The 71,890-nt window shown below is 38.6% G+C and overlaps 2 protein-coding genes across 2 annotated transcripts; one reads left to right on the top strand and one right to left on the bottom strand.

Annotated features, from left to right (window-relative positions):
- Nucleotides 1–32,496: 32,496 nt before the first annotated feature.
- LOC121329090 (butyrophilin subfamily 1 member A1-like) lies at nucleotides 32,497–42,111 on the top strand. Its single transcript, XM_041274414.1, has 7 exons — nucleotides 32,497–32,611; nucleotides 34,029–34,083; nucleotides 35,394–35,530; nucleotides 37,400–37,595; nucleotides 37,985–38,248; nucleotides 38,529–38,561; nucleotides 41,421–42,111. Exons 2-6 carry the CDS (start codon nucleotides 34,032–34,034, stop codon nucleotides 38,546–38,548), a joined length of 669 nt encoding a protein of 222 aa, XP_041130348.1. The 5' UTR covers nucleotides 32,497–32,611; nucleotides 34,029–34,031; the 3' UTR covers nucleotides 38,549–38,561; nucleotides 41,421–42,111.
- A 7,243-nt stretch (nucleotides 42,112–49,354) lies between these two features.
- On the bottom strand, nucleotides 49,355–70,771 carry LOC121328604 (transketolase-like protein 2). The gene is made up of 14 exons (XM_041273429.1): nucleotides 70,569–70,771; nucleotides 68,285–68,402; nucleotides 66,628–66,741; nucleotides 66,101–66,198; nucleotides 65,298–65,489; nucleotides 60,561–60,688; nucleotides 59,860–60,053; nucleotides 58,557–58,721; nucleotides 56,701–56,857; nucleotides 56,147–56,277; nucleotides 54,455–54,538; nucleotides 54,125–54,221; nucleotides 51,407–51,526; nucleotides 49,355–50,487 (listed from the first exon to the last, which is right to left on the bottom strand). The coding sequence occupies exons 1-14, from the start codon at nucleotides 70,673–70,675 to the stop codon at nucleotides 50,315–50,317; spliced, it is 1,878 nt and encodes a 625-aa protein (XP_041129363.1). The 5' UTR covers nucleotides 70,676–70,771; the 3' UTR covers nucleotides 49,355–50,314.
- Nucleotides 70,772–71,890: the final 1,119 nt, after the last annotated feature.

Raw genomic sequence — 71,890 nt, 5'->3', positions numbered from 1 at the left:
CTTTTGAATTCTACTTCAACTTTAGTACTGTCTTTTATAAATAACAGTAAGTGCTATCAAGTTGGGGCAAAATTTGAGGATACTAAGCATCTCTTCTCTGCTGTTTCTCTTGAAAACGTTAGAAAAATGAATAGTCAATGAAGATGTGCATGAAATAATCTGTGAAAGGTTAAGGCTGATCCAGAAATGTCTTATAGTCACAAAGACTATAATAACAAAAGTCCTAACTCGTTTAATGCACTAGTAAGTGCTTTTTTTTGGTGGTACATCTTGTCTGTGTTTTTTTCAATTGACCAATAATTTGTTATAACTAACAGAATATAGGCTTAAGAATTGTTTTACCAAATGTTATAACGATATTTCACGTCTATCAAGTAATGGAGAATGGTTTCACTAACTATTATCACTTGTATTGTCAGAGAAATTACATGTGTGAGACTGCTGATTGGGTACTTGCCACTATCTTTTGTTTAGCAACACAGAAAGAGGTTAAATAACTTTCATTGAAACATATATGTCGATGGTGCACGGAAGGGGGTTGTTTGCAAACAGACCATTTTTTGGCAGATTTCTTCCACATCATAAAAGGGAGCATTTTTGCTGTAGGAACATTACTGCAAGACATCCAGAAGGACATGACATTGCTGCAAAGAAGAAAGATTTGTTTCACCAAGGATTTGCACATGCTGAAACTAAGTAAGTCTTAAGTGTATATCTTTTAAAAACACTTTTTTCTCCCAAGAGTAGAAATACTTTCAGATTTTAATAGTCACAATGAATACTTTAACTTAAGCACTAACTTGTTGTTTTTAATAGTAAGTGCTTTTTGTTGGGGTACTCTGTAGTTGATTTTTTCACCAGAAAATTCGCTCTGTCTATCTCCGAAGAGAACTCTCAATTAGCATCTTTATTTTTGATACAAATGAACAGTTTCAGGCTACTTCAAAAGGGGGCATTCACTTTACTTTTTTGTAGTAAGTGCTTTTCTTTGGGGTAGCTTTATTGCTGCATTTCAACAAGTAATTCTTCAAATCACTTTTGTTTCTCATTCATATCCTACAACAACGTTTCCTTTTGAAATCATCTCCAACTTTAGTACTAGATTTGTTTCTTGTAATAATAAGGTTATCAAGTTTTTGCAAATGTGCGAATTCTATACTGCTTTTTATTTACCCAAATGAAACACAGAACAATGAACCTTAACATGGAGAATTGTATTGCCAGGTCACAGTATTGAACAGAAAACATTTGTTTTATTCAGAAGGATAACTGTAATATAAGCACTGGTTTGAGTTACGTGGTGGAGAGTTGTTTTTATTATTTGCATAGTTTCATTTGCTTATTCTCATTTGGAAGCCTGGGCTATACTGTTTTGTTGGCTAAAATGAATCAAACTTTACTTTGCTTATGATATTTTAAATTCAATAATGACCAATTATAGCAACAGCATTTAATTTTCTTTAACCAGTCAGGCTACTTACAAAAAAGGCATTCACTTTAATTTACTATAGTAAGTGCTTTTTCTTGGGGTAGCTTTATTGGCGTCTAAAAGCTTGCATCTGAACATGTTCTGTTTAATCCAAAGTTACAACAGTTTCTTTTGAATTCTACTTCAACTTTAGTACTGTCTTTTATAAATAACAGTAAGTGCTATCAAGTTGGGGCAAAATTTGAGGATACTAAGCTTCTCTTCGCTGCTGTTTCTCTTGAAAACATTAGAAAAATGAATAGTCAGTGAAGATGTGCATGAAATAATCTGTGAAAGGATAAGGCTGATCCAGAAATGTCTTATAGTCACAAAGACTATAATAACAAAAGTGCTAACTCGTTTAATGCACTAGTAAGTGCTTTTTTTTGGTGGTACATCTTGTCTGTGTTTTTTTCAATTGACCAATAATTTGTTATAACTAACAGAATATAGGCTTAAGAATTGTTTTACCAAATGTTATAACGATATTTCACGTCTATCAAGTAATGGAGAATGGTTTCACTAACTATTATCACTTGTATTGACAGAGAAACTACATGTGTGAGACTGCTGATTGGGTACTTGCCACTATCTTTTGTTTAGCAACACAGAAAGAGGTTAAATAACTTTCATTGAAACATATATGTCGATGGTGCACGGAAGGGACTTGTTTGCAAACAGACCATTTTTTGGCAGATTTCTTCCACATCATAAAAGGGAGCATTTTTGCTGTAGGAACATTACTGCAAGACATCCAGATGGACATGACATTGCTGCAAAGAAGAAAGATTTGTTTCACCAAGGATTTGCACATCTTGAAACTAAGTAAGTCTTAAGTGTATATCTTTTAAAAACACTTTGTTCTCCCAAGAGTAGAAATACTTTCAGATTTTAGTAGTCACAATGAATACTTTAACTTAAGCACTAACTTGTTGTTTTTAATAGTAAGTGCTTTTTGTTGGGGTACTCTGTAGTTGATTTTTTCACCAGAAAATTCGCTCTGTCTATCTCCGAAGAGAACTCTCAATTAGCATCTTTATTTTTGATACAAATGAACAGTTTCAGGCTACTTCAAAAGGGGGCATTCACTTTACTTTTTTGTAGTAAGTGCTTTTCTTTGGGGTAGCTTTATTGCTGCATTTCAACAAGTAATTCTTCAAATCACTTTTGTTTCTCATTCATATCCTACAACAACGTTTCCTTTTGAAATCATCTCCAACTTTAGTACTAGATTTGTTTCTTGTAATAATAAGGTTATCAAGTTTTTGCAAATGTGCGAATTCTATACTGCTTTTTATTTACCCAAATGAAACACAGAACAATGAACCTTAACATGGAGAATTGTATTGCCAGGTCACAGTATTGAACAGAAAACATTTGTTTTATTCAGAAGGATAACTGTAATATAAGCACTGGTTTGAGTTACGTGGTGGAGAGTTGTTTTTATTATTTGCATAGTTTCATTTGCTTATTCTCATTTGGAAGCCTGGGCTATACTGTTTTGTTGGCTAAAATGAATCAAACTTTACTTTGCTAATGATATTTTAAATTCAATAATGACCAATTATAGCAACAGCATTTAACTTTCTTTAACCAGTCAGGCTACTTACAAAAAAGGCATTCACTTTCATTTACTATAGTAAGTGCTTTTTCTTGGGGTAGCTTTATTGGCGTCTAAAAGCTTGCATCTGAACATGTTCTGTTTAATCCAAAGTTACAACAGTTTCTTTTGAATTCTACTTCAACTTTAGTACTGTCTTTTATAAATAACAGTAAGTGCTATCAAGTTGGGGCAAAATTTGAGGATACTAAGCATCTCTTCTCTGCTGTTTCTCTTGAAAACGTTAGAAAAATGAATAGTCAATGAAGATGTGCATGAAATAATCTGTGAAAGGTTAAGGCTGATCCAGAAATGTCTTATAGTCACAAAGACTATAATAACAAAAGTGCTAACTCATTTAATGCACTAGTAAGCGCTTTTTGTTGGTAGCACATCTTGTCTGTGTTTTTTTCAATTGACCAATAATTTGTTATAGCTGACAGAATATAGGCTTAAGAATTGTTTTACCAAATGTTATAACGATATTTCACGTCTATCAAGTAATGGAGAATGGTTTCACTAACTATTATCACTTGTATTGACAGAGAAACTACATGTGTGAGACTGCTGATTGGGTACTTGCCACTATCTTTTGTTTAGCAACACAGAAAGAGGTTAAATAACTTTCATTGAAACATATATGTCGATGGTGTACGGAAGGGACTTGTTTGCAAACAGACCATTTTTTGGCAGATTTCTTCCACATCATAAAAGGGAGCATTATTGCTGTAGGAACATTACTGCAAGACATCCAGAAGGACATGACATTGCTGCAAAGAAGAAAGATTTGTTTCACCAAGGATTTGCACATGCTGAAACTAAGTAAGTCTTAAGTGTATATCTTTTAAAAACACTTTGTTCTCCCAGGAGTAGAAATACTTTCAGATTTTAATAGTCACAATGAATACTTTAACTTAAGCACTAACTTGTTGTTTTTAATAGTAAGTGCTTTTTGTTGGGGTACTCTGTAGTTGATTTTTTCACCAGAAAATTCGCTCTGTCTATCTCCGAAGAGAACTCTCAATTAGCATCTTTATTTTTGATACAAATGAACAGTTTCAGGCTACTTCAAAAGGGGGCATTCACTTTACTTTTTTGTAGTAAGTGCTTTTCTTTGGGGTAGCTTTATTGCTGCATTTCAACAAGTAATTCTTCAAATCACTTTTGTTTCTCATTCATATCCTACAACAACGTTTCCTTTTGAAATCATCTCCAACTTTAGTACTAGATTTGTTTCTTGTAATAATAAGGTTATCAAGTTTTTGCAAATGTGCGAATTCTATACTGCTTTTTATTTACCCAAATGAAACACAGAAGAATGAATCTTAACATGGAGAATTGTATTGCCAGGTCACAGTATTGAACAGAAAACATTTGTTTTATTCAGAAGGATAACTGTAATATAAGCACTGGTTTGAGTTACGTGGTGGAGAGTTGTTTTTATTATTTGCGTAGTTTCATTTGCTTATTCTCATTTGGAAGCCTGGGCTCTACAGTTTTGTTGGCTAAAATGAATCAAACTTTACTTTGCTAATGATATTTTAAATTCAATAATGACCAATTATAGCAACAGCATTGAACTTTATTTAACCAGTCAGGCTACTTACAAAAAAGGCATTCACTTTCATTTACTATAGTAAGTGCTTTTTCTTGGGGTAGCTTTATTGGCGTCTAAAAGCTTGCATCTGAACATGTTCTGGTTAATCCAAAGTTACAACATTTCCTTTTGAATTCTACTTCAACTTTAGTACTGTCTTTTATAAATAACAGTAAGTGCTATCAAGTTGGGGCAAAATTTGAGGATACTAAGCATCTCTTCTCTGCTGTTTCTCTTGAAAACGTTAGAAAAATGAATAGTCAATGAAGATTTGCATGAAATAATCTGTGAAAGGATAAGGCTGATCCAGAAATGTCTTATAGTCACAAAGACTATAATAACAAAAGTGCTAACTCGTTTAATGCACTAGTAAGTGCTTTTTTTTGGTGGTACATCTTGTCTGTGTTTTTTTCAATTGACCAATAATTTGTTATAACTAACAGAATATAGGCTTAAGAATTGTTTTACCAAATGTTATAACGATATTTCACATCTATCAAGTAATGGAGAATGGTTTCACTAACTATTATCACTTGTATTGACAGAGAAACTACATGTGTGAGACTGCTGATTGGGTACTTGCCACTATCTTTTGTTTAGCAACGCAGAAAGAGGTTAAATAACTTTCATTGAAACATATATGTCGATGGTGCACGGAAGGGGGTTGTTTGCAAACAGACCACTTTTTGGCAGATTTCTTCCACATCATAAAAGGGAGCATTTTTGTTGTAGGAACATTACTGCAAGACATCCAGATGGACATGACATTGCTGCAAAGAAGAAAGATTTGTTTCACCAAGGATTTGCACATGTTGAAACTAAGTAAGTCTTAAGTGTATATCTATTAAAAACACTTTGTTCTCCCAAGAGTAGAAATACTTTCAGATTTTAATAGTCACAATGAATACTTTAACTTAAGCACTAACTTGTTGTTTTTAATAGTAAGTGCTTTTTGTTGGGGTACTCTGTAGTTGATTTTTTCACCAGAAAATTCGCTCTGTCTATCTCCGAAGAGAACTCTCAATTAGCATCTTTATTTTTGATACAAATGAACAGTTTCAGGCTACTTCAAAAGGGGGCATTCACTTTACTTTTTTGTAGTAAGTGCTTTTCTTTGGGATAGCTTTATTGCTGCATTTCAACAAGTAATTCTTCAAATCACTTTTGTTTCTCATTCATATCCTACAACAACATTTCCTTTTGAAATCATCTCCAAGTTTAGTATTAGATTTTTTTCTTGTAATAAAAAGGTTATCAAGTTTTTGCAAATGTGCAAATTCTATACTACTTTTTATTTACCCAAATGAAACACAGAACAATGAACCTTAACATGGAGAATTGTATTGCCAGGTCACAGTATTGAACAGAAAACATTTGTTTTATTCAGAAGGATAACTGTAATATAAGCACTGGTTTGAGTTACGTGGTGGAGAGTTGTTTTTATTATTTGCGTAGTTTCATTTGCTTATTCTCATTTGGAAGCCTGGGCTCTACAGTTTTGTTGGCTAAAATGAATCAAACTTTACTTTGCTAATGATATTTTAAATTCAATAATGACCAATTATAGCAACAGCATTTAACTTTTTTTAACCAGTCAGGCTACTTACAAAAAAGGCATTCACTTTCATTTACTATAGTAAGTGCTTTTTCTTGGGGTAGCTTTATTGGCATTTAAAAGCTTGCATCTGAACATGTTCTGTTTAATCCAAAGTTACAACAGTTCCTTTTGAATTCTACTTCAACTTTAGTACTGTCTTTTATAAATAACAGTAAGTGCTATCAAGTTGGGGCAAAATTTGAGGATACTAAGCTTCTCTTCTCTGCTGTTTCTCTTGAAAACGTTAGAAAAATGAATAGTCAATGAAGATTTGCATGAAATAATCTGTGAAAGGATAAGGCTGATCCAGAAATGTCTTATAGTCACAAAGACTATAATAACAAAAGTGCTAACTCATTTAATGCACTAGTAAGTGCTTTTTGTTGGTGGTACATCTTGTCTGTGTTTTTTTCAATTTACCAATAATTTGTTTTAACTAACAGAATATAGGCTTAAGAATTGTTTTACCAAATGTTATAATGATATTTCACATCTATCAAGTAATGGACAATAGTTTCTATAACTATTATCACTTGTATTGACATAGAAGCTGCAAGTGTGAGACTGCTTAATGGGTACTCGACACTATCTTTTGTTTAGCAATATAAATTCTTTTACTTTTAAATTTCTATCTCCTCTCACTCTCCCTTTCTCCACTTCCGAAAACCCACATCGAGCAGTGGAAAACAGCAGAGTTTTTATACAAATGACAATCTAATCACTTAATTCGGGAGATGGACATCTTCTGCACAGGTTTTTAATGTGGATGGGTTTTCCCATCCACGCTGCAAAACAAATACAAAAACATAACGCTAAACCGTCATATATAAATAAACTAAATCATAATAAAAAGAAATACAAAATAACATAGGGGTGGAGGGAGACCCTGATCTAAAAATAATTAAACAATACTGTACTGGCTGCACACCCCTTTATCATGGCAGGCCTCCTACCAAAGGCCTTCGCTGTCAAAACAAACAAGTACAGTAATTAACAAAACAAAATATTTACAAATTAGAAAACAATGCAAAGTATGTGAGGAAGGACTTGGCTGCGTTGCACAGTGGCATGACTTTGGGTGTCCATCTAAAAAAATATTCTTTGACGGGTTGTTCAAAGACCAGGCCTCAGAGTGTATTCCCACATCTAAATCCATGGGGGCCGGTTGTACTAAAGAGGTCAAATACTTTTGCTTATGCCTCAAAAGTATAGAAAATGGCTATTATTCCCCACAAACTTTGCTTTTGTGACCAGGACAGTGATATTTTGAAATATCACTATTTCCAATGAGAAAACGGACAAATGTGTGTCTTTTTGTTCACATAAAGTCAGAAAAAAACAACATATGAATCCAAATTAACATGTATTTATACTAAAGTAATACAAAAATGCTACAAAAGATTTAGAAGTGAGTAGTTTTTCGAGATTTACGATTTAGAGCAAATTTACAGTATAATCGTAAATCTCGAAAATAAATCTCGAAAGTAAATTTTGCCATCTTCGATGAATATTTTTAGCATGGATTCATCTACACCCTCCCTCCCTCCTCGTCACAGATAGAGCTGCTTAAGCCTTGGTCACACTGCCGCAGTGCGGGTCATTCTTTAACAAACAGCGAGCACGCAGAAGAAAGCAGTGATGTGGGCCCATCCCCCAAATACACACACACCGACAGTTTTTAGGCAAGAGAGATGTGCAGAAGGTGATTACAGTGTCTAGATATTCCAAGAGCTAAAATATATTAAAAAAAAGAAAAACATTTAAAAGATAGCGTACACAGACAGTAGGATTAGTATTAATTTATTTAAGGCAAATGTTTCCTGCAAATTACAGTATGATATACAGACTATCAACTAGGGCTAGACTCCCCATGTCTTTTTGTTTTGTTTTATTTAAGTGCCTGTTTTCTCCTATTTTTTTACACTAGGACCAAAATCCCCTCTCCCTATAAAAGTATATTAACAAACTTTATTGATATGCATCAAAACAACATAGACTTCAATATAATTACAAATAATAACGGAGTTACAGTGTATATATATAGTAATTGAACCACATTTTATTTTTCTGTAAAGGTTATGTATTTAAACACTGATCAATGTAATGTAAAACACCCAGAGATGATAAATAACAAATGCAATAAAAGTATCAATATTACGATTAAATACCATATGTTAACATGCTGATGTTCTTGCACTCAAATACGGCGGACTAGAAAAAGTGTAACTTTGTATTGCCACGTGATTGACTTGAAGAGACCAACTATAATTAATGTCCTTAAGTTCCTCAAAAAATTACATCCTGCTGCAAAATGTAATAATGTATAGAGAAGTTAGACAATTTTTGTTTTTTTTACAAGTAAAGAAAATTCCTTTTTTTTTGTGGTCAACGTTAGAACTTTCATTTTTTTAATGGTCTCAATGCTATCATTGGACCTGGCAGTTGTTTTCACAAGGAAACTTTATTAAATACTTTAGAAATTGTAGAGTATTTTGTGTTGCTGAAATAGAGAAGCAAAGCAAGTACAACCATCTTGAGACACATATTTTACTGGGTACACAAAAATCTGTTAAAAATGGTCCCACTTGCTAGCTACTGATTGACGTGTTGGTATTTATCCGACTAATTGATTAATCGATTACATTAATAATCATTTCATGCAGAACTAGTCAGCACAGAATATGTGGTTTCTCTCCAGTGTAAATTCGCTGGTGAAGTTTCAATTTGTCTATCCGGCTGAAACTTTTCCCACAGTCGTTACAGCGGCTTCTCTTCTGTGTGAATTAACTGGTGTTTTTTAAGATTTGATAAGTGATTGAAACTTTCCCCACATTTACTACACAGATATGCTTTATCTCCAGTGTGGATTCGCTGGTGTATTTTCAAATGGCTTGACTTACTGAAAGTCTTCCCACAGTCAGCACAGACAAATGGTTTCTCTCCTGTGTGAATTCGCTGGTGCATTTTCAAGTTGCTTGACTGTCTGAAACTCTTCCCACACTCAGCACAGGCATTTGGTTTCTCTCCAGTGTGAATTCGCTGGTGGTCTTTAAGATGTCCTAATGTCCTGAAACACTTCCCACAGTCAGCACATACATTTGGCTTCTCACCAGTGTGAATTCGCTGATGTATTTTCAAATTGCTTGACTGACTGAAACTCTTCCCACACTCAGCACATACATTTGGTTTCTCTCCAGTGTGAATTCGCTGGTGGTGTTTAAGCTCTCCTAATCTCCTGAAACTCTTCCCACAGTCAGCACAGACATGTGGTTTCACGCCTGTGTGAATTCGCTGGTGCATTTTTAAGTTGCTTGACTGACTGAAACTCTTCCCACAGTCAGCACAGACATTTGGTTTCTCTCCAGTGTGAATTCGCTGGTGGTCTTTAAGAGATCCAAATCTCCTGAAACTTTTCCCACAGTCAGCACAGACATTTGGTTTCTCTCCAGTGTGAATTCTCTGGTGTTTTTTTAAGTTGCTTGACTGACTGAAACTCTTCCCACAGTCAGCACAGACATACTGTTTCTTTCCAGTGTGGATTTGCTGGTGAAGTTTCAGGTTTTGTAACTGACTGGAACTCTTTCCACATTCTGTACAGGACAGAGAGCCCTTTAAGCTGCTTGTTTTAAAATGATTACCTTCCTCTTTAACATGGACAGGTTCTACTTCAGGAATCTCATCTTTAATATGGACTGATTCTAATGCAGGACTCTCCTCTTTAATATGGACTGATTCATGTGCAAGACTCTCCTCTTTAATATGGGCTGATCCTAGTACAGGACTCTCCTCTTTAATATGGGCTGATTCTAGTACAGGACTCTCCTCTTTAATAAGGGCTGATTCTAGTACAGGAATCTCCTCTTTAATAAGGGCTGATTCTAGTACAGGAATCTCCTCTTTAATATAGACTGATTCTAGTATAAGACTATCCTCTTCAAGATTGACTGATTCTAGTACAGGACTCTCCTCTTGAATATGGACTAATTCTAGTACAGGACTCTCCTCTTGAATATGGACTGATTCTAGTACAGGACTCTCCTCTTGAATATGGACTGATCCTAGTACAGGACTCTCCTCTTTAATATGGACTGATTCTCTGAGTACAGGACTTCTCCTCTTTAAATGGATGTCCTAGTACGAAGAGAAGGACAGGCTCCATCATTGAATCTTCTCTTTACAAAGATAATCCAGTTTTGTCTTCTGAACAAATGTCCTAAAAAAAAAAAAAAAAAAAAAAAAGATAAAATACAACCAGTTCCACAATGTGCTGTAGTGAGTGAGAGGAGATTTTCTATAACAAGGAGGAAGGACAGATGGACCAAAATCACAGAAACAGACAGTTCTAGAAAGATAAATATTCAAATATGAAGAAAAAAAAACACTCAAGCATAAGATCTTCAGGAATACTTCTTATAAAATGGTAGCATACAGTATTGTTGAAAAGTTTGGCAGATTTTATAAGGAAGTTTCTTTTTAGTGCTATGAAAGATTTGCATTTATACTTATTTGTGCTTGTAAGCAACCACAGAACTAACCAGGCAAGAGATGTAATAAACTTTGAAACTTTGTACTGATGCACAATTAAAATGCAACAGTCTAAGTTTTACATCATTAGCTCATTGGGTACATGCATAATGTTATTTACATTAAACAGTGAGCAGATAGGTTTGTTGATTGTTTGAGTAGTACTGTTCCATCAGATAACAAAATACTGAGCTCAAGCCATGTGATTTCATGAAAACGCCAGGTGCTCAGTGTTTGGTATATGAGCTGATTTAAAGTTGCCCAAATGAGTTGATTAAGAATCTGTATAAATAGCCATTTGAAAAGACATTATTTTAATTAAAAGCAAGAACAGCAAAAGATATGACCATGCCCCGCTTGAGTAATTAAGATTGCCTGGTTGCAGGTGGTCTGTCTGCGAGAGAAGTTGCCCGGATAATGAGATGTTCTACTTCAACAATCAGCACACCAGGAAACCGGCTCTGTGAGGTACAGGCCACGTCCTGGAAGGCAGAGGGTCACTACATCAGCCCACCACATCGTGGTGAGCGCTATGCTGACTGTTGTGTTGTTCAAGTCAACCGGTGGGGAGTGGAAGTGTGATGATGTGGGGAGGAATCTCCTTTAACACACAGTGCTAGGATTACAATTGCACAACTTCAAGAAAACAATTTCGAAGTTTTGCCGTGGCCAGCTTTTTCTCCTGACCTGTGTCCAACAGAACATTTGTGGAACCAAATAGTCAGTGCCATCCACAAGATACAATCGCGACCAGCCAAACTTCGCCAGCTGGCTGCAGCTGCACAGGAAGAGTGGCGGAACATCTCACAGCAGTCTATCCAGAGGCTGATCAGGTCTATGCATCAACACTGCCAAGATTGTGTTAATGCTCAGGGAGGTCATACTCGATACTAACTTTGTAATGTTTTCATTTTGACAGTGTGTCATGTTTCATACTGAAAATTTATCATGACTCTTTGATCTGTATTTTTGTTCACATTTTCTGTGATTTGGTTTGATATCTGTTTAAAATATTTGATCAAATCCATTAGACCTGAGTGTTATGTTTCTTTTGTACATCAGTATACAAAGCTTGTAAACTTCCATTCCCATGTAAACCCCCACATTAGACTTATTTAACACTAGAACTATCGAACGTACATACAGTGGTTTGCAGAAGTATTCACCCCCCTGCAAAGTTTTCAAATTTTGTTGGCACTTGAGTGTACTCCACAATGCTTTCAAATTAGACTTTACATGTAGAATCTATACAAACTACTCCATATTGATAGTTTAAAAATGCACATAGAATATAAATAAGTAAGATTTACAGAGAAAAACAAATTAGTTTCAGTTGCATAAGTATTCAACCCCATTTGCTAGTGCAGCCCTAAATCAGCTCAGGTGCAAACGATTTGTTTGAAAGGTCACAAAATTAGTGAAATGGTTTCAGCATGTGTGTGTACTCAAACTGGTTTAACTTGTAGATAATTTCCCTCAGGTATATGAAGACTTTCAAGCTGCAACTCACACAGTGAAAAAGTAAAATTCGAAACAAGTCAGGGATAAAGCGGTAGAGAGGCGCAGAGGGAGAAGGATACAAGAAAATTTCAAAGGCGCTGATTATCCCTCTCAGCAAAATGAAGTCCATCATTAAGAAGTGGAAGATGCATCATACCACCCATTCACTACCCAGATCAGGTCGACCTCCCAAACTGAGCAGCTGGGCAATCTGGAAACTGGTTCAGGATGTCACTCTGAAGCCAACAATGACCTAGAGAGATCTGCAAAGTTCTGTGTCTGAGATGGGAGTCAGTGTTCACACATCACCACTGTATGGACGAGTGGCAAGAAAAAAGCCATTACTCAAAAAGCCTCATCTTAAAGCATGTATTGAGTTTTGCGAAAAAGCATGAAGATGATCCTGCAGACATGTGGAAAAAGGTTTTGTGGTCAGACAAAACAAAAATTGAACTTTTCGGTCTAAATTCCATTACGTCTGGTGCAAACCCAACAATGCACATCACCCATTCAACACCATCTCAACTGTTAAGCTTAGTGGTGGCAGCATCATGTTATGGGGATACTTCTATTAACAAAATTAGAAGTACAGATAGGACTACCAAACGCAATCATTTCGATACATTCCAATGCGTTTTTTTTTTTTTTTTTTAAATACAGTAAACACAGATGTAATGTCAGACAACGCAGTTTTATAGAAAAAAAAAAACTGTTTAATATACCAAACAGTGCTTAGCTGGAATTGTGATTTTGTCACTTATATTTTCCCATAATTTCTTCGTACTCTTTAAGAGATATTTCTTGTGCTGCTTATCATAAAGAACAGGATATTGCTGCACTACTATAATCAGACATTCCTCCATCTTGCCTGTTTTGTTTGACATTATTATTTGTTTTCCTCCAGGATTGTGTTTGTGACACTGTTTTTGCAGCCTGCTTGGTACACGTGATGGACACCAGGCTTGGGGGTGGTGTTGGAAGGGGAGTTATAATTGGTTCCATTGTGCACAATGTTGCATAGGTATGCAAATGCTGGGCTATAAAATGGGGTGGTTTTAGCAGCTTAGAGATAACTTTTGAGATGCAGTGGGAGCTTATGACACTCTGTGGAGCAGTAGAGAATGACAGTGCTCACATTTATTTGAGTGTTTTATTTTATACAAGTATTTTGTGTACCCGTCTTATTCTGTGCTTGAGTTTATCTCTGTTGGCTATTCAACGGCAATTTCCATCTCCAGTCTTGCAATAGCTGGTTTGCGACAGTATTATTCCATTACTTTATTTTTGTTTTGTAATATAGTCATGCACAACAGCACTACATTAAAATGTAACTTACAACTGTTCAAAAGGGCTGGGACGACAAACCATTTTTAAAAAACATAACAGCGAACTAATCATAACTTTCCCGCCACACGTCAGATTTGTTGTACAGTCAGAATTTAAGACTATATACCAAAGTGCTGTGTTGGTATTCGTTCCTACGGCAAATCTTTTACAAATCTGGTTTTCTATAACTAAGCGATCAGTAAGCCAAAAGGAAAGCGCTGAAACCAATAAATAATAAAGTAACTATGAAAAAAAACGTGAAGACGAACAGAGTGGAGGCTTCATTATGACAGTGAAAAAAAGGCAACGTTCTGCCTTGTTTGGCGTCAGTTTCCCAGACTTGCAGATAAAAGAGAAGCTTTATTTGTTGTGAATTCAACACTCCTTTCACATCATATCCAGTCTCACAGTAAAATGTCCCGGTCGACACCCAGATACACGATCGAATTGTTTAATATTTTGATTTGGGATCCGATGTGTTCAGTTCAAAAATGCCATTCAGAATCTTTGGACTCGTTGGTATCACTCAGAAAGACTGGCGCTGACTTGGGAGAGGCTACAGCGACAACGCTCCAAATAGGATTGTTATTATTTTGTATTATAAATATTGTTTTAATAGTGTTTATTATTAGGATTAGGGATGGGAATTTTGAATTGTTTCCTATTTGAATACACAGGGTGCAACATTTTTATGTACTCAATTACCCGAACTCTGGTCCCTTACGCTACCAAGAGTAAAAGGCAAATGCGTGTGCACAAGTAGACAGCATTACATTGTAAGCCAGTAAAGTTTAGCCAGGTTCACAAAGTTTTCAAATAATGTCCAAGATGAGAATTCTTCGTTCAATACCCTATTTCCTTAGGCACAAGTTTTTCCTTTTGTTTTCTGAACTAAAATACAGAACTCAATGAGCAGCAACGTCACAGCGTGCTTCTCTTCCAATTAAAGCAACAGCAGCATAATATTGCGCAAACCATCAAATAATAATTTTTGCTGTAGTGTATTCAGAATAAAATAACACCTACCATATAGCAACCTAAATATTCTACATCTGTTTAATTCTAACAAATAATATTTATAAAATAATCTTATTAGTGCAAATATTGTAACCTGACCAAAACAATAGAAAATACATTCCAACAGTACAATAGTTTAACATTACTAATAACAACTAGCCATCAAGTACTGGACCAGATGAATCTAAGTCGAGTGACTTTGTTTATTCAATAACCTGTAAAAATTCAAAACAAGGATACCTGGTTGTACTTTTAATGGTCAGTGCAAATGTTGCCGTTACTCCATCTATTCACAGAAAGTCAACAGTAGATATTTTATATTGAACTACAGTCCAGAGTCAAAAAATGACTCCATTCCAACTCCAAGTATCTTGCCTTTTCTTATAGTCACTGTGTTGTTGTGCTTAACATTTAGTATGTCTTTATATTCATCATAACGTTAAATTACCTTTCTAATTTCAATGTTACCCAAGTTTGGATTACCATACTTCTTTTAGCACTTGTACACATTTAATGGCTGAAGTAACATATATTGAAAGGCTTAGTTTAGCCACTTTCTTTTGAGACGTGGGCTCTCTTTGGTTTCCATACACAGTTAGAAACATACTGAAAATAAAAACCATTGTGAAAAAATACACAAATATATTGGAATTGCATCTGGGACAGTAAAAACAGTAGCTTGCAGTGCATGGTGGGAAGTAGAAATTATACTTAGATGTCATAATTGGTCACATACAAATGTGTTTACTTTATTGGTGCATATGTTTAAGTTACAAATTATGTCTACAGGTACTCCAAGTGCCAAGAAGGGGAAGAATGATGACAGTCCAAAGGCCATTTTTCAAATTTCAAGTACATCTTCTTCAAGTGATGCAAGTTCCACGTTTTTATCATCTGAAGAAAGTCCCACAAAATAAGAAGAAATCACCCCAAAAAAAGAAGAGAAAGGAGCATCACTTTGGGAAAATGTCATCAATAAGAAGTCTGAACAGAACCTTAAATAAGTACACTGGTTTGTTTGCTGTTGCTGTTCAAAATAAATAATATATGTACGCATAAGCAGATGAGTGAGGAATGAAATACTTAACATGTTCACATTTAAGTTACATTTTGTATTGTAAAGCTTGAAATATTATTGTTGCAGTAAAAAAATCTAACAAGTTGTTTGAAAACTAGTGATACAGTTCAAGTATTTTGATAAGAACCTAGAAAATACGTTCTCCAGTTTATCATAATTTTTATATCTGCATTAAACTGCAATGTTTAAATTCATTATCTAAATTCATCACCAGCAACTCTAAGCACATTTTAACAGGATGTATTGTGTGTCTTAGCCAAGGATGGTTTACTTGGCGTCATGATCAAGTACTGTGATGCATGGCTTAAGCATTGGAAGACAAGCGGAACATGATCAATAAGTTGCCACCAGAACCATCAAAACATTACACACAAAGGACAACAGTCTTTAGTCCAGGGGAGCAACCACCAAAGAAATATATTAAAACCAAGCCTCGTCTAGGACAACTGGAAGCTTGTAGAGACAGGAAAATGCTGGCTGATGTTGATCAACGGCTTATTTTTCCAACTGAAATTGCCACCACTAACCTTCAACCAGATATTGTCTTGTGGTTTAGATCAGCACGCCTCGTTCACCTGGTAGAGTTAACAGTGCATTGGGAAGATGCTGTTGATGAGGCGTACGAGGGGAAGACACTTTGGTATGCTCAACTAGCTGCTGAAGCGGAACAGTGAGGATGGACAGTCCGGGTTTACCCAATGGAGGTGGGTTGTCGAGGATTTGTGGCACACTCTACAACCCGGTTTCTCACAGACGTCAGATTCTGTGGTGAAGCGTTACGCCACACAGTAAAGAACTTATCTGAAGCAGCAGCGAGGAGCAGCAACTGGCTGTGGTTGAGACGAAAAGACTCTCGGTGGGGTCCTCAAGCACAACAGAATGGAATGCTGATGTACAGGTAAGTAGGGCTGAGCTGAGCAGGGGACGGAAGGGGGTGGTTCTGGAGCGCCAGAATCACCGTCGGGCCCTCTTCAGGTGTTGTGGACTAGTCGACGAAACACCGAGGATGGAAGGTGCCCACTTGAAGACCCCAGAGATGTACCCTAATTAGCTGTTATGCTGAGGAGCTGGGGAGACCGCACTATGGTTGATCCCTCGAGCCAGCATCGCAGCCGTTGTGTGTGCTGAACCGCTTGGGAGGCAAAATAGCAGCAACAAAAAAGGCCAACAAGCTCCTCGGATACATTGTGAAAAGTGTTTAATTTAAATCAAGGGAAGTGATGTTAAAACTGTACAATGCATTAGTAAGACCTTATCTTGAATATTGTGTTCAGTTCTGGTCACCTCATTACAAAAAGGATATTGCTGCTCTAGAAAGAGTGCAAAGAAGAGCGACCAGAATTATTCCGGGTTTAAAAGGCATGTCATATGCAGACAGGCTAAAATAATTGAATCTATTCAGTCTTGAACTAAGACGACTACGCGGCGACCTAATTCAAGTATTCCAAATTCTAAAAGGTATTGACAATGTCGACCCAAGGGAATTTTTCGACCTGAAAAAAAAAAACAAGGACCAGGGGTCACAAATGGAGATTAGACAAAGGGGCATTCAGAACAGAAAATAGGAGGCACTTTTTTACACAGACAATCGTGAAGGTCTGTAATCAACTCCCCAGTAATGTTGTTGAAGCTGACACCCTGGGATCCTTCAAGAAGCTGCTTGATGAGATTGTGGGATCAATAAGCTACTAACAACTAAAATGAGCAAGATGGGCCAAATGGCCTCCTCTCGTTTGTAAACTTTCCTATGTTTCTTATGCACCTGTGTAATGATCATGCTGTTTAATCAGCTTCTTCTTGATATGCCACACCTGTCAGGTGGATGGATTATCTTGGCAAAGGAAAAATGCTCATTAACAGGAATGTAAACAAATTTGTGCACAAATTTGAGAGAAATAAGCTTTTTGTGCGTATGGAAGATTTCTGGGATATTTTATTTCAGCTCATGAAACATGGGACCAACACTTTACATGCTGCACTTATATTTTTGTTCAGTGTAGTTACAAACGTAGTTACAATTGTGTACTTACATATACTGTGAATCATTTTTAAACATTAAGTACATTGTAACAATGCATAATTACACTGTATTTATGTGTAACTACAGATGTAGTTACTGAGTAACTACTATGTAAATACACTGTAACTAGGGACACTTAATGTAAAGTGTTACCAAGATTTAGTATACAACCATATTCTTTCACAAAATTTGCGGTCAATGGACTCTGGGCTTTTAATTATTCTAAAAACAAGGCTACAGGTTCAATGGGCACCAGGATTGTAGAATGCTCTTCCTGGGGCAATCAAGGACTCTGAGACTTTGGCTATTTTTAAATCTTAAAACATACTTTTACTTTAGCACTTTCATACACTAGCATTTTTTAACGTTTCTATCTCTAAATTGTAATGTCTGCTATGTCTTTGTTTACTAGCTGTACAGTGCTTTATGATGTTTGTACATGAAATGTGCTATATAAAAATACAGTTTATTATTATTATTCGAGCCCCATGTTTTTCGCAAAACCTGCCTAAAACTTTTGCACAGTATATATATATATATATATATATATATATATATATATAAATATAATATAATATATATATATATATATATATTATACTCGACAAAATAATAACACTATTTATTATTGTGTACCCGTAATAAAACTAAATAAAACTAAATTTGTGAAAAGTAAAACAAAAAATAAAAATAACTTTACGGGGTCTCTAATTACACTGTGTAACTTTTTTTTTTTTTTTGGTTCCTGGGTAGTAAGTGTTATTTCCTAATTGCTTATGCCTCAAAAGTATAGAAAATGGCTACTATTCCCCACAAACTTTGCTTTTGTGACCAGGACAGTGATATTTTGAAATTTACCTGTTTTCCAGAACATTCCAGATAGATTCAGTGCTGAGTAAACTTGGAGTAACTTCTAGAACTTTCTAGAACTTTCCAGTAATATAAATAGTAGTATAAATACAGGGGCCTTAAGCCCACCAGTTCAGTTTAGTTCCAGCTGCCTAAGTGGATACATATCTGCATTTTTCTGAGATGGCATCAAGAGGCTGCAATGGTGGCATTCCTGATGGGTCTCCAAGGCAATTTTACCAAGTTTCCCTGCTATCTTTGCCTTTGGGACAGCAGGACACCAAGGTGCACTACCACAGGCGGGACTGGCCACAGCAGACCGAGTTCTCTGTGGGGAGGAACAACGTCAAGTGGGAGCCACTGGTGGACCTCCGGAAGGTGCTGATGCCACCACTGCACATCAAATTGGGCCTTATGAAACAATTTGTCAGAGCTCTAGATAAGGAGTCGACAGCCTTCAAGTACCTTCAAGACTTCTTCCCTAAGCTGTCTGAGGCAAAGGTCAAAGCCGGTGTCTTCGTCGGACCACAGATAAAGATGATCCTGGAGTGCAATGAATTCCCCAAGAAGCTCACTAGTAAGGAGAAAGCGGCTTGGAACAGCTTTGTTGCAGTGGTTCGGGGCTTCCTGGGCAATCACAAGGCCGAAAACTATGTGGAGCTGGTTGAGACTCTGGTGAAGAACTACGGCACAATGGGCTGTAGGATGTCCCTCAAAGTCCATATCCTTGATGCTCATCTTGACAAATTCAAGGAGAACATGGGAGCATACTCGGAGGAGCAAGGCGAGCGCTTCCACCAGGATATAGTGGACTTTGAACGCTGCTACCAAGGACAGTATAACGAGAACATGATGGGAGACTACATTTGGGGGCTGATTCGTGAAAGTGATTTACACTATAATCGTAAATCTCAAAAAACTACTCACTTCTAAATCTTTTGTAGTCATTTTTGTATTACTTTAGTATAAATACATGTTAATTTGGATTCATATGTTGTTTTTTTCTGACTATGTGAACGAAAAGACACAAATTCGTCCGTTTTCTCATTGGAAATAGGTAAATTTCAAAATATCACTGTCCTGGTCACAAAAGCAAAGTTTGTGGGGAATAATAGCCATTTTCTATACTTTTGAGGCATAAGCAATTAGGAAATAACACTTACTACCCAGGAACAAAAATTGTGTTACATAGTGTTATTATTATTATAGATACAACACCATTTCTGAAAATAATGAACAGAATAAAGACTACACTTCCAGAGAATGCTATTTTATCTTGCATGGATGTAAAATCCCTGTACTCCAGTGTTCTTAGGAATGAAACTTTAGAGGTATATAAAGAAGCATTAGATAACCGAAAAGAGAAGAACACAATACCTACAGGAAATATTAAACATGATAGAAAACAGGTATTTTACATTTGGAAACAAAAGACACAAGCAGAATGATGGCCCAGCGAAATGAGGTATGCATTTTGCAAGCACATATCTGGGCAAACTGGAAGAAATGTTACTGAGTAAACTAGACAAGAAATATTTAGAATATGTAAGATATGTGGAGGACTGTGGCAAAGTGGTGAGTGATACAGGTGAGTGCAGAGCTGAGCAGATTAATCACAGTGTGACAGAAATATAATGAGTTCTGGTTGTAAATCTCCCTCCCGACCTGTGAGGGCGCTAAGTAGCGAAAGGCCAAGTCTTTGGACGGGCTGGCCTGACAGTTCATTTCCATGGTCGGGAAGTCGGTCTGCCTGGAAGAAGGTGAGACTCTGGTGCAGGAACATATTGACCCGGAAGGTAAACTATGTAGCAGCTGCAAGTAATAGAGACAGCTGCAATCATTTACCAAGGGGTTATGCATGAAAGCATAAAGAGGACGAAGAATCGTAAATCTTTTACTTCACTTGGTTTGTGTTATAAACTGAAAGGACCGCGAGAGTCGCAGAGAAAAGCATACTAGAAATACTTGTGATTGTTTTGTTTGTTTGTTCGTAGACGGCCATATACGAATCCGGAGCTGTTGCCACAAAACCGGATCAACACTGCACTAGTCACAGAAAACAACCTGTTATCACCCACCACGAGCACTACTGCACACACCCAGGACCTGTGACTGTGTTTAGTATGATTGTGGAATGGATAAAGTGTTTATTGTTTTGGGCTGCAACCCGTTATTATTAGCTCTGTGCATTACACATTGGTGTGTATTGCCGGGGCTTATTCTTTTGGTCACGAGACCCGGATTAAAAATTAAACCTTTTCCAAACCAAATTACAATTGTCTGTGATCATTCCTGCACTGCATCACCTCTACACCTGTTCACCGTCAGCAGCCACTTTGCTACACACAGACAATTGCTTTCAGGTGCAAGGGTGTTTTATTAATTAAAGACAAAATGTCCAGAGCCCGAAGGCAAACACCAGTAAATAATAAAATGTTGGAGTGATACAGTGGCATGTATCACTAGTAATTGTAATCCCCGGGTTTGACCCACAACCAAAAGTCCAGGTTTTACACACACCAACACTAAACACAAAAAACAAACACAAGTGTAGTGATATTACGTTCTAGTGGTGCATGTTCTCCGTGAAATGCTGGGGTGAAAGTGATGTCCGGGTTGATGCTGACTTGCGCTACAGCTCCACATCGTGCTACTGGTAGTCTACTGAGACAAACAACATTTACAGCCGACACTAACAAGCACTCACGGTTTTCAGTACAACACAGTATTCCTTCAAGGTCAAATTCAACCATTTACAAAGGAACAGATTACTTTGCTACGCCCCTATTTTATACCCTCCCTCACGACCCCTTGGTTAACGAGCGCATCCACTTCTCCATTCCACGGATGCCACGCAGTTTTCCATCCGGGTCATTGAGTTTGGGTACCGTAGCTCTGCCCCTTTTTAGCCGGCAAACTGCCATCTACCCACGGGAACAAAGTGTCATGCCTTTTAGTCCAGGGTACTCTGTTCCCTTTACCTAGTGCTCTCTCAGGGAGGGAGGGAGATCACCAAGCGTCATTCGATCTCTGTCACAAGGACATGTTTAGAATATGGACTGTGTTTGGGTGCCCAGCCCCGTGCGTATTTTGTGTTTTATGTTGTATCTAGCGTGTTATTTTTTGGTGTGCACTGGTTCTTTTATGTGAAGTATTTTGTTTGTTTAAACCTTTTATTTATAATAAACCGGTGCAACAGCACATTCACTCACCAAACTGTGTCCTGTCTCTTCTGGGTGTAAAGTCACCACATAAGCCATCCGGGTCACAGGACACATGCAGAATATGAAACTGGAAAAGTGATTAAAATAGCAAATAACATCCAGCTTAACATTTCAGCGGATCTATGGTGGACAAAATGTGAAATAGAATTCTTAGATACCTTGGTTAAACTTGATCAAGGATCTATTAAAACAGATCTTTAATGGAAACCTACTGATATGCATCAGTGTCACCTGCACATCCGATCCATACTAAAAGAACCATCCCTAAAAGAGTGGGTATAAGAATCGAATTAATCTGTTCTGATAAAAATTACTATACAAAACAGAGAAGGAACTGAAAATAAATCTTAAACACACGGGACATAAAAAAACAGGTTATTGAGAGAGAGAGAGAGAATTAAAAAGAGTCGACAAACTCTTTGAACCACTTAAGTATAATAAAAGAGAAAAGAAGGTTGAAAGAATACCATCAATAATTACATATTTTAAATTATTACTCATTTAAAAAAAAAGTTTGGAAGCATTTACATATACTTCATAATTCAGACTAAGAAAAAAAATGAAATTCAAGTGAAATTGCAAATAGAGAAAATAGATATTCAGTAATAAGAAACTCATCGTGCAAAACTTATATATCTTGTTAATGGTATATTTTGCAAAAAAATGTAACAAAATAAAACCTGTAGGAGAGACAGGTACAACATTCTAATAATAACCTTTATTTTTATATAGCACTTTTCACAGTGGACCACCATCACAAAGCGCTTTACAAGATACAAGACTAGGGTGTGTGAACTATGCATCAGCTGCAGAGTCACTTACAAGATGGTCTCACCCAAAAGACGGAGCACAAGGAGGTTAAGTGACTTGCTTGGGGTCACACAATGAGTCAGTGGCTGAGCTGGGATTTGAACCGGGTACCTACTGGTTACAAGCCCGTTTCTTTAATCACTGGAAACAGCCTCCCATTATATACAAGAATACAGAATCATCTCTCAAACATAACAAATAAAAAGAAGTAAATTAACCAATAGTTCAACACTTCACAAAAAAATGAACACAACATGAATGACTGACAATTCGTAGTTTTAGAAAAAGTAAAATGAGATAATGTACAATACAGAAGAAAAAAGGAAAATAAATGGATACATAGACTCAATACCACAATACCTGAAATAAAAAGGAATAGTAGATTGTTACATCACAGAAAAAGACATCATAAACACATAAATAGATTTAAATAGAAATGTCAGTGTAGTTACCATGGCATCGAAAGCCTCCAAGTACCAACTTGAAAGCCCTAATGGTGAAAGACCTATAAGCAACAGATTAATTTAACCCTATTCATTAATCTTTTCTGCACAAACAACGATCCCTTGTCCAAGACATGCATGTAAACAAGTCAAACTTATATAGTCAAGTCAACTTTTTACACATATATCTTTAAAGTCTCGTTCAAAGCTCTTTTCAAAACGTCTGCTCTATAGTACTTGGGTTTGAGATCTGTCTTCTTAATCACAGCAGGAAGAGCAATAAAAAAGTGCTCTAGATTTTCTGTTCCGTACCACATCAAGGATTGTTATTGCTGTGCTATCTGTTTGAGAATGTGGGTAATAACCCTTACAGTATCAGTGTACTAGAGTCGCCATTTTGAAAAGCGCTTTCAAACAGACTTTAAACTTATACGAGTAAAAAGTTGTCAGGATGTTAATGAAAAGAACAATGACACTTACGTTATTTAAATAGTTGTAGCAACACGTGGGGAAATATAACATTATATTTTTCTGAACCCCGCTACTTACTATTTAAGTGTGTGCTTGTCAAGCCTGCCACCAGCTGAGCAGAGGTTATTAATGTTGATAATCGTATCCATTTATAAAGGAGGGCGACGGTGAAATTTAACCTGCTCCAGCCGGTTTATAAAATCCACTGTGGACTCTTGAGAAGAATCACGCTGTGTGCAAATGTGTGAGGCTCGAATCAAGTATTCAAGGAATACAAGCAATCTGAGTGTCCATTTGAAATGACACCAACAGATCGACAGCATATCATCGACATCACATTAGGTCAGCAAATGAAGGTATGATAATGCCATATGCACAACCTACGTGAGAAACATTAAATCATTAAAAACTATGTGCAACATGTGTGTGCACTTGCAAAGCATTACCTGTGCATCCCAGGGACCAGTCTCTACTGACAGTGTTCTCCACAGTACAGAGAAGTGCACTCAAACCAGGACATGGAGACCACTTAGTGTTTCTCAAGAAAAAACTTAAAATATAAAAGAACTCCATTGTTTTAAGAAGAATCTGCATTAGAGAACTGCTTTTTTGTCAGATTCAGAAGTTTTGAAAAACTAATAAGTACAAAACTCTATCACCCTGCTCGCTAAGTAAATACCATTATAAGTTGTAGTTATTTCAGTCATGTAACAGGCACATTGGTGTGCTTGTCAGAAAATGAAAACACTATTCAAGATTTAAAAATTGTGTACAAATTATACTGTTTTTTTTTTTTTTTCACAAGCAAACCCACAACCGAGCTGTTACCACATTAACAGCAATACTAAAAGGTTAACGGATTTATACGAATCCAAATAATAAACACTATTCAAACAATAATCACAATAAAAATAATCGTTCTCAGTTGGTTGTCACTTGTAGCCTCTCTCAAGTCAGCACCAATCTTACTTCTGATACGAACGAGTCCTGTAAAGATTATGAATGGCATTTCTGACCTGAACACATCGTATCCCAAATCAAAACGTTAGACAATTCGATCCCGTTGTCCAGCTTCCATCTGGTGTATCTGGGTATCCATCAGTGCATTTTTTTTCGCTGCAGTCACAGCAACCTGCTATCTTGCGAACTACTACTATGAGACTAGATATGAGGGCAACTAAATGTTGACTTCCCAACAAAGATGCTGCCTTTTTTATCTGCAAGTCTGGGTAACTGACATTTGTTTCACTGTCATCATGAAGCCAGATTAAGTCTTTCTTCCACTGCGCTCTATACTTTCATCTTAAGTCATTTTTCATAACTTCTTTCTTTATCATTATTGATTTAAACACTTTGGCTTATTGGTGCAGTTGGTTGCTTAGTTGTAAAAAAATCTCAGATTCTGACTGTACAACAAATACAACATGCAACTAGAACGTTAGGATGGGGGTGGAGGGTGGTTATGTTTTTAAAAATGGGTTTGTAAATTTTTTAAAACATTTTTTTTAGCTTTTTGGCACACTGACCCATTTTCCTGAGTTCATAAAATGGAAGCCATGTGGACTATACTATATACACTATACAGCTAAAAAATGTTACCGGCCCAGTTGGGCCTGTGGTGCTTCATAACTACCGGCCAAACTGCAATCACTACCGGCCCAGGACCACCGGGCCACGGTTAACGTCGAACCCTGTTAAGTTGCTAGTTGATTCAGCTTTTCCTGCATATTCATCTGCTGACTGGAGCACTGCCTTCACATCAGTTTCTGTTCTCATTTTCTTCTTTTTTAAGTCTTCAACCTCATCCATCTGAAATGTCCTTTTCATGCCCACAATTTTCTTCTGTTTCAATCGTTTTTGCTCATTCAGAAAGGCATGATGTTTCTGTCCGGCTCCTACAGCTGACATCAAGAGCTTTTGTCATCTCTACATGTCTAACTCCTCCAACAGCTTCAACATGATCAGCAATGACTCTCTGTGCCACCAGTGATTTGCTCCTGGAGATTTTCCACAACTAATTATTTATGTTGGTATGTAAATGTAATTATTAGGCTAAATAGGTTGGAAAAGCTGGAGCTCTTCTAACCAATAGAGGATTAGTTCTGTGGTAGTTTAACGTATAACCACATTGCAGTGTCTTAGACATGTTGCATTTTTCTACTCTGAGCATCAACAATTTACTCAAAGCATCCACTAGTGTTTTCTACAACAACCTGACTTGCATAAAGAAGGAAAAACATTGAGTGAAATAGAGCTATTGGTTTTTCCTTCTTTAATGCAAGTTCAGTGCACAGTACTGCAGTCTGTAGTGGAGCGGAGCGCAACCTTACCCTGAAAATAAAAATACCAAAAAAAAAAAAAAAAAGCTTTAATGTAGTGGTGATGGTGCGCGCGAAGGCAAAACTGAGGGCAGAACTCAGAACTGAGGGCTGGAGCTGTTACTTAAAAAAAGTCAAAATGTTGGGTATTAATTTCCCAGAACAGTTTATATGTTTGTTTGGTTTTTTTTGCCTGGGCCAGTGGGCCTCAGAAATGTCCCCGGCCTCACCGCCCTCGGGATGGGCCTGTGTGTGTATATACAATTATTTTATTTAAATATTATTAGATGAAGCAAACTGTTTTCAGTACAATGAATGTAACTGTCTGTACCAGTTAACAAATGGAATCAAATAATTTTATATTTAAAGAACTTACTCGTTCATTCAGCTACGCCGGTCTCCTCTCCTTCAGATAAAAATAAATAAATAAATTAATTAATTAAAAATATTGAAAGAAAACAAAACCCGCCCCTCTCTCGCCTACCATTAACGCTCCCTCAGTAAGATCAATTCCGAGAAGCTCTTCGGGATTGGCCACTAACCTGTACGACCCCTAGAAGAATTGAGGATTATCTCTGATGCAAGACTCCGTCAAATATTTTTTTGTCAGGCGCATTTTTATACTGAGGTACCGTTCTGTGTTTATTTATTATTATTATTATTATTATTATTATTATTATTATTATTATAATATTATTATTAATAATTATAATAATAATAATAATAATAATAAATGTGGTGATATATAAAAACAGGAGATGCATTTATGTATTTAAACAAGCACACAGATAATAGCTTTATTCATTTTATCAAAAATGAAAGCTGATCTGTCAGTTAATAGAATAACTAGGACACGTTGGTTCATTTATAGAATAGCCGATTCCTTTATAAAGTTGCAAATGGCTAATAATAGTTTTTATTGCTGTTATGTATAATACAAACACACAGGTTATTACACTAATACATTTAAATTCGAGTGTTAACTTTCCAGATACCGTTTGGAATCTTAATAATTTCTCTACCATTCAAATAAATGAAAACCATTCTCTGCTATTCTCACGTCTCAAGGTAGATTTCACCAGGCCTCCACACAAGTACTGTCTGCAGGAAAATGACACAGCGCAGCTGCAACAAATCTGTGTGCTGTTTCACAGTAAATACGATTGCATGGGTGCATGTTAAATACGTTGTTCCACGTGACTTCAGTTTAACAGTATTTTGTTTCAGCCTTATCAATCGTGGGAAACCACTGAAGCTACAATTGAATAAGTGCTTCTACAGAAACTACAATATTATCCCTGGGTGAATGTTTGCTACATTCTACCAGAGTCCAGCTTTCTGTGCACTAGTACATCAGAAACTAGATTGATGACTTTCCAGTTAGTTTACATTCCCCATTATAGTACCAGGCAGGCAAAGCACAGCTTAAATGACTGATTTTATTGTATTCTAAACTCTTTTCAGAATATTGTAAACTAACACAGGCAACAAGAAGAAGCAATTATATTGTAATGTCAAACTAAACAGGATTGTGGGACTCTGTATCTCTGTCTGTCTGCCTGTCTGTCTGTATCTAGTATAACAAAACTGTAATTCTTCATATCCAGGCAACTGAATACGTGTGTAATAGGGCAGAGGCCCTGCACAAGCAAAATATGTGTTTGTTGATTACAAGTTTAATTGTATAATTTTTCAGTTGTTTTATTGGATCATTGAAAAGAGTGTAATGTGGACAGGTGGTGAATGATTTATTTCTTGTCCAATCACCTCTGGCCACACCCTATATAAAAGTAAATTAAATGTTTGCGTGTGGCGAGCACATGGAGAGAGCAGGGTTGAGAGAAGGGCTGAGAGCAGGGCTGAAAGAACATGGAGAGAGCAGGGCTGGGAACAGGTTTGAAAGCAGTGCTGAGAGTAGGGTTGACAGTAGGGTTGAGATCAGGGCTGAGAGCACATGGAGAGAGCATGGCTGAAAGCAGGACTGAGAGAAGGGTTAAGCACAGGGTTGAGAGCACATGGAGAGAGCAGGGCAGAGAGCAGGGCTGAGAAGGGTTGAGAGAAGGGCTGAGAGAAGGGCTGAGAGCAGGGTCGAGAGCACATGGAGAGAGCAGTGCTGAGAGCAGGGTTGAGAGTAGGATTTAGATCAGGGTTGAGAGCACATGGAGAGAGCAGGGTTGAGAGGAGATTTGATAGCAGGGCTGAGAAGGGTTGAGAGACAGGCTGAGAGCAGGGTTGAGAGCACATGCAATGCTGAGAGCAGGGATGAGAGTACTGTTGAGATCAGGGCTGAGAGCACATGAAGAGAGCAGGGCTGAGAGAAGGGTTGAGCACAGGGCTGAGAGCACATGAAGAGAGCAGGGCTGAGAGAAGGGTTGAGCACAGGGTTGAGAGCACATGTAGAGAGCAGGGCTGAGCGAACATGGAGAGTGCAGGGCTGAGAAGGGTTGAGAGCAGGGTTGAGAGTAGGGCTGAGAGCAGGGATGAGAGAAGGGTTGAGAGAAGGGTTGAGAGCAGGGCTGAGAGAAGGGCTGAGAGAAGGGCTGAGAGCACATGAAGAGAGCAGGGCTGAGAACACAGTTGAGAGAAGGGCTGAAAGCACATGGAGAGCAGGGTTGAGAGAAGAATTGAGAGCAGGTTTGAGAGCAGGGCTGAGAGCACATGGAGAGAGCAAGGCTGAGAGCAGGGCTGAGAGCAGGGCTGAGAGCACATGGACAGAGCAGGGTGGAGATCATTGCTGAGAGCAAGGTTGAGAGCAGGGCTGAGAGCACATGGAGAGAGCAGGATTGAGAGAAGGGCTGAGAGCAGGGCTGAGAGCACATGGAAAGAACAGGGTTGAGAGCAGGGCTGAGAGCACATGGAGAGAGCAGGACGGCTCAGAGCAGGGCTGAGAAGGGTTAAGAGCAGGGTTGAAAGAAGGACTGAGAACAAGGTTGAGAGAAGGGCTGAGAGCAGGGTTGAGAGCACATGGAGAGAGCAGGGTTGAGAGAAGGGCTGAGAGCAGGTTTGAGAGCACATGAAGAGAGCAGGGTTGAGAGCACATGGAGAGAGCAGGGCTGAGAGTAGGGTTGACAGCAGGGTGACACAAGAACACAGATATTATTTTCCCGGTGCTGCATAACGTGCAAACAAAATGCAGTAAATATGTCTCCAAAGAGTGGTGTTTGGATTTTTTTAAATATCTGAATATTTTACAATATGATAGCTTTGAACATTTTGTGCAGCTTCACAGACTTGATGCTACATTAAATCCAACGATGAACTGCTTTTAAAAAAACATTGAATCCTAAATAACATTCATAGTTTAACTTCTTTTTCTTCTTCTTCTTCTTCTGATTATTATAATTATTATTCATAGCTTAGAGTACATGTAGTCTATACAGTTACCAGATGAACATTCACTCTAAGTAATGCTTTGTACTTGGGTTCAGGCTGACAAAACTATAATAAATATAGGGGTATTTATTATTAGTAAAAAAAAAATTGTATTAACTGGGGAAATTATTGTTTAAATGCAGCATCAATGAACGCTTAGTTACAAAGCTGCCTCTGCGATGTCTCTGCTCCGTCTGTCTCTGTTTGGCAGCTGGGCATCACCTCAGCTCCTCCTCCCTGTGGTAGCTCACTTCATCAAATCCTTGAACACAAGCAGTTTCTCGGAAAAGCGCTTTTTTAAAACCAAGACTACAGCAGCAACGACAAAAACCTTCCTAACTTCAAAGGCTCTCTAAACGTTAAGTGGGAATTACCTTTTGTAATTTTTGTTTATCTTGCTTAATCTGCATTGATTGTTGGTGTATTCGTCGTGATGGGTATAACTGCAGGCTCGGAGACCTTGCTCGTGGAGGCCTGTGGTGGCTTAGCAGTGGTGGCCTGTGCGCGCGCAGCTTCAAAATACGTCATGGGATTGTGGCTCGATAGGCGTGACATTTGAGACGGAAATAAAATCAAGAGAAGCACGCGATCTTGTGCAGACCAACTGGAGAAAAGAAGAGTGAGGAATGCAACAAGTTTAAACTCATTCCATTTGTTCAATAAAAAATGTGTTTATAAAAATGCACAACAGCAAAACCGTATATTATATATATATATATATATATATATATATATATATATATATATATATATATACACACACACATTAGCAATTTGAAGCATGACTAAATTGATTAATTGTAATTGATAGGAAAACATTTTAAACTCTGGCAATTGTGTTCGCCAAAGGGAAAATCATCAGCAATGGCCACTATATTGCTTGGGTGAGAAAAGATGAGCAATGTTTTCAATGTAATGATACACAACGCATCAAACTGCCTAAAAACATGCATAATTCTTAAATGATCTTTCTAGAGAGAGTGGACAGAGCCATGCAACATGAAGAATAACTGTCATTAACAGTTCTGTTCAAAGTTGTCCCCACCTCTCCAGCCTCAGGTACAGTCGTTGCTGTTCCCACCTCTTCAGCCTCAGGTACAGTTGTTGCAATGATTTCCAATGTCACCTTATTGTACATCCATCTTTGTCTGTGTGAGATTTTCCAAAGTGCTAACACAGATGATGGCTGCTTTGGAAAAATCAACATCTTACTTCTGGGGGATTTGCTACAGCTTCCACCTGTCCATCAGAATCCACGTTATATGCCAGTTACCCAAGAGGAAGAGAAAAAGAAAGAGGAGATATTTCTGGCTACAAAAAACAAATGATCAAACACATGAAAGACTTAAATGACAAAGATGTAAGCTCAACCTGCATCATGCCTACTGTAGATGCCTGTAACCAGATCCAGACTGCCGTGCTTTGTCGTATGCCTGGAGAGGACATTCATCTTATGGACTGTGGACTGCCCTTGTAACTTCCAGAGAAATGTGCTGAAAAAAATGAATGCCTACAAGGCTGACTGCAGTCATACAGCTGGACTGGAAACTACCATATGAGTCAAAATAGGCTGCAAACTGGTGCTTCGCAAGAACATTGACATTGCCACTGGTCTCATATTTGGGTCAATAGGGAAGCTTCAAGCTGTTTCCTACTATTTGTAAAACACAAGTATGGTCAAAACCATAACCATCAAATTTAACAATGGAGTCATCCATACCTTTCAATGTTTACGCTCAAAGTTTGAAACCATGGAGTCTACATTGTTCGAGAGCAGTTCCGAGTCATTGGTGCTCATGCAATCACCATACACAAATGCCAGGGTATGTTTTCCTTCGCTTGGTTTTGGGTTAGAAACTGGAAGGATTGTGAGAGACGCAGAGAAAGCATATTGGAAATATTTGTGAGTGTTTTTGTTTGGTTGTCTGTGTCTGTCTAGTATCTGTCTGTTTTCTGATTATAGCACTAGACAGCTAAACACAAATCCGGAGCTATCGCCAAGGGCCAGCACAAACCGGATCAACACTACACTTCGGTCACAATTAACATTGTTATCACTGTCGTCACAAGTGAAGCATGTATTATATTGTACTGCAGCACAAGCACTGAGAGCACTCACTTTGGACTGGTGATGGTGTGCGTGTCTAAGTGTGTGTGTTTAAATACTGTGCGTAGTATTTACGGGACTGCAACCCTTTTTCAATACTAAGCAATACACATTTCACCTGTACTTTGTTGTCTGTTGGTTTCTTTGGATTATTGCACTAGCACCGCACCTGCTGTACATCTGTTCACTATCATCAGACACTTTGCCACACCATCTTATCAACTTTTTGACCCCACATACATTAAGGTACCTCAAACTGCAGTTGCAGAGTACAATAGGCTCAGAGGGATTTATTGCCTTAAGTTGATAAGCGTGAAGGAGACCAACACGCACAAGGGACACAAGGTAAAAGATTGAGTGCATTTCATGACCAACTATCTTCCATTATCATACAACAAGGACAGAGTGTTACTTCAGGACACTATGTGTCTCTTCTTGCTGTGGGTGACATGGTGACATGGGTATGGCGTTTTATGAAGCAATCTAATGCTTTACAAATGCCTTACATTGGTCTAACTTCATAACACCTCTATAACAAGGAGAATAATGTGTTTTTTTTAGCATTAAAATGTGTTAGTATAGTACCCTCTAGCACTGACATGCACACGTTCCTTTTTAACCATTCATAACACTGTAGTTTTGTACCTACATAAATATCAATATATACCTACCAAAATATACAGATCGTTTTCACCACTGATGGATGTACATTTGCAACTAAAAGAATACAAAGTTTACACTTTCAATACTGTCCAAAAGTCCCTTCTACCATTATTTTACTTTAAAATATTTTCCCATTTCTGTTATATTACTCTACTTATTCTATTTACCATACACATTCTCAAATATCTTTCCCTCACTTTATTCTTTATTTGATGAAGTAAAAAAGAAGGGATATCTATAACAAAAACATTGTCAATGTAAAAACAGTTTGAAAAACGCAACAGCTGTTTAAAGTGGTGATTTCACACAAAAACCCAAGTTAGGAGAAGAAATTGAGGCAAGCTTGTCAAATATCAAGCAAATAGGCACAATTGGAAAGGTGCTTGGGCTCAACATTCACACAATTGTTGCTTCTAACTTGGCTTCTTTTGTGTTTGATTTCACCACTTGAAACGCCTGTTGCGTTTGTCTGTAGCTGTTTCTCTTTTTTTCAGTTTTCTTTCAGTTTCGTTTTCTTAGAAACGCTTTAGTCCGTTCGGGAAACAACAGCCCGATCAACGTTGGAAGGCGCGGTGTACAGAAACCTGGAATTAAATAACCTATTTTTGTTATAGGTTTAAGCTAAAGGTACGTTAATATTGTAGAGTGATAATTAGAAACGGGTTTTGTGTTTCAAAATTTAAAACAACGTACAATAATAACAAGGGCGATTATGTTTAAGAAATGAGGAAGTGGCCGAAGATATAGTGTCGCAGCAAATTCGCAGTGTATTTACTGCAAGTGCTTGTAGTTATTGCACATACTTCGAAGCCTGAATGTCTTACACTTACATATACTACCATTAAAATAAATTACAACAAAATGTCCGCATAAATAAGCACACATAATATGATATAATTGTATCTAAATGTATATGTATGTGAAAGACTTATTTAAATTGTATGAAAGTCGGTGTTCGTGTAGCCTACTGCGGTAATACAAATATGTTTTTAAGATAGTGTGTGTGTGTGTGTGTATTTTAAAATTGTCTTGAAAAATAATATATTAAAAAATAAAATACATTTAAAAAATCAACATAATCAGGAAACACGTTTTTATTGGTGCCTGTATGAAAATTTATCAAAACACGAATAACAGTTTAGAACCTTCCAGAGTCATCTGTTGTTAGGGAGAATTGTGCTGAGCAGGTTTGTGTCAATGGGTTAGTAAAATTATACTTTCAGTTATGAACGAGCAGTTTCTTAGTACTTGCCATTTGCATGACGGTGATTTGAGACGTTGTATAATGCCAGGTTGTTTATAGCAGTAAAGTGAATTTAAAAACTAACACACACACACACAAAAAAACAACAAAAAACAAAAAAACCCTTTACCTAACAAGTCAAGTGCTTCTTTTTTAAATCTGTGATATATTTCGGCTATAGTAAAATGGGTCGTGTCTTAATGTTTATTGATAGTATTTTGAGCCCAAATAAAATAAATAAATTAAACAGGCCTTGACATTTGATTTTGTTTCATGAATTCTCGGTTTCGCACACAAGCTACTCCCTGTTATTGTATTGAGCACATATATAAAAACCCTCCAGTCATGTTTTAAGATCAATCCTGGCAATGTTGTGTTGGTGTGCAACTGTAATGTGCACCTTGAAAGAAAATAAAAGCAAACAGTCAGGTATAAGAAACCTCTGATCACGGTTACGTTCACGTCCTTGTATTAGTGGTCGCTAGAGAGAACATTATTATGCAGGTTTGTATCGAGGGGAATTGGGTGAGTCACCGATACTAAAAGTAAAACTGAATTGAGCAGAGCTGATAGCTTTATCATTATGTGAACTTTGTAGTTCATTGAAAGGGATTTGCCAACCAAAGAAAACAAACGTTTACCTGGAGACACAAAGGGGACATTCACTCTTTACACAACACTTGTCGGTTCAGTCAAGAACAACTTCAGCAAGATTAAAGACACATTAAAGCATTTATTAAAAACATGTATTTTGATGCTTTAACCAATCATTTTACTTACAACTTTGTGCTTGTTTTCTAGATCATGGCACACTTGAGAGAGCTGTTCATTTCATTCTTACTGTGTGGTGCAGTGGGTATGTACCTATTGGTGTTAAATCTGCAGTTTGCCAGGCACTTCTGAATGGATGTCAAGCCCTGTGTGTGTGTGTTACTGAATATGAGTGTATGGTTTAACTTTTAATATATTTAAAGTTTTACACAAATCACGAGAAGCTCTTCAAATTGTTACTACTATGATAAATAAACTAATTTATTAAATACAATTGTGTGCATGGCCCTGATACTGTTTTGGAATGATGCATGTAAATTACGTGTTAGTTGTTTGTTTTTTTTGTCAAATGACAAAACATGTAATATATTAATGTAGCTTATCACGTTAGTTACCTAAAACAGTAAATCTATGGTAAACTAAATTCTCGTGTGTGGGTGTGTGTGTGTGTGTGTTTTAAATACACTTTGATGTAGTGGCTGTAAAATTAATCTAGATCACTATTCATAGTTCAGATATATATATATATATATATATATATATATATATATATATATATATATATATATATATCGGGGAAAATTTTTACGTTCTCCAGTTTTGATGAAACGTGGGTCTGTCAGTCTGTCACACCGTCAGGATGTGAGTGGTGCGTGAGGGTTAAGCAGTCAGTGCCCAACCAGCACTGCAATTGTTAAACCCCTCGGGGTATTTTTATTCTCACAATCACTCGCACTCTGCAACAATAAGCAAAAACGAAACGAAACGAAACAAAAACAGTGCTCCGATTTGTCAGTCATCAGTGAAAGGGGTCGTGCTCACGTTGCTGCAGCCACTTAAAACTCCTCCCAACAATCATCTCGGCGCCGCGGTCTATCCACTCACCGCGGACCCCACAGCTGCAATAGATTTTTTTAGCAGTTGCTCCGTGACCTGCCCAAGATGGCCGACTGTCGATGCCTACCCCCTGTCAATCCGACCTCATCCTGGGAAAGTGTACAACCAACCTTACTTACACGGTGCCTTCTCTGGCCGGGAGGGAGATTTACAGTTCATATCTCTTCTGTCTCTGTCACACACACTTAAATGTTTGCATATACATGGAAAACGCATATTGTATTGTGATGGAAATCAACGTTAACATTATTTAGCATAAGTAACTGTGAATATCAGATTATGGAGATTTAGCAATGTCTCTCTGACTGCACATCCTCCATCTGTATGTCAAATTTATATTTTTACATGTATCTTGACAACATAAGTTTTTCCGTCTCAGTTACTTTTTTTACTTTAATATGCTTACCCAATGACATCTACTGTAGGTGACTTTTCATTGCCATTTCTTACTCTGTACTCCTGTGAATATACTGTTGATCGTTGTTTTCTTCTCATTAGAGTCCAGTTTGCGCTGTGAGGAGAATGTGCAGGGGAAACCGTACCACTCTGTCACCTTCACCTGTCTTCTGGACGGAGGCCACCCCCAAGATGTCATTGCTGTGACCTGGAAGAAGGGCGATGAGATTATTGCTCAGGTAAAACAGCAGCCTTCTGTACTGCCCACACTCGATTGGATTGTATCCAGTCAGAGTTCTGAAACCCCCTTCCAGGTGTGTCCACCTATAGGCCATTATATTGGTGCTGCTAGGTCATCAGTGGTCACATTGAAACAGCATTTCATGTTTACCGGATTTCACAGCCTAAAGTTTCATTGAGTGACTAGATGTTATTGAACTGTTACCAATGAGCCATGGGAAGACATCTTGAGATCCATCATCGGAGATTGATCATGAACAAATAGGTACAGAGCAGCCTCATCCTATTGGTTACCTTTCTAATTGCTTCCTTGGGTCTGACCCGATCACAATACTCTCCAAGCGTGACCATGCTTCCTACATCTTTGAGACAGGACCAGGTTAAGGCCAACAGTAATTTTATCTCATTGCAAAATTATCAATAATCATTGTCCATGATCCAGTGAAGCAGGAAGCTGCTCTGCATTCAGCAGTAAGCTGCACTGAACTGTCTGTGTGAGGCCTAAAACATGATCTCTGAGAGCAATGCCTACATTGGGAAGTGAAGTATTGATTTTAAACAATATGCTTTGGCTTTTGACTTTACGTTATGGTTTCATTTTGATAATAAGTTGTATGCTGGCAAAGCATGACTGTTTTCTCTAACATATAAACACAAATGTTGTTTGTAAAAAAAAAAAAAGAAAAATAAGCTAGCTCACTGTAAAATTACTGTAGAAAACTGGAACATTTGACTATTAAACATTTCGATGGGATTTTTAGTTTTAGTTTTTACATAAATTGAGTGTAATTGCAAAAAGAAAACCACAACCATGTGGCACACCTGTAATACAGCCCGAACAACTGTGCTGCCTGTGTTGCTTTATTTTTTTGATGTCATTTCTGTACTCATATACCTCATGGCCTAGGAAACGGTGGCGCTGCTTATATATATAATATATTATATAAATATATATATATATATATATGTGCACCGCTTTGTATGGAATATATATATATAATATATATATATATATTCCCCATGGCGTACATAGTCTGTCCCCATTACTTGCTATTTTTCTTTTTTCTTTGCATAAAAAGAAAAAAAGTTAACTTTTAATGACAGGAATAGGCACATTTTTATTGTTATAAACTGGAACTGCTGCATACAAGCAGCAATGTGCAAAACTCAGTATGTTCCTAATAGTATATGTACAACTGTATATACAGAGATAGGCACACAATTCTTTTTTTAAACCTAGTTTGATTCTCTTAATGGCAGATTCGCCACACAAGTAAAGAAAAGAAATGCTTCCAGGTAGCGTTAGCAATTTCGTTTCGTTATATTAATACATTTGGTGTCACTTTTTTTATGAAAGTAAACGTGCTCGAATTAACAAATGCTTAAATAAGAAACAATATATGTATTTTATAGAAAAACTACACCTTTTATCAATATACAAATTACATGGGTTTTTTTTATACTCATGTTTGTTTTGGGTACCCACCAGAGATTTAAAAACTTGGCGCATTTACAGCCTGATTTTCAAAAGGTGCATTTTAGAGAGAAAATACAGGTCGCAATGCCTTTACACAGCAAGTTGGTTTTTTTTACCGCATAATTGTACGTCTCGATTTTCAACGGGCAGGTTAATTTCTCCTAGTCGCAACGGCCTTTGCGACTCCTGCCTATGACTGATTTAATTGAAACGACAATTGATTTTCAGGTTCAGTAAGAAGCAAATTGGTCATATTGTCGTGAAATCTGATCATGGGACAACTAGCCTTATCTTCCTTGCCATTCTGAATTTGACCATATATGAATACTATGAACTGAGCTACATGGGATGTGAGCAGTAGGTCAGCTGCTAATGTATCTCTTGTCTTCAGGCTATCCCGGGGAAAGAAAAGTGGAAGCGAGAAGTAGTAGGAGATCCTAGAGCAGAGCTGATTGAGGAAAAGCTTCAGAAGGGAGAGGTATCGATGCACCTCAAAGATGTTCATTACACAGACCACGGCTCCTATCATTGTACAGTCGCCACACGCTCCAGGAAATGGGAAGGTGTTGTCAAGCTGTCTGTCGAGGGTGAGTCTGTACTGTCTCCCGGTCTGTCTCCTTTACTCCAGAATTCAAGTGTTATATGCAATGGCTATGCAAGCAGCACTTACTGACCATGGTGGCAATAAAGCTATCTGAGATTAAAAATCAAATAAAGAAATCACTGAGACACGATAGGGTTTATGCTGTGATAATGGAATGCCATGGCATTGTGAGTTTTAAGCAATGTAGCTAAGGTAGGTAATGCAATCGTACCCAACCTGCTTTGTTACAAAGTCCACACGCGTCATTATACCATTATATTCCTGCTACTATAGTAAACACCTGGCATCTATGATTTCCTGTTTTTGCACATTTTCATGCTTGATTAGTTTTCTGTAAATAACAAAATACTTCTCCCTCTCTTACCCAATCAGAGCCTGAGATACCCAAAGTGGTCTTCAACCCAGAGACCGGCATCTTTACCTGTAAATCGATTGGCTGGTATCGTGAGCCTGAGGTCCAGTGGACCAATGAGAAAGGAGAGAACCTGACTGGTCTGTCAGAGACAGCACCAGCAGAGCAGAAGGGCGAAGTATACAGAGTGCAGTCTGTTCTGAGAATCAGTGATCTTCACCAGCATTACATCTGCACAGTCAAAGAGGGGAAAATGGAAAAAGCAATCAGGAACATCATCACACGTATGTGTCCATAAAAACAACACCATTATTACTATTACTAATACAAATAAGAATAGCGAAGTAGACAAGCTCACCCTGAAACACATGTTTATTTGAACTATGTTACCAAGTACGTTCATTGTTAAATGTGAGGAATCAGAAACAGTACCTGTACAAGTGCAGCATGCATACACCTTTCAATAGCAAAACAGAATTATCTGTATTCGCATTAGGTATTCACTGTAAAGGCTTGTGCTGTGGATTTGTTTTACATTCACTTCTTTTCTCAATTTGTTAACAGCTGGAAAGACAGAGCTCTAGATCTCTTTCACAGGTATTGTTTGATTTTTTTTTTTTATCTAACTTGTCTTCTTACTGGAAGCCCACATAAATACATGCTCCAAGCTTCTTGGATATGATGTTTGTGGTCCCAGTTTTTACTAAACTATGCTGAAGTTGCAACAAAATCATAACGTTATTAAAGGGGGAGGGTCTGAATCTGTTGCTAAATAGTACCATTAATATTAATTGGGATGTTACCATTACTGCCCTCAGATAAACCTGACTTTCAGAGGACGTGGTCTGTTGGTATTTGTTTAAATGTTGTTTGTAATGTCAGTAGGTCTGTCAATAAATCACCCAGGGGAAACACGAACAGGATTTAAACGCAAAGTGCAGCAGTATTTAGATCTGGTTTAGAATATTAAAAAATAATAATAAAACTGAACCGTAAAATCAATGATAGTTTTCCAGTATCTTGATAATACCCAGGGTCTGTATCCGTAAATCACACATCACATAGGCAAAGAAAACAAACTGAAACTTAAGCATTAGTTAACACACTACTACCTACTCTGTCAAAATATAGTTTGTTCTGCTTGATTTCTAGTAATCAAATTTAAGTTTAATGTGCTCTCTAAGTAATCTGTATGTAAATGAGACCCCTTGATACCCAACAGTGCTCCTACAGAGCAAATAGGTTAATTGCAGGTTTCATTCATAGTAATCAGCCATTAAAACCCACAGTGCAAGCCAGAATAAATACTTCTCCTTCATACAGTACCAATGTGCAAGAATACAATAGCAAAATTACCCTTCTCTTGTGTACCAGTTTCAATTAATTGTTTCCCGTCCACAGTTCATTAAACCGTTTTAAAAACAATCATTTAGTTAATGTGTTTAAAACTACCTAAAACCATGCACCATAACTGTTAAGAAAGTAATTATCGATTTCAATACAACAGTAGTACGCTCACCTGCATTCAAGTCAGCTTTCAAACAAAGAAATGATACAGGACAATAACTACCAACATCCAAAATTTTAAATTTCCAGTAAACAGGTTATTTTACGTAATTTTGTTTAGTTTAAGTGTACAGACAACTACTCACCATTAAACAGCTGACACTCAGGCTCTTTCCCCTGTATTCAGAATTAAAAACAAACAACAGTACACTCCAGAAACACCACAGAAAATAGGGAATATACTAGGGTTAAGAGAACTGCACTCAACTCTCTTAAGTCTACTGTATATACAGTTGTAGTCAAAAGTTTACATATCCCAATGGAAATTTATAATTTCTAGAAATTTCTCGAAAACAAATAATTATACAAAAAATCTTTTGTAGCAAAAGTTTTGTTTTGAGGAAATAAAGTTAAAGAAATAGAAAGCAAAACTCAAAAAATGTGAATTCAAAAGCATTGATACCCTGACAAGGACAATGAAATGAATAGCTTGTTGAGGCACCTTTAGCAATAATAACCTCTTCCGATTAGGATATTTGTCAATGAGCTTTTGGCATGTGATTTTTGACCATTGTTCAATGCAAAATTGTTCCAGTTCATTCAGATTCTGATGACTTCTCTTGTGCACAGCTTTCTTCAGCTCATACCAAAGATTCTCAATCGGATTTAGATTGGGACATTGACTAGGCCATTCCAGAACCTTGACTTTATTCTTCTTTAACCATTCTGAAGTAGATTTTGATGTGTGCTTTGGATCGTTGTCGTGTTGGAACGTCCATTTGTGCTTTAAACCAAGTTTAAACCAAGGAGGGTTTCAGACAATTGCCCAATATCTTTTTATATGCTGTGGAATCCATTTTACTGTGTATTAGAACTAAATTTCTTGTGCCAAAACAGCTCCACAGAAGGATATTACCACCTCCATGCTTGACAGTGGGTATGGTGTTCTTTTCTTTGTACGCCTCGCCAGACTTTCTCCAAACGCAACGACTATCGGCATGACCAAATAGCTTGATTTTTTTTTTGTTTCATCACTCCACAAAACCTTTGACAAGAACTCGTATCCATCATTCAAATGCTGTTTTGCAAAGTTTAAGCATTTGTCCTTGTGACATTTTCCTAAGAGTGTCTTTTTCCTTGGCCTACGACCATTGAGACCTCCACCATGCAATACTCAACCTGTGGTTCAAATGGAAACCCCAGTCCCACTTGCAGCCAGTTCACTTTGAATATCTTTGGCAGTCAATCTCGGATTGTTATTAACCTTCCTCACAATTCTTCTACTTGTTCTTGATGAAAGAACCTTCTTTCTTCTAGATCGAGGGAGCATTGTGACAGTACCATGAGTCTTGTACTTCTTGAGAATAGAAACAATAGTTGAAATTGGGATACTCAAATGCTTGGAAATCTTCTTGTGTCCTTCTCTAGCTTTATGACAATAAATAATTTTCTGCCCAAGGTCTTCAGATAGCTCTTTACTTTTTCCGATATTGATCTGTTGGTAATGACAGCAGACATCTTATGCCTAACCCGTTTATACTCTAAGAATGTTCACCTACAATCCAGACTTTTCTAGAATTAGGTTCTGCATAATCATATTTAAATATTCATTTAAATATTCATAATCATATTTTCTAGCACCTTGTAGACAATACTAGCATAGCATCAAACTGTATGAATACTTTTGAATTAGCATTTTTTCAACAAAAAAATTGCTGAAATAAATAATTGTAATAATTTCTTGTAACTTTTTTCCTCATCCACAAAAGCAAAACTTTTTTATTTTCGAAAAATTTCTAGAAATTATAAATTTCCATTGGGGTATATAAAGTTTTGTGCATGCGTGCGTGCTTGCGTATCATTTGAAAAGAGTTATAAAAGACTTATCTTTAATAATCTTTAACATTTCTTTTTCTATATATAAGAAATGTTTTTCTCTTTTTTTAACAGGAAGAAGACCTCCTTCTACTATTATTATAATTTAATTAATTTGGTGAAGCAGTAGATTTGTATTGTAAAGGATATGGGCTTAACAGGAAATTGTATGACAGCTTTGTTTCAATGTTATTTGTTTTATTGAGAGAAATATAATTATAATTCTAGACAAATAAAGAAAACATTTTATTTGCATTTTTAATGTTCAACTATTGTAGTATTTGACTCTATTTTGATTTAGCTTTTACTAGCAATGTAATTATATTTGACCCGTAAATACTATCCATGGATCCTGTGGACCCAGAGCACTTTTAAAATGCCCACTGCTCTTGTGTCGAGCGTAGCCACTCACTGTACATTCTGGTAGCTTCATGTCAAGTCAGTGCCAGCTGTATAGTGGTGTTCTTGCTGGGCTGGCTACTGGCTTCTGCACAGGTGGGTATTTGTGTCCATGGGACCCATGGATAGTATTTGTATGACATTACAGGTTAACTTTTTTCCTTTTTTTTCAGTTTCAGTTGCTTTTATGAATCACTGTGACCTTTTTTCTGTAACCATTCTTCAGTTGTCATGGCAAGGTATCGTGATGGTGTTTTCATTGATGTTAGCACAGGTACAGTGATTCGCCATAGTTCCTAATTGTGACATTGTGCTTGATAGTGTAATGGCTTGGAATGCTGATTGATCAATAAACAGTCTAACATTATGTTTTGTAATGTAATATTTTTTTAGCTACTAGGAATTAGTTCTAGAGTCATATGATATGTTGCAAAAAAGAAAGAACAAAGCTTTCTTATCTTGGCCAATGGCATTATGTTTTGCCATTCTAAACATTGCTGGGATAAACAGTTGTGTTCTATACATGTCTGTAGCCATACTAAATTCCTCAAGGCGCTTGGGAAAGCCCTAGCTCGTCCCTTTATGGAGTGCAGAATGACCAACACCAAAGTACCTCACAAACTTACAGTGGATATTCTCAGAACTCAGCTGCCTGCTGACCCAGTCCCTGCAGATGATATTTCCAAATCCAAAAGGAGAAGGGGCTGCATCTGTCCGTCATCGAAGAACCGAGAGACAAACGTGTCCTGCGCCTCATGTGTCTGTCTTCAATGTGCTGTCACGTGACCAAATTCCATCTGAGCAGTGAAACTGCTCTGAAATATATTAATAGTGTTGTTTTATTTTGCTAAAGTCTCATTTTTGTAAACTGGCTTTCATCTATCTGTATCTTAGGCCAAATAGATTATTGGAAGATAGTAGTTATGGTTTAACTGCTGCACAGCTTCTGAAGATAAACTACGGAAACTGTCAGCATTACAGGACAGGATTTCTTTGTAAAGGGCTGCAGGGTCCTTTAGTCTTTTTTGTACCACTTTGTTATAAAATTATTTTAAAAAAATTACAAGCAGTGCTCCATATAATTGCCAACCTAAAACACGCTGAAACAGTTAATACGGCACTACAGAGCCATAAACTGCACTTCCATCAAGCAGAACGGATGATAAAAACGCTAAAAGAAAACATAAGTCAACTTCATGAAGGATTCACTCAATTTTGGGCCAAAACAACCGAAACTGCATAAGGGCTGGATTTGGAAAGCCCCAGCATTTTGAGGCCAAGAAAAGTTCCACAGCACTTTGAAGATGGAGCATTACCCCACACATTTCAGTCTCCGGGAGAACTGTACAGGCAGAGGTATTATGAAGTGATAGATTGCATTTCTACTTCTCTGTGCAATCAATTTACTTATTCAGTATTCACATACATGACAGAAATCAAAAAGTTTGTAATTGGAAAAGGTGATTGTGAGAATATTTTGAACTTTTACAAAAATGACATTGACAAAGAGACTGGAATTACATCACATGATGTTCTTTGATATTTCGTTTGTAATTAGTTCATTTTCTGTGTTGTGTTCTCTGTGTCTGTTTCAGAAGTGCCTGTCACAGAGAGAAATATTTCAAATATTTAGACATTAGTCAACTAGCCGTCTAAATTACTTTTGCATATTACAGTTTATGCAGATCAATGGGAAGTGATGTGTTTCGTCTAGGTGCTCACCTCTCCCGCTGCAGAAGGAAAGGGAGCCGCCAAACCCACTACAGTCAAAATAAAAGCATCAGATGAGAAAGGCGAATGCTCTGCTCAAAAGGTAGCCAGATGCAGCTTCAGAAAAACAAAATAAATTTGGAATTTGTTTTTCATTTAGTAATGACTCTTAATTGAGATGACTTTAGATAAATATCTTACCTTTTCATTTATGATACTCTCCATGTATTAAAAAAAGCATCAGACCTTGCATTGGAACACTTAAATTTTTAAAGTGCAGTATTTTTAGAAAAATATAACATCTGTTTGGTCTGTCTAGTTGATTGCTGTAGACCAATGGATTGGGATAATATATGTCTATTTTTTATCTCACGAGGGGTGAACTTTACACTGGAGCATTTTATTTTTGGAAGACATACAACAGTGCATTATCCTGTTGTAACTGCCATTAAGTTGTTACTTTGTAAAAATGATGAGTCTCGCAGAGGTCTAGCTCATTGTCATTTTATTATTCCCAGTAATCTGTGTTCCTTCTGAAAATAAATAAATAGTATCCTGTGACAGAAATACAATGATTCTTGGTAAACAGCGAGAACAGAGTTCCTTGGACGGGCTTGACTGATAGTTCTTTCCCAGGGTTCAAGGGAAGTCGGCCAGCCTGGAGGGGGAACGACATGGCAGCTGCAGATTGGAGAGGCGGTTGCACTCGTTTACCAAGGGGTCATGTCTGACAGCATGAAAGGGGATGGAGAATCATAATTTGTTCCTTTGCTTTGGTTTCTGTAAATAAATTGAGTTGGACTGTGAGAGACCCTGTTCTTATGTCATAAAAGTACAGTGAGTGTTTTGTTTGTTTTGTCTTGTAATTGTCTTGCACATTAACAGACAGCTAGCACAGTTCCGGTGCTGTCGCATTGGACCATCACTAAGCCGGAACGGCAGTTCACTAACAGTCACTAAATTAACTGTATCCCCCACCATGAGCACTACTGCACACACCCAGGACTGGTGACCGTATAAGTATTATTGTGGCTCAGATATTGTGTTTATTAGTTGGGACTGCAATCCCATTGTTATTTACCCTGTGCAGAACACGTTGTGTATTGCCGGGGGATTACTGTTGTGGTCACCAGACCTGGAATAAAAATAAAGATCACTTTTCCAAACTAGATTACAAGGCTGTGTCTGTTTAATGACCTCCCTGTATCACTCCTGCACCTGTTCTCACTCAGCCACTTTGTCACATATCCATATTCAATGTTTGTGCAAATAAATAAAAATAATTTGCCGTTAAAACCACAGCATACTGTAATGAATCTCCCCCTAGCAGTTGACGAGTTAATAATACTGACATCATTATAAGACATATCCTTACCTTGCTTGCTATTTAGTTGAAAGGTAAGAAGTTCGTTTTTGAACTATATGGTTTGCAGTTTGTGCCCAGCCCTTGATTTTCTATTCAATTCTATGAGCTGAGATGCTGATTCATTACATGGTGTTAACAGAATAATGACATAATCTTAAAGGGAACAATTTAATAAAACCTGTAGAAAGTTACAACATTTAGCAACAGGCAGACAGACAGCTGACAGACACCAAACACATGTAGGAAAGAGCTGTTACCTGAGGCAATCAGCAGAGCATCAACAATGAGGAGGAGCATGCAGACAGGCTTCATCCTGATGCTTAGTAGGGTCTCAGGTTCTGTATTGAGTAACCCTCCATACCCAGTTACATATGCTACTCGCTACTCAAATTCCTGGTATCATTGTGGCAAGAGGACTGTTTTTTGTTAACATTTGCACACTTATTTACAATCTACACTGTGCAATGACTCAATATTGATGTGATGTAACTATTTGAATAGACTTTATGATGTCAGGTGTCTGATGATAGAATATCAATGGCCAACTTCAGAGGTTTTAAACAGGTTGTTAAATCTGCACAAATGGTGTGGTTTGAGTTAATTGTACCTGTTGTTCACACTATAGGGCTTACGTTTTCAAAGATGACTACAGTGTAGACTGGTGTGACTCATGACTTTAGACATTTAGACAATGTTCTACTGGAAAAAGGTCTACTGTCTACATATGTAGGTGGTTTCTTTTTTTTTATGTACGTATGCATAATAGTTTAGACATTACCACTTTTGATTGCGAATGCTTGTTGTTATTTTTGTTAGTTCGTTACCAGGACTGTTTCTTCTGCATGGGCGGCTTGTTGTAATAAGCAGCTTCTAATAAAGTACCACAGGTTCCTAAAACTAAACCTTTCCCTCCTAGTGTGTTCTTCTACCAGCACACTTCACAGTGTATAATGATTTCTACCAGACAAACCTCTTAGACTCCTTTGAAGAGGTCACTTTAAGGATGGACACAAAAAGAGCCTATGACATCATATACTCAGGCTACCAAAAAGTCTCTGTCAAAGTGTTGCATGAAAAGCTAATCCTAAAGCTGCAATCTGTGGGAATACAAGAGAGTACATGCAAGTGGCTACAAAACTAGTTTAAACACAAGAAGTAGAGTACTTGTAACATGGGAATCCTGTCTGGAAACACCAGTTGTAACACTTTACATTTGTTAACCTTCAACATCATTTGCCACGTTTCTACCCAGTTCTGTAAGTGGTCTAAATATTTTTCCTGGGTGGCTGTAAGCAGCATGGCCACTCTCCCAAGCTTGTTGTCTTCTGCAAGTTTGACACGCTTGCTATCCTCTAAGACAGCCCACTCAAACTGGATATTACACTTGATGCAGGGCAGTATTTAAGACTGAACCAAAAAAGGTTTTTCAAATTGTCAACATGATCTACATCGTATTGACTTCATATGGCATCAGATGCTACTCAGTAGTTGACAGTGCCTAGGCATTTCGGTGAACATTTTCTCATTACCCCTTTAGTGGCATAAGATAATGGGTGCATTCAGACCCAAACCTGGCCCCAGCGTGGAATGTAACTTCTCGTTGATGCCGTTTATAATATTCAGCATGTTGAATTTGGGCCTTGGATACATTCTCTTTGACTTCCCTCAGCAAAGCTGCATGACGTTCTAAAACAACATAAGGCTTTTGATCAGGGTGTGGTGACCAGGTTAGCAACCTACCTGTCAGAGTAGTCTGTGGATGTTAACTGGTAGTTCATTTCCTGATTACACCCCACTATTGGCAAATTTGCAGCCACAGCGTTCTGGTAAATTGTGGCCATCTAGCGGAGACTACTTAAGGAACCACACCTGGTGAAAAGCTCATTAATCAGTATGCTAGTTATTTTGAGGGTCTTAGCATCCGTAAGAGCAAACACTTCTACCCACTTGGTAAAATACTCAACTACCACTAGCAGATATTGGCTACATTGCTTCCTTGGAATAAAGAGTCCCTTGAGATCATGTCCCCACAGTTCCCCAAGCTTACTAAGAGCGGTACACTGCAGCTCTCCATCAGACTTTTGGCAACTGAATTGTCAACTGTACAACCCAAGGCAAATTGTAGTGGGCTCCAAGGCAAGGCTGCACCCAGGACTCCTGGGTGCTATCGACAATGAGACACGGATACGCTTTACAATTCAGTTTAGGTCCTTACCACTGTTGAACCAGAAATCGCGATACTCCTTCAACAGGAGATCACCAATCTTCAACAGAAGAGCGCTGTGCGCTTGGTAAACTCAAGCGATGCTCAGCAGCTTTTACTTCAGGTACTTCCTGGTGCCCAAGAGGGATTGTGGTTTCAGACCTATTCTGGACCTCAGGGTCCTCAACTTGTTCCTCAAACAGAGGAAGTTCAACACGTTGACAGCACAGCGTATCCTCCAGTCCATCCAGCCGGATGACTGGTTCACATCGATCGACCTGCAAGATGCCTACTACTATGTCCCGATCCGTCCAGCGCACAGAAAGTATGGATCCACGAAGCTTGCGGGGTATTCAGATTCTGACCTATCTGAACGACTGGCTATTTTGCGCATATTCCAAAGCACGTCGCAAGGCACACACAAAACAGGTCATAGATCATGTTGTGAAGTTAAGGCTCTCAATACATCAACAGAAGAGCAACTTCATACTGTCTCAGTCCACAGTGTTCCTGGGGATATTTTATATAAATAACATTCATGGTCAAAAATATGCAAAAATGCAGAAATTCAGACAGGGCAAATACTTTTTCACGGTACTATACACAAATTGCCTATAGGAAGTCTACACCCCCTTTCAAAATTTTCACCGCCCTTGTAATAGCAATCCTAAATTAGTTCAGGTGTAACCAATCTCCTTCAAAAATCACACACCAAGTTAAGGGGCCTTCACCTGTGTTAAATTGTAGTGATTCACATGATTTCAGGATAAATTCAGCAGTTACTATAGGTTCCCTCTGCTGGGGAGTGCATTTCAAAGCAAAGACTTAACCATGAGCACCAAGGCACTTTTTCAAAAGAACTCCAGGACAAAGTTGTTGAAAGGCACAGATCAGGGGATGGGTATAAAAAAATATCAAAGGCCTTGAATATCCCTTGGAGAACAGTCAAAACAATTAAGAAGTGGAAGGTGTATAGCACCACCATGACCCTGCTTAGATAAGACCGTCCCTCCAAACTGGATGACCGCAAGGAGACTGATCAGAGAGGCTACCAAAGAGGCCAGTGGCAACTTTGCAAGAGCTACAGGCTTTTCTAGCCAAGATTGATCAAAGTGTTCATGTCACAACAATATCCCAAGCACTCCACAAATCTGGCCTGTATGGTAGGGTGGCAAGAAGGAAGCCATTACTCAAGAAAGCCCATCTTGAATCCCATTTGAAGTATGGAAAAAACACTCAGGAGATTCTGTAACCATGTGGAAAATAGTTTTGTGGTCTGACAAAACTAAAATGGAATTTTTTGGCCTAAATGCAGTGTTATGTTTAGCACAAACCCAACACAGCTTATTACCCAAAGAACACCATCCCTACTGTGAAGCATGGTAGTGGCAGCATCATGTTACAAGGATGTTTCTCATCGGCAGGGACTGGGGCACTTATCAGGATAGAAGGGAAAATGAATAGAGCAAAGTACACAGAAATCCTAGAGGAAAACCTGCTGGCCTCTGCAAGAAAGCTGAAACTTGGACGGAAGTTCACCTTTCAGCATGACAATGACCCAAAGCTACACTGGAGTGGCTAAGGAACAAAAAGGTAAATGTCCTTGAGCGGCCCAGTCAGCGCCCCGATCCAAATCCAATCGAAAATTTGTAGAAGATTGCTGTCCATCAATGCTCCCCGTGGAACTTGACAGACCTTGAACAGTTTTGTAAATGGTCAATTATTGCCAAATCTAGGTGTGCAAAGTTGGTAGAGACCTATGCCAACAGACTCACGGCTGTAATTGCAGCCAAAAGCTGTAATTGCAGCCAAAGGTACTTCCACCAAGTACTTCTTCAGGGGGGTCCAACTTATCCAATTATGATCTTTCAGTTTTGTATTTAATCTAGAATTTTATTTTCTCAATTAAACTTTTTTCCCCCCTCTACAGTGTGTAGATAAGTGGAAAAAAATCCTAATTTAAACACATGAAACTGAGGCACTGACACAACATAATGTGAAAAAAAGTTCAAGGTGGTGTAGACTTTCTATAGGCACTGTATATATAAAGAAAAATAAGAGGAATGGTAAGTGCATACAGTGAAGTACTCAGCAATAGCATGTTAATGTTATTCCTTATAAAACTAGAAGTCATGTAGGCAAATGTTTGGACGAGCAGTGTCTTCTATATACCAATCAACTAAGGTGATATTTATTTCAGTGAGGGACAAAGTGTATTAATGATTTAAAGTATGTGGAATAAGTACCCTCAATATCTTATGAGAAATAATGTTAAATGCCAGGTTTCATACCTGCCCCCACCAACACTGAGAAACAGCACAAGAGACGCAAGGCATTTAGGTGTGCTTTTACTTTGTTTATAGGATAAGCCCACTGAGCACGCTCACAAAATTACTCAACAGCAAGCTGAACAAGCCATTCACACGAATTAGTAACTGCTGGAGTCGGCTGCTCTGGGTTAACACAACAGTTAAGGGACAAAAACAGCTAACGTTTCACCAAGAATGGAACGTCTCATAAGAGGACAGGGGTTTGATCGCATGGTAGAGCACAGGTCGACAAAACTTGATCCCAAGGGGTAAGGAAACCACTAACATATTAGCCATGCTATTTCAAGATCAGCTGCACTTTTACAGTAGTCAAGTACTACATCATGGTGGCAGTAGTTTCAGAGATAGCCACAGAATGTTAGTTTCAGTTCCAGGTTTAACTACAGGACTAGCAAAATGAAGCAAAGATGATTAAAGCTTGGTAATGGAGTTTCATCCTATCAAAATAATCCAATGTTATTGCTGTCAAATCAATAACTACTTATTTTCTTGACTACAACAATAAAAAGTATGCATATTAAACCACAGAAAAAAAAAAAAAAACAGTATTCGAAGTAAACAATGTTAACCATAGGTTGTAGCTTTTGAGATACTGGAATGGCAAACTAAAGACTGTAGGTCGTTTCTATGGTCCCCTTACAACTTTCCTTATTTGATTTAACATTTGAAACTTAATTTGAGAAAACATTTTAAAAATGAAATCAGAAACTAAACTTTGCTGGATTTAAAACACCAAGGTGTTCAACCTGGCAGTTCAGACGATCTAGACTTAGCCTTTCCACATAGAGGATCTAGGGATGCATTCAAATCCCTGGGTAGGACAAACATCTTTGGAAGTTAGGACATAATTACAGAATGGACCAATTGACTACACATTGTGATTTTTTGTTGTTTTTTTGACAGTAATCCTAGCACAAGCTTCGACAGGGGGTAGTGTGCTGCAGAGTCGTGGGAAGGGGCCTCAGTTGGCGAAGGTGGACTTCACGGCAGAGACGATGCTCTTAGCGCTGATGCCGAACATGTGCAACAGCTCCGTGGGCTTGCCGCTCTGGGGAACGTGGGAGACTGCCAGCCGCTGCACCAGAATGGTGGGCTCCTCCGCCACTGCGCCACACACTGCCTCCCCCAGGCCACCTGCAGGCAAACACAAGACATGACAAGCCATCGCACAGCAGAGCCAACACTCCAAATTGAAAAAAAGAAATACCCAAGGCCTATATATTCAGTTTTATATAAATTTCATGTGGGATCTCTGGTTTGGGCGGGGGGAATAAAGCAAAAAAAAGTTCTCCCCACATACTATCAGGAGGTAAAAAAAGTAAAAAATAAAAAAGTAGCTCATCTGTTTCTATTCTGGGAATACAAACCATGTAAAGGTGGTCAAGTTAATCTGTGTCAGTACTCAAGTTTAGTATGTCAGACAGCCTCATTGCACCAACGCATATGCTTCAGTGGGCAATTTTGAAGAAAAAAAGTAAATAGATTTTGTAAAAATAAGGGCATTAGAAATCATTCAAATATGACTAAGCAAATATACATTGTGTGCAAGAAACAATAAATGCATGTCAATATTAAAGGCTATTCATGCTCATTAAGTTCCTACTACTGGGTTAACAAGTCAGATTCTAAAGGATCCCAATGATTCAGCAAATCTAAACCACAGTGTGGTTTAGTAAATCATCTACAATTACAAGATACAGCAAGAGTACAGAGAGTGCTTCATAGTGGACAAGTCAACACCCACATGTTCACTATTTATATTGAAAAATAAAATTAATGTCAAACTAGTTGTATTCTTGTAGGCCTAATTAGGTTACACTTTATATTGGCAACTACAAATAGAATGGCAAGCAGCATACTTTTCTAATCCAATCTTGCAACGACAGTACTACTGCTTTACAAAGAGCAAAAGGCTTTAAAAATGTCTGCCTGTTCATAAACTTCATTTTGCTTTAAGGCTTGTTCTTAAAGCAACGCATTTGAACTTGCACAAACACTGAACACAATTAATAGAACATGCAATCCAGTTTGAATCTCCACTCCGTGCACACACCCTCTCTGTAGTGGTCCTCCACAGTGATGATCCTGCCTCCAGTGGCAAGGGCGCTGGATATGATGGTGTCTGCGTCCAGAGGCTTGATGGTGAAGGGGTCGATCACACGGATATTGATACCTGAGGAGGGAGGGAGGCAGTCAGCACAGTACACAATCCCCTTGGCGGTACCACTCTCTTATAGGGCAGTAGATGTAGCTTACAAAATCACGTCTCAAATGTTTTTTGCTTTGGTGCAAGCATGTCACTCAAGGGGAAGCAGCCAATTGGACAGACAAGAAGCCAGTGAAGGGGGTCAGGACAATTGCACACCCTCCATTTGACCAAGCAAGAACTTCCAATTCTTCCAATTTTAGAATGTCCAATTATTATTCAACCTGGCTCACTGCTGCAACTCCAGCACTAACCCAAGCAAGACTAAGAGCACTCACTTCCTCCAAAACTAGCAAGTCAGCCATCCCATTTTCTGTCTGCAAGCCCACCGTGCAGCCACATCCACAACACAGCTTCGGAGGACCACGCAGTTTTGAACTGTGTAGAGGCCGACCTGCAGGCACCCAGCCAGGCAAGGACTTCCCAGCCGACCTAACCCCTACATTGCCTGGGCAGCGCTTGGCCAATTGTGCGCCTCCCCCCTGGGAACTCCCATCCACGGTCCGCAGTGGCATAGCTTGGATTCTAACCGGTGCTCCCCAAGTTAAAGGGCGCATCCTGCACTCCAGGTGGAGTGCCTTTACCGGATGCGCCACTTAACAGCTCTTAAAACAGACGTTTCCTTAACCAAGTGTAGGGCCAGGTATCATGTTTTAAAGTAGGAGGTTCAGTATAACACGTTTCTAAAGTGTATAGCTGAAATATACAAATGGAAGTGCACAACAGGTAAGATGTGTGGAATTTTGTTAGCTACAGACACTTAAACATGTCTGTCTGAACACAGTTCCACAGCCCCATGCTGCTGCTCAGACGAATGCTTGGAAACTAGTAAGAGTACATTTTATTAGAAATGTGTTACAGCCAACATATATTTTTTTGATTGTTCAGTGTTATAAATAAGCCTGTTTGCTAAATATTGGTTCTCTACAAGGTTTAGGGCAGTGTTCAAAAGGTTTGTTCGCTAGCCAGGAATTCAAAGGTAGTTTTAATCCTTTGAAGGTTCATCAGGTGGTATTCACACACTTCATGTACTTACGTTCTCGGTTAACAGCAACAGTTTGACAAATGTGTGAAAACTACAGAAATCAGACTCGTGTAAAAATTGGATCTTTTGGTTTGTATAATGCATATTACATAAAACAGTTGTATTAGTAGTTGTATTAATCCACTACCAAATCGTCATACGAAGCAATCATATATGGTGCCACTGGCATGTATGGAGCAGGGTACAGTATCGAAAGCATGGGGGAGGGGTACCTATAGTGGTTGTACTGCGTCAGTAATGTATGTACTGAATACCTCGTGTACAAGACAGTGTAAGAGTCGTGCTATCGTAGAATGTGTGAAATATACAATATACGCCAACACTAATCATTTTAAATAAAAAAAAAAAAACCCACTGAGCACCGTCCGCCCCTTCCCCCTCTAGCTCGTGTTGTTATCCAGAGGCTAATATCTTCATTCACCATCTCGACAGCAAAGCGTTGTACAGTGAAAGCTGTACTTAAAGTGTCCAAACCCCTCTGCTGTGAGATTTTTTTGTTTCTGTGAAATGACCATTACAACAAAAAAAAAGTTAAATAGAAACTATGCAAGCAACTTAATGTATGATGGAGGCACAACCAATGTCCGGTGTCAAAGCATAAGTTCGTATTAATATTTTCTGTAAAATATAAATCGATAACCTGCTTGGAACTGTGACAAAGCTTTGTTTTGCCTGCAATTGGTGCTGTTGTAATGCAAGCTTAATGTTAATATCAATTATGTGTAAACAGTGTATCTATCCATTAATTATAAAAACATGATTGAACCATGAAACATGAACTATATAATGTATTTTTAAACTACATGTGTTATATTCCATTATATGAATTACCTGTAAAATAGAACTTAATATAAAAAAGTAGTTTGTGAAGTCACCAGTAAAATTATGTAAATGAGTACCATCGAAGGTTCAAGCCTTCCTTCTGTAATGTTCCGAACAGTCGAAGGTAACGATGTACGCTTGGTTGCAACTCTAACAAGGTTACATTTTTTATCTTGACTTCTCAGAATTTTGATTTTTGCTCACTCAACCCTCCGAGAATGCTTTGCTCCACATTGTCCACACAGCCCAGAAAGAACCTGCTTGCAGAGAGGAGGGCAGAGACTGGAACAGCACAGTGCTCTTCCAGAACAATGCTGGCTCTGTGGCAGGGGAAACCTAGCTTTAGTGACCAATACAAGGATTAAGTGTATCAGAAGTATTTTTTTATTTATTTATTTATTTATTTTTAAGATGAATTTTGCGACACTCAGAACCAGAAAATCCTCACTCAAGTTGCGACTGCCTCCATTACAAGACCCTCTCCTTATCGAATTGTGATTAAACTTCAGGATATGAACACAAATTAATGCTTCTTTGCCCAAATCAATCCTTTCTTGAATTTCATGACTGAGCATCCATTCCAGAGGGTTATTTCACTGCAGTCAGTTGGAGAGACATTTTAAAACACTATGTAATAAATGCACCGGTCTGTTGAATCTGGATCTCTGTATGCGAGCGAGTGCAGAGTTATCACTCACCTTCCTTGGCGAGTTCGTCTGCAGCAGTCAGAGCCTCGTGAAGGGTCACTCCGGCGCCAATGACCGTCACCTTGTCACTGTCGCTCTGGCGCACCACCTGATCAAGGAGAGACAACTTTCACTGCTATGGAAACTGAACAAACTAACAGGCCTACATCAAAGTCCTTTACATTTCAATTCCAACAGACTGGGGCTACTGGAACCACCCCCAGTTTCAGACTGGGGCTGCTGAAACTATTCTATTGCACACTAAGCCAGCTGCAAGCATTCTATTTCACACTGCCCCACAACAGTGCACAGTGTAGAGCAATTTAACCCCCCTCCTCTCACCTTGGCTTGTCCGACTTCAAACTTCTCGCCGGGGGAGTAGATCACAGCTGTTTCGGGTCGGCTGGTTCTGATGAAGCAGATTCCCTAAGAGACAACGCAACTCTGAACGTACAGTCCAACAGTAGACTCTGCCTTTCCAAGTGTGTTTCAGTCCAGAATCAAGTCTAAATGAGTTCTGTGACCAGTAGCTGGTTCAACCCATTTAACAAGTTCAGAACCAAGTGTTGAAGGTTCAATATCTACAAATACCTCTCAAAAAGGAACAATACCTGAACACAAATAAAAGCACCAACAAGGAAGGTTGAATATCTTAGGCAGCAGAACATTGTACATATTCCGTTAAAGCTGTGGCATGTACTGTAGTGAAAATGTGTTGGAACCTCTCAAGATTGGTCATTTATATACCTACCCGTGTGAAATTCTGGGTGTGAGAAATTCCACTTTATAGTGAGTAAATCAGCAATATACAACTAGGCACTCACGTAAAACTGTTAGACCACTCTGTGCTTCAATTAGGCATCTTAAACAACTTCTAAGTCTCAACTGTGGCGGTTACTTCTCTTATGGTTTTAAAATTGCATGAATTAAAATTAGATCACCAATTTGCCTATTTTGACAACTTCCCAAAATTCAGTTCATGGTTTGATTTCATATGCACAACAAACTCAGCACTGGGGTGTTAATACATTTGCACACCACTGTAGGTCCTAAAAGCAGATAATGCAGGAAGACTGCGTCCAGCACGTTTGTAATCAAGTTGTTTACGACTACATTCCAGCGCATGGGATTCACAATAAAAGAAACAAAAATACATTTCTTTAGTTTGGGCATTTCAGTTTCCAGTCCAGGGTATACCCTATCCTTACCCAACAGTGCCTCCTAGTGGACATCTATTAACAACAAACTGTCCACACCATACAGGGTTCACTCACTGGTATGTCCCAAGTGAGTGACCTGGCTAAGTCGGGCTGGAGTACAACCTTACAGTACCTTTGCCTTACAGAAATCATGTACGGAATGTCTTTTTAGGTACCAAAGTAAACACACAGACAGCCACAGCAACACAAGTGAACGCCATTGTTACTGCAACAGAATTGACGTTGTGCTAAAATGAAGACAGTATTTTACTTCTTGTCAGGCCAGGACTAAGAACTTTAACCCCTTCCAGGACCGAACATTGATGACGCGTCCTGGCTTGCTACATATAGTTTAAATTTACATGGCGACTGATATATATAAAATATATATTATATATTATATATATATATATATATATATATATATATATATATATATATATATATATATATATATATATATATATATATATATATATATATATATATATATATATATATATATATACATACACACACGCACACACACACATGCAAGAGGGGTTAAAGTTGACCTCAGTCTAGTAGCACTGTAATTCTACAGTTTCGGTTTTCCCGCTTCCTTTGATACAGTTTGTGCAGAGGGGTGAGAAAATACAGAACAAAGCCACATAAAAACTGTATTCCTATGCACTCATCTGGTTCCTACCCTCTGTATCTCCACTATTTAACTGTGTCCTCTGGTCTCCGTGCTGCACTTACAGTATAGGTTACTGGTTAACTCCTTGAAGGTTTTAATTACTTCAATGAAGACCCTGACTCTTCCATGTTCTAGAGTTACCGCACAGCGAGGTACCTTGGTGTTTGCAGAAAGCTCCACTGCTTTCTCAGTGGAGACAGCGTCACTGGGGTAGAACACGGTGCATGTTGGGATAGCGCGGAACATTGCCAGGTCCTCCAGGGCCATCTGAGAGGGGCCGTCTTCACCTACAACGAAAAACTGAAGGGTTAACAGGCTGGTTTTACTGGATCTACTCTACCATCTACCATAGGAGTTAGAGGTGCCCCATTTACCAAAAACATCCCCCTTCAGACACTGCTGGATAACTGTACCATGTTTATGATGATGATTAGAGGCAGCGGATAGCAACGTATTTAAATCTCTTCAAATTGAACGTGTTTCGTCATTGACAGTCTGGGTGCATTTTCATTTTTCTACTTGAATTGAACATGGACACGATGTTGTAAATTATGCTGCGTCAAACTCTTAAATAAGGCCATTCGGCCCATCTAAGCTCAAGTGGTTCCTAGTAGCTCATTGATCTCAGAACTTTAAGCTTGAATTGCCTTCTCTAAACTGTCATGGTCAAATTTACATTTCTGTCCCCTCTGGCACCCCCCCCGACTCACCAATGGAGACTCCACAGTGAGAGCCACAAAGGTTGACATTGGACTGGGAGATGGCTCCCATGCGGATGTGGTCGTAGGCGCGGGACAGGAACGCAGCGAAGGTGCTAGCAAAGGCCACATTGCGATCACGTGTGGCACAACCCATTGCCACGCTCACCTGGGGAGGGATAAAGTGAATTAGCTGGGCAGGAAGAGGATCCACACACAAGCCGATGAGGCTGACAAGCCAGTTATTACTTGGTGTGCATTCTACCATGAAACCCGCTTCCCTGCTATGGACAAGGACATTCAGTTACAAATCTCCTGTTATAACTAACTCTTTCCCTCATTAGTAGTTCTTGGTCTGCATTTTAAACAAAGTTCCTCTGTTCTCACCTACACTAATTTACCACAACAAGGTATACAAAACTAAGAAAGGCTTTCAGACCTGTCTTAGAGTGAACAGTTCTGGTATTTCACCTCTTTTAGGTTTTTGAATTTGTACCTGTGAAAACTGCTTGGTAGAACAGAGTAACAGCGGTAGGATCAGAGCAAAGTAGCCAAGACGGGAAACGTACGGTGGCGACTGAAGCAAGGCTAACATTTTTAGCAGTAGTTGCACATAGCCTATATGTCACAAATACAAAGCAAATATGCATATACAACCTACAGAAACAGTTTCATTTTACAAAACAAAGTGCAAAAAAAAAACTAAAAAAAAAAACTAAAGTTGCTGTACATAAGGGCATCAATAAAATACAAATTAAATATATATATACAGACTATGCTCCTGCTGCCTTCAAACCAAAACCTTACTGTGCTGAATATCTCATTCCAGCTAATGCTGCTGCTCGTTTTCACTGCATTCTCATGTACAGCTAACCAGAGATATTATTTCTATTCTATTAAATAGAATATCTGACCTAATTAAAAACAAACAAATGTATCAATGTTCTATAAAACGTGATGGCTGCAAAAAATCACGCAGACAAAGATTTAAAAAACCTTGAGTGAAATTCAGCAACATTTTCAAGTTATGTAAACATTTTAATTTATGTTGACACACTAGTGAAAACATGGAATCTCCACATTTTGCTGCCTTTAAAATTAATAAATCATATATATACAGGAGGCAAATCTTAATGACAGTTTTTGGATTTTACATTTCTAATACTACGTAAATTATGAAGTTCTTCAAATTATTAGTAAAAATTGTATCATATATGCTACTGACTCGCTAGGTCAATGTACAGACTAGTAGAAGTATACCTCGAACATCAATCATGAAGTCGGTATTTGTTTGACCTTGTTGCCATAGTAACCAAATGTACTGCTCTGAGAAAAGTGTGACTTTACAATGTAAAATGTAAGGAAAATAAAATGCGTATTTCACGGTAAACTGCAAGAAGCTGAACACAACTTTGTTTTTGCTTATGAAACTCAGCTCTCGGCTCCCCAACGTCCACCATTACTACATTACCAATTCCAAACAATTGTTTCACAGTTTCACAAAATATTGAAGACAGAAAACCATGTATAGGATGGAACACTCCCACCCCTGCAGTAATGTTGGTGTGTAACTATCTGTTACATTAAAGTAACTAATTATTGCAGCATAATTATAAGCAACTGAACAAAATAGCATTGGAATTGTAATTTCAGTAACTCGTGCTGTAATGCATTGCATTATCACTATTCTCCCTTTTGGTCTGGGGCTTGCTTTGAGCTGGGCCATGACCCTTGAACTCTGCCAGTCCCATCCACTCAAGCAGACTGAGGGCTCCGATTACAAACCCCATAATAAAAGTAAAACAATGATGCTGACATTTGCTCTTGAGACTCCATGCTCGCCCACCCACTGAAGGAGGATGACTTGCCATGTTCTGCTCCGCGATGAAGCACTCTATGAAGCGTTCTGGGTGCGCTTTCTTGAAGAGATCAGAGAAGGTTGAGTTCTTCGTGTCTCCGTCCAGCGCCACCACGCGATCACTCGCCTCCCCAAGCTTGGCCAGAGCGAGACCGTAGGCACGGCGTGTAGCCATCTAGGGAAAACTAGAAAACTGAGCCTGCACACCCTCACACAAGAGAATTGAACCTGCAAATCTACATAGAGAAAGCCAAGCCTGCAAATCCACAAGTGAAAACTTAGCCTGCATACACCAGGATTACACGCACCAGGATTAAACTGAGCCTGCAAATCTACACCCACCAGGACTATTCTTTAGTGTATACATTTACACAGAAGAGGTACTTGCAGTTGTGCTTCTTATGGCTCTTAGAACTCAGCTCATCGATATGGATCATGCAGTAAAAAAAAGACTTGACAGCTCTAATAGACTATTAAAAACTCAACGTATTTTTCAACGTCTTAATTTTGGAATTGTAAGATATTAGAATATAGCTTTTGGAGTGTGGATTCCAGATTGACAGTGTGAATGGTCTCTTAATAAAACACATTAAGAATAGGTATACCAGTTATCAACAAATCGGACATTAAAAAAAGGTACAGAAGAACCTTTTTATTTTATTGTGTTACATGTTCCCATGTGTTGCTACATCTGTTCATGTAAGATGTATTCCCTGCCTCAGATGGCTTCCCATGTACCTCACTGATAAATCCATCAACATTACATATTTGAGCAGGAGGATGGTGGAAGACTTAGGACTGAAGTCATCTTGAGGCAGGGAATGAAATTTAAAAAGTTTAAACAAAGTGGTCAAAATGTAACAAAAAAAAAAAACACACACCACTTTACATAAACAGTTGTAGCAACGCATGGGAAAAATGTAAAATAAAAAGGTCCTTATGTACCCGTGAAGCTGGCCAAGGTGGAGCAAGTCTCAGTCACATCAGTTTGAAACCGTGGTACATGTTGGTTGAAATGCAGAAACACTAGCGTGGGTCTCACAACCATATCTACGCTGTGCAAATCTGATGGCCACTTATTTGCTTGTTTAACCAATATACTCTGAAAAATTAGGACGGTTTTTGGAAAAGTGCAATCTTACCAGAAACAGACCAGGGTGTCAGTTCAGAAAAACTTATCACACCACAATTTCTGGTTGAAATGCATGCAAACACTACAGCCGAGAGACACATTCACCTTGCACTCGCATGAGGCCCAGTCTCTCACCTTGTCTCCGGTATTGTAGGCAGGAGGACAGGGCACGTACACTCACCTTGTCTCCGATCTTGTAGTCAGGAGGAGAGGGCATGCACATGCTGGAGATGTCCACCACAGGAGCGTCCTCCACGGGCTGCTCAGGGTACAGCAGCTTGTTGGTCTGAATCCGGCCTTGCAGGTCAGCTAGGATGGCATCCACCTTGTCTTTGGGAATAGGCTTGCCATGCCAGTTGTCTTGGTCCTCAACACCTGTGGGAGAAGCATTTGTATTTCTTTCCTTTACCTGTTGAACTGGAACAGGTTTCTGAAAAGTGGTTCATAAACCATGCTAGGTTTTACCTAGGTCAGTTTGTTTGAAAAGAGTCTCAAGATGGAACTCCCTACAAGCAACAGCCAAAAATTTAATTGTTCACTATGGAAGTTGTTTCACTTTAAAAAGGACCTACCATAGATGTCAGTTGTATATAGTCAAGTTTTTCAATTAATACCGAATCCCACATCCCAGCTTTTATTATTTATCACACCTCACAATGCTCACCATACTAAAGACTGAAGCAGTTTAAAGATGAACTTAAAATAAATTAACATAAAATGTGGCAACTGGTTCATTTCTGCAAAAAGACTCCATACTCCCGATATGCACCATACTGTGACGGGTGTATCACTCCCCTAAAACATCCAATTAAAAAAAACACAACACATCACAGACTGCAACTCTCCACTGACTGATCAGAAGAGCAATTATTTTGTCTTTACCTTGGATTCCTTTGCCCTTGAAGGTTTTGGCGACAATGGCTGTGGGTTTATCCTTCACTTGCTGTGCCTGCCACAGAGCCTTACTCAACTCCTCCACATCGTGCCCATCTACCACGTACGTGTTCCAGCTGAGACAGAGAGTTTCTATTAGAACAGACCTAAGGCTGGGATTGCAACTGAAAACTTGTACCAAAGAAATAAAACATGGTGTGTAAAGTCACAGAGATGAAAATTCAACCGTGTCTTAACGGAATATATATACAAATAAAGTGAAGCGGCTTCATACCAACAAAGCTGTATGTTAATGCAGCACAACCCACAAGCCCTGGAGTTTGTTATCCCACTTATAAAACAGACACAATACATAGAAAAACTAACATATATTTTTTAAAAACACACAATTTGATTGTACATTGTTCTGCTTTGGAGAAAAAAAGTCCAAATCAGTACGGTTAATCTGGAAGTTTCCAACAATAAATTACAATAGAAAACTATTTTATCCCAGCTGGGATTGTAGCCCTGTCCAACTAAACTCAAATGCCTGAAGTTAATTAAAATGAGAGTACACGCAGCCAACATGCTACACCCAGGGGATGGGCAAAATTTAGTTACAGGCTTTCCAATGCGCTAGGCCGTGACAGGGGATAACTAGCCAACATGGTTTAAAAAAAAACAAAACAAAAAAAACACATCTTTCAGCAAAATGATCGAGAAACAAGTAATATGGAGAGTTTAATATGTTGTGTATTGATAATGTATTAAATCGAACTAATTGGACAAAAACAAATTCCACCTTGCATTAAAACTACTTCTGCATGATTTAAAATCCCTCAGCAAAAAAAAAAAAAAAAGCATTCAGCATCCAAACATTAATAAATAAAAATAACAAAACTGTTATAAATACGTGGTGCGCTTGTCACAGCTTTACAAGGCAGCAAACAAAATGTATGAAGATTTAATTTGTTGAACTATAAAAATCTGAAGTTTCATTAGCAGAAGGAATTGGGAAACCTCTTATCGTAAGCCTTTCATTACAAGTAGCCAAGAATGGTTACAAGATTGTGCAAGAGAAACAGTATTGCAAGCATCACTCTGCGGATTTTAAATTGATCTCAGAAAGCAGGCTATTGGTAGGATGTTCATTTATGGGCAAACTTCCAACGGTGTTGGTTTTTCTGTAGTAACCACTTCCTATAGCCTGCCCTCCCCTTGTGCCAGGATTTCCTCGAGCTAGTTCACTTGTCCTGGAGTAACCCAGACTCCGCCCCCTCAGTCTCTAGAACAGCAGAGGCCCTGCTACACACTGCAGGAGCCCAAGAAGTGGGCTTAGGCATGTTCCCCACCATCTGGCACATTGTCACAGTACTGGTGCAGGGATCCACCTTCACCAGAGGGGACAAAGACCCGACCTGCCCCTCCAAGCCATGCAGAATAACCGACGTCATGCTTAGTGCCGCCGACGCATAAGCCTTATCAGCCAGGGTGGCCAATGCAATGGCTATACTGGTCCTGTACCAGACACAGCTGGCTGAGAGGCTGCAGGAGCAGGCAACGGAGGCAGACACAGAGGAGTTACTGGCAGTAACAAGGGCGATGAGAGACCTAATGTTTTTACCGCCTTGGTGTTACAAACTGAGCGAGACCCTCTCTGGGCTCTAGGGCGTTGCAGGAGGAATGCCCTTAGACGTCATGTGGGCTCTGAGGCTATCGCCATGGGGCTGTACTGTCGGTAATCTACAACCACGACAGCTTTGGTACAGCTTCCCATTTGGTAATATTTGCCATTCAATTGAAAGGAAGCGTTAGGTTATTACCATAACCCTGGGTCCCTGAAAGAATGACAACCATTACCCTTTGAGGTCCCCAGCCGACCTCTGTTTTCGAAAGAAAATGGCGACGTGCTACTATGAGAAAATCTCTCTTCATCAGGAGGTGGGTGGGACTTCCCCTCACAGCAGGGCCCTGATAGGGCAGCTTTTTTACATATGCTCAGTGATTGACGGTCAGAGAGGGCTCTTCCCATTTGGTAATGGTTGTCATTTTTTCAGGGAACGTTTTCTCTTCATCCTCCTATATGTTCCCTTTATCCTCTGTGTGATCCAACATTTCTCTATCCTCTGTTAAAGTCGATATTTAATATTACACACTTATGCATGGTGATATGTTTTATGTGTAAAATTACAGGGACTAGCAATTCCCTGGGGTGTATCTGTAGATTGTCTCATTAAATGTCTTCAAAAAAGCAAACCAAGCCATCACCACATTCAAGTTCCAAAAAGTCTCAATTAAGCTCTTCAATCTAAAACCGAATACTCCACCCCCCTCCCCAGAAATGAGAATCCTAGTTCCTTCAGTCTTCAACCAGGATTGAGGACAGTTTGGATTCCTGTGAATACTCCAGTGGTCATTTACAATGGAACAGTAAAATGTTCCAGTAGTGCCTGTTCTCTAGATCTTAAAGCTTCATTGGCTGCCTGCACTGGCAATTACTAGTAGTGCAATAATTAATAAATAATCACAAATCCTGACTAACTTAACTATTGTACTAAAATTAATCTTTACATATTGCCATATAATCCAAACACATGCTTTGAAACAAAAGGTTAAAACAAAAAAAAAACCCACACATTGCCTTCAATTTGTAAAATCAAGAAAACGTGAATACAACAGGCCTACTTCTGATTTGACTTGCCCAGCCTCAAGTGTGTATCCTAGCAACAAACTTATCTACCATACTAGAAGTGCACTCACACACTCAAGGTTTTAATGCTAAACAGCAACAGGAGACTTCAAAATGGATTCTAATTTGATGCATCGATTCACCAATACTGTATAAAAGAAAACAGTAGCTGGTATTACATTTGGCGGATTTGCTACTTTGGTAGATTGACGATTTTTGAATTGCCGTTTTTCACTATGCACATTCACAAAAGAAAACACCAGTTTTGTATTTCAAGTTTAAAAAAACATTCAAATACATGTTTACTTAATGAAATATGTCTTCCAAAACAGTATAATTTACATTAACTGGTTCTAGCATCTACAATGTCACTGCAACAACTTGGAGAAGCACAAAGACGGTGTTCTAAAAATGAGTTATAGATCTTAACATGCCTTAAGCACAAGATATGATTAGCTGTCTCTCGCTGTCTTCCGTTTCTTTAGCTCTGAGCTTCCCGCTACTTTTCTGATGGGATTTGGAGTTTTTACGTGCAATAACCCAATAGACTCAAACTGGGCTGGGCCAAATTACACTGTAATGAATGAACTTAGCGGTGGGCCGGATAAAGTACGTCCAAGGGCAGTATTCGGCCCGCGGGCCTTGAGTTTGACACTCAAGATCTATACAATGTGGGGAAGCTAGAAAAAAGGCCAACAAGATGCCTGGATATATAGTGAAAAGTGCTGAATTTAAATCGGGGGAAGTAATGTTAAAACTTCACAATGCATTAGTAAGACCTCATCTAGAATACATGGTTCAGTTCTGGTCAACCTGAGAAAGTGTGCAAAGAGCAACCAGGCATGTCACATGCAGACAGGCTAAAAAATTAATATATTCAGTCTTGTCGACCCAAAGGACTTTTTCGACCTAAAAAAAGAAAGAGACCAGGGGTCACAAATGGAGATTAGACAGAGGCATTCTGAACAAAAAATAGGAGGAACTTTTTTTTTACACAGAGAATTGTGAGGGTCTGGAACCAACTGCCCAGTAATGATGTTGAAGCTGACACTATGGGATCCTTCAAGAAGCTGCTTGATGAGATTCTGCAACCAATAAGCTACTAACCAAATGAGCAAGATGGGCTGAATGGCCTCCTCTCGTTTGTAAACTTTGTTCTTATTTGATGATACTTATTACTTTTATTTTTAACATTTCTAGTGCATTAATAAACATTCAGTTTACTAATAATAATAAATAGCTATTGTGCTGTAAGCGTAGCCTATACGCCTGTGTTCTGATATCTACAGGGCTGTCTTAGTGGATCTAACAGTTAATAATAAATCCAATTCAGTTTTTAAATACAAATTCATACTTCTGCTTGTTGGAGTGCATTATCCCGCTTATAAAAATGGATACAAATCAAAAATAAAATAAACAAAACAAGCCTAACTAAACCGTTGTGTTATCTAAATACGAAGCAGGCTAAGCCAGTATCCCCATCAGCAAAACCAAATTCAACACAGAAAGCTGTAATCCAAGTACATGTTCCAATGTGTTTATCAGCACTTCAATAGCAAATTATTCTCTGCTCACTCAAACTCCTTGCATTCCCCTCGCCCAAACATAGTGTTTAAATAATAATCAGTTACCTCAAACAATTGACAAAGCATTACATTGAAGACTTCATTACAACTGCAGGAAAGCAGAAATCGCTTTGCTCAGACACACGCCCACCCACCACATTAAAACAAAGAAAAGTAAGTCTACAGTGGTTCTTAATTTTAGGGGGGGGGGGGGTTGCACTTATTTTTCGGTAAGTATGCTTTTTATTGTGTGGTCTGCCAAGAGAAACAAATTTCAGATGGTCCGCGAGGTTTGGGAACCACTGAACTGGAAGTTTAGTAACTCAAAATTTCATGCTCCATTAGTGCTTGAACATTGCCCTTCCTGAACGGGAAACAGGGCGTTCTGGCAATTCCAAAGCATCTGTGCATCTACATGAAATGCCTTGTTTGAATGCGTTTTAGGCATGTGGGAGTGCTTTGGGGGAGGTGCTTGTGCTGTGCTGTTCTTACCCAAAAGCTTCGCAGCGCTTGCGGTAGACCTCCGTGTCGTGTTTCAGGGGTGCAGCCTCGCTCTGGCCCAGCCTGTTCACATCAAAGATGGCCACCAGATTGTCAAGCTGGTAGTGAGAGGCAAAAGCCATGGCCTCCCAGACAGCCCCCTCTGAGGACTCCCCATCTCCCATCAGGCAGAACACACGGTAGCTGTGGGGAGAAGGGGACAAAAGGTAGCCGTCAACCCAATTCTACACTCGGCGTTAAGACAGAGATGCACACACGGCCACAGAAACAGTTTGTTTTTTGTTGTCATTGCTGAGAAACAAGCGCCAACCCTAGGACTAAGCCAGCGGTATCCAATCACAGCCCTGGAGGGCCGTTCCTCTTCAGGTTTAACAGGTACCTATTTCAGGGTCTGGATGGAGATTTAATTCGTTCAATTAAACAATTTAGAACGGGGTTGGAACAGACCAGGTCTGGAAGGGCCAATTTAGGCCACCCCTGCACATCCACTTAATTCCAATTGGTGTCCTCTGGTCCTGGCTTCTGTGCTGCACTTAAAGTACTGTTAGGGTGAACTTTGCCAACTCCTTTTAAGATTTCAAATCAGCCTGGAATAACTGGAGAGGGCATGAATAGATTCAGTTCTTTCAGCCTATTTTAGTAGCTCAGTCCTTTAAGCCCTTGGATTACTGCGGTTGCTCTTCACTGGACTCCCTCCAGGGCCACAGTGCCCCTTTGTTCCAGTAATGACAGTGCTTTTAGTTTGGTCTCCCCCAGACGATGACTGGATAGCTGCTGGTCAGCTGGTTTCTTACCTGGCCTTGTCAAAGTGTTTCCCAGTGTAGGCCATCCCGCAGGCCGCACCCAGGCCCTGTCCCAGAGACCCCGTCGCCACGTCAACGAAGGCCAGTTTCTGCCAGGAAGCAGGAAGAGTCAGTGCTTTTGAAGACAAAGTGCCTTGACCAGCATTACACAGGAAACAGGAATCAGAACGAGTGCACTGTTTAAACTCACATTTTATATTTTATTTATAAATAAATAAAAAATAAGAAAAAAAAAAGTTACCTTCCTCATGCCCTACAGTAAAATCACTTTCAAAACAGCACATTATCCAACTATAGAAACGCAGACCTCCGGCAGGGGAAGGTTACTTTTTTTTTTTTTATAGTTATTTACCAACAACAATACTTTACTGACAAACAATCAGCGGTGTGTGAAAAAATATACTCTGTGTTGCAGGAAGAAATGACGGCTATTCAGACCACACCATGTCAAGCAGCAACGAGTCACCAGATCCATGGAACCCCAGGTGTGGCACACCAAGCAGGAAACATACACTCACCGGAGTTGGGTGTCCCTCCAGCTCACAATCTATCTTCCTCAGGTTAAGCAGATCAGCCTCCTTGACATACCCAATCTCCGCCCAGGCAGCGTACAGGATAGGGGCTGCGTGACCCTGCGGAGAACACAACACAAAGTCAGGAGGGCACTCAGCTCATGAGTGGCTGTCAGGTTCAGAGCAACGGTTTCATAACCATGTCAAGCTGCCTAAAGGAGCCCAATCGTTCGGCATAACAGCTATGCAAGCTATTCCATACTGTCACCACTCTGTAGAAAGAAATGCCAAGTTGATACTCTGTAGCTCAGACTTCTTTAACCCTTTCAGGACCAAGCACTTCAGGGCTAGCGGTTTTTTGGCTGTATTTGACACTTCCTATAGAAATTCACTAAAAATCTATATATTTTTTTTTCCAAGTAACATCTTGGAAATTGTCTTTTTTTTTTTTCCCAGAACACTGTGGAACATTATAAAGTACTTCAGAAAACAAACTTTTTGCTTGTTCAACACAATATTTCATTCATTATTTTTTTTTTTTGTTTTTTTTATTTAAATAAAAGTAATTTTTATTATGTATACTGCTTCGAAATACATGTATAAAAATGTGTTATTCTACAACCCGATGGACATTAGAACACTTCTGAAAGTTTTGTAAAATATAGACGTTTGGGAAAATTACAAGAATATTGTTTCACCTGAAAGCGACGACAATACATATTTACTCTCCTGGTCTTTGTAAGAAATAATGGACACTACTCACGATTATCTTCTCAAAACAAATAAGTTATTCATTCCATTAGAAAAGCAAAAAAAAAAAAAAGTACCCGACTAATTTAGTTCATGACATAGTATCTGCTTATACCCACTCATGTTTTGCCTCCAAACAAGTTTCTCTGAAGCAGGCTGTCTCTCTGCGCTGCCAAAAATGCCTCCACCCTTTAGACACTAAATTCCCCTGTCAGACTGAATGGGCAATTGAATCCCTCTACTATCCAACTGGTATGTGTTTCAAGCCTGTACTGCAAGGTACAGTGGCCCTGTATGTCAAAACAAAGTGAGTTTATCATGTTTACATGAACGCGGTCCCAGAAGCCCACTTCAGTATGACCGTGTCAACATGATCCCGGTCCTTGAAGGGTTAAAAGTAACACCTGATGTCTTCTGACTTTTAGAGAATGTCAAAAACTTAAACCTGCATGGATCTGTTTAGACCAATCAGATACGGTTATGTATTAACTGGATTTCCCTGGTATAAAAGGAGAGCCAGTACAGACCACCAGGGAAGCAGAGAGCAAAGCCAGACTGAGCCATTTATAAAGTGTTAATCACTACTGCAAGGTAAGACTGTTTACCATTGAAGCAAGGGAAGCTCGGGAGGCACGAGACCCTGTGAAGTTTGGCGCCACATAGTTTGGTTTGTTCTTAAAGTTAAAGGGCCCGTAGACTGCTTGTTTGATTTTAGTATGCTGTCCAGTGAGAACAGTATTTGTTACAGGGGCTCGATTTGAGTCCAAGTCCAGTCACTTCATTCTCCACACCCTCCTAGTGGTGATACAGTGCATTACATCAGCAGAGATATTCCCAGTCAGATTGTGAAACTGTTGAACACCGGCGAGAGCCTCTATGAACAAATCCGGGAGAAGGCTGACCCTGAACTGACCTTCGACATGATGAAGCGGTCATTGTTGGCGTTGCGCGGATCGGTGGTCTTGTACTTCATGGTGTTGAAGAAGAGAACAGACATAATCTCTGCAGCACTGCAGCAGGAGGTGGGGTGGCTGCAGACAGAGACAGAGAATAACTATCTTCATTGTCACACACAAATACAAATCTACAGGATTTAAAAATTCAGACTACTTTTTTTATGAAAGCAAGCCCATATTAAAAATTAAACACAAAAGCACCTCATGGCCAAAGATTAAAAACAATGTGGCTGTAACTCAGGGGTGGCCCCTGGTATTGCAACTCTCAAGCACACTGTGGGTTAAACAAGTCCAGTGCAATGACCCAGAGTGGACGAGGCAGCCTTACACCAGCAGCACTGCAATACCTGAACCGCCTCCCCACCCCATTGCAGATACCTCTCCAACATTACACCATGACCTTAACCTTAGATTTCATAAGAGCTGCAAACACACACTGTCCAGCTAACAGCAATCACACAGATGGCATCAGAGATTGACCCAGGGAAATTCTTTCAACACTGGTTATTTACACAGCAAGTGTTTCCAAGCTGTATTACAGGTCCAAAATCGTTTTTAAGTTGTTCCACCTTAAAACAGTTACAAAGTTTGGAGATAGAAACTAGGTTTTACGCAGAGATTACAAGTTTATAGCTTGCTGAAAATCGAAAATCAGGTTTTACATTTTCATAAATTCAATCTTCTATTTATTGGGCCAGTCTGGATCTTACACTGTTGGTTTGAGGATCAAGTTTGCAAACTTGCTATGTTAACGCTTCTTTTCCATCCGTCACTGTGATTGATTTGAAAGCGACTGGATATCAGACACATTCACTTCCATCAGCAGATCAAGAAACAATCGATTTCAAATCAGGACTGTTCCGGTCAGCCCATGTGATGGACACAAACAGCATGTCAGGCGAGACATGAAGGTTGTGCACACGTTGTCAGGGAAGGGTGTGGTTAATTAATTCATAAATCTCTATTTTACAAAGTGACTTGCAGGTAACCCTTGCCTCGTGTGCTGACCGGTTGCAGATTGAGCTATTTGAGTTTAGTAGCCTGGTGTCATGATAAAACATGGAAAGGAGCCTTTGGAAATCCAACAGAACGTGGAAATCGTGCCCCTGATTGTTACAGTACAAAAGGGTCAATAGGGAAAACCAAAACGTCATTCTTTATTTCTGATCTTAAAATAAGAACCTGTTCATGAGGTCCCGTTTTAATCCCAGTGGAAAAAAAAAATGTTATGTAAAGCTAAAATGCCAGGAAAGGCCATTGTCTCCGTAAATACAAGTAATTTGAAATTGCATGATTTGACATTATAAACTCTAAACTAGAAAGCCTAGATGTTTAATTCCTAGCTTCCTGCAGTCACGTGATTGGGTGGCGGGATAAATGCACAAACTGGAGACCAAGAGTATACCCTCATTTATATTGATCATAGCAGAATTACTTTAATACACACCGTGTCTATTGTGGCAATCAAGCTTAATAACTGTAAAATGCAAGGCTAAGTTCCTCGATTACCGTGATCACTGCAAGCATATCATTGATAGCTACGTGGTAAATGTTCACCTTTACCTTTTGTTTGTATTTAATTGATTGTTTAACTCATGGAAAATTGATATATTTAACACATCCTTTAAAATTACACAACGGCAATTGTAATGCATGGCACTTTGCCGAATATAATTCTCGGCTTTCCCTTTAACTCCGGCCTGTAGGCTTTCCTCCACAGACTGCGCACGAGACTCATTCATTACCACGTGAAATTTAAAATAAAGTTAAATTAAAAAAAAAAAAAAAAAAAACTCGTCTTAAGCTTGAATATCAAATGCCAATTTTAGGAGGGGGATTTTAAAATATGTATTTAATGCTAAAAGTGGCACACGTTTTTTAATTGGCTTATTACCTGTGCTTCTGTAATATATACCCATTTCTCAAGGGAAACGACAGTTATAAAATGCAATCTATACGTAGCAAAGGCAAATAAAAACCTAGCACGTATGCTGCGAAACAACACCGTAAACAGACAGAAGACATCTTAAAATGTACTGCTATTCAAAAACAAAGAGCAAGCCCAATGACTGAAATTTAAAATCAAACAAAAAGTGCAAAACACGGGCAATAATATTTCCTTGCAAGATTACTAAATTGATCATTATAAGTAACCGGCTATTGCAATGCAAAACGCGCGTCTTGAATATTAAACACAGGGCTCTTCAATATCACATTAAGGACGCAATGAGAATATTTTACCCGGAACTGGAGGCACATGTCGCCTTGATGGAATGAATCCTCAGTTTGTTGGCCATGTCTCTAAGGCCCTGGAGGGTTTTCTCGTCGGGTTTGTGGTAGCTTGCCATTTCTAAGGTTCAGTTTTCTTCTCACGCACACAGCTCCTCCCCAAGTCCAGGAGATTAGAAGACCTTAACTGACTTGCACTGAGTTTTTATTAAATCAGGTTAGCCACCGCCCTCTTACATCGAACGAAATGCCGTCATCGAGGTGGAGTCTGAGGCATCACCCCACTACGCGCAGTGCAGTTAGTCGGGGCAGCCCATGTGATTTGTTCAAATCCTGGGGATATATTACAAACAGGGCCGGATTAACGCAGGCGTTTAAGGGCTGCAGCCCGGGGCCTCAAATATATAATTTATAATACAGTATCTAAAAATGAATAAGTATTGCGTTGGAGGAGTTGGGACAGCCTGATCAGAACTGACCTGCGATTAGGTCACGTGTATGTGAAGGTACCAGAGAGAAATCAACAGGGGAAACAGCCTAGGATTATGTGGGTAACAATGGGGAAATCTCCATGGAAAAACAAAAATAAGTCTCACCTTTTTCACTCTGTTTTGGAAGTAATTTCGGTTTGTGTGTGTTTCCATGTAGTTTTCTTTTATTTTCTTTTTGAATGTATGTATCAATCTCTCTTTACTACTTTCACCTGAAGAAGAGACCTTTGAGGTTTTAAACCTTGTGAATAATTATTATTTAGTTAGTCCAATAAAAGGTATCACATCTCTTTCTCTTTGTCTATCTTTTAGAGTGAGCAATTCTCATTCCAAATGCAAATAAACTAATTTATAGTGTAGGAGGCAGTGTGTTTGTGTTTGAGTTGCAATTTGGCCTTGTGCAACTTGTTGATATGGTACAGCTTTCTTAAACCGGGTTTCCATGAAGTTTTAAGGTTGTGTTAAAAGACAGCCTGTCCCTTTTTGTCCCCAAAAAACCAAACAAAAAAATTCAATTAAAAAAAAAAAAAAATATCTGTCATTCCTGTGTGTGCAGCTCTGCCGATTCTGCTGACACAAATAAATAATAATAAAACAATATTCCAAGAAAGCACAGTGTACTATCTTTGTATTATTTGCTAAACATTTTTTGGCTCCATATATATTTATTATAAACCTATTATACATGTACATATTGGTAAGAGATAAGGACAACACATTTCCAGATAACCTGCTAGTACGACAAAAGAGTTTGCATTTCCAATTTTGTATTTGAAACTGCCAGCAACTAACGCTGTGGCCAATGCTCATTTTCAAAACTGCCGCCAAGTCAAACATCAAATC

This window comes from Polyodon spathula, chromosome 16 (genome assembly GCF_017654505.1).
Source record: "Polyodon spathula isolate WHYD16114869_AA chromosome 16, ASM1765450v1, whole genome shotgun sequence".
Taxonomy (NCBI): domain Eukaryota; kingdom Metazoa; phylum Chordata; class Actinopteri; order Acipenseriformes; family Polyodontidae; genus Polyodon; species Polyodon spathula.
This window is presented reverse-complemented; position numbering and strand designations above follow the sequence as displayed.

Bases quoted from the DNA above. Each gene is read 5' to 3' on its own strand.
- LOC121329090 (XM_041274414.1), top strand. From the start codon at position 34,032: ATGGCACACTTGAGAGAGCTGTTCATTTCATTCTTACTGTGTGGTGCA. The intron at 35,531-37,399 runs GTAAAACAGCAG...TCTTGTCTTCAG, and splicing joins GCGATGAGATTATTGCTCAG to GCTATCCCGGGGAAAGAAAA. The intron at 37,596-37,984 runs GTGAGTCTGTAC...TTACCCAATCAG, and splicing joins TGTCAAGCTGTCTGTCGAGG to AGCCTGAGATACCCAAAGTG.
- LOC121328604 (XM_041273429.1), bottom strand. From the start codon at position 70,675: ATGGCAAGCTACCACAAACCCGACGAGAAAACCCTCCAGGGCCTTAGA. The intron at 60,054-60,560 runs GTAAAGACAAAA...CTTCTCCCACAG, and splicing joins CAAGGGCAAAGGAATCCAAG to GTGTTGAGGACCAAGACAAC. The intron at 54,539-56,146 runs GTACCTCGCTGT...GTTGTCTCTTAG, and splicing joins AGCTTTCTGCAAACACCAAG to GGAATCTGCTTCATCAGAAC.